This window comes from Diceros bicornis (assembly GCF_020826845.1).
Source record: "Diceros bicornis minor isolate mBicDic1 chromosome 30 unlocalized genomic scaffold, mDicBic1.mat.cur SUPER_30_unloc_3, whole genome shotgun sequence".
Taxonomy (NCBI): domain Eukaryota; kingdom Metazoa; phylum Chordata; class Mammalia; order Perissodactyla; family Rhinocerotidae; genus Diceros; species Diceros bicornis.
The window spans coordinates 416,853-488,941 of record NW_026690901.1 but is presented as its reverse complement, the minus strand read 5'-3'; the positions used below and the strand labels follow the sequence as shown (position 1 = coordinate 488,941).

The window sequence follows — 72,089 nt, the reverse complement described above, 5'->3', positions numbered from 1 at the left end:
GCTATGCTCTGGAAACAAACCCACAATATGTCTGAGGTTTACCAGTTTTTTATATCATACGGTAAGCATGGCATCTAACCTATGAATTGGATTTAGATATTTCAAGCTTCAGTTTGTTAAGGCACAATACTCTTAAACACTCTAGTTACTGGAAAATTAGGTAAAAGTCACAGCTGTTACCAAGTGGTATCTGATTTTTTCCAGACTCCACACTCTGTATGCAGTGAGAGTTGCAGTCTGGGATTCAGGTAGAGCCCTCAGGAGAGCAAGGCTGCCTGTTGTTTTGACTGCATTCCCTGCCCAGAGAATGAGATTTCCAATGAGATAGGGGAGTATATGCCTTGCAGCGATTTTCTCCACTTCTATTTTTTTTGAAGTGAATCATTTGTCCTGAGCTAACTAACATCTGTTGCCAATCTTCCTCTTTTATTATTGTCCCGAAAACTCTAGTACATTGTTGTATATCCTAGTTGTAAATCATTCTATTTCTTCTATGTGAGCTACCACCACAGCATGGCAATTCACAAAGAGATGGTGTGGTTCCATTGCCAGGAAACCAACCTGGGCCACCGAAGTGGTGAGCACTGAACTTTCACAACTAGGCAATCAGGGCTGGCTCTCCACCTCTGTTTTGTATGCACCGTTCTCCCAAAGAAACGGAAACCTCTGGATGAGGACTGCAGAGTCCAAATGTATCCTTCCTCCACTTAGTAATTTAACTTTTATAGCCAAAAAAGTCAACTTTTTTTTATCATTTCCACCCAAAATGATACACTCTCTCTCTACCTTGAACTAGCTTGCTTGACTCATTTTAGCATCATTGCAGGCATTATCATCTCAAGGAAACCCTTTCTGACCACTCTACAGTAACCTAACTTAAATCTCTCGCATGGATTCTAACACATGGTATTGTAAGTCCTTACTTTTCAGCTTCTTTAAAGCTACGTTTAGATCACATTGAACAAATCCTTATTTTTGCAGTGTCTGGTGCTGTTCTTGGCACAGAGCAGGAGCTCAGAAAGGTTGTGTTTGATTTAAGAAGTAAGCATTTTCGTGGTATGCAATGTGCTTACGGTACAGCTTCCTTCAATGAGTAAATACATCTTGTTCTCTGATGTCGTAGAGTTCACAGGTGTGTAGAGGAGACAACAGGCAGTGATTAGAATTCAAGGTGGTGACATAGGGCTGCAATATAGGTACGCAGAGCCCCATGGGATGAAATAAGTGATAGTATATATGTTTGTGGGCCCACTTAGCCAGTGCCTTATGGCAGACACTTGGATTGCTTCTAGAGTCTGTTCACCATAAACAGTATTGCAGAGAATGCTGCTGTATTTCTGCCCAAATGTGTGAATATATTGGTAGGATAAGTTGCTAAAGTGTAAGTGCCTTAACAAATGTATATGCTGAAACATTTTTAATAAGATATTGTCAAACTGTCTCCCTAAAAGGTTATAACTTACATTTTCACCAACAGTACCATTGATTTAAAAGAGAAGGAGGCTTCTTGTATTTAAAACATGTTCACTGGATAGGAAGAAAGAGCATAACTCACTCTAACTATGGTTTCTTGTAGGTTTGCCTTGAGTTGGTCTCTCTCCAGTTTGAGATTCTCTTCTACTACTCTTAGACTATCTCTTTCTTTCATTACAGATTTCATTTCTTCAAGGTTTTCATGAAGTTTCTGAGCCAGCTCTGAGTTCTCCATTTCCATTTTATCCAGAGTTAAACTTTGGGTCTTGAATTGTTTCTTCAATTTCTCTATTTCAGACATTTTTTTCTGTGTCTCACTGACATCTTCTTTTAACTTAAAAAGTTGATGTTCATTTGTCTTAAGTTCTTGGATCTTAAGATCATCATAAAATAACATGTTAGGATACAGATGGTTTTTAAGGGAAGTATCAAGAATAGTTTCTAAATTGATTAAAACAATAGGCTTCCATGTGACTCAATATTCTGCATAATTCCAACAGAATTTACTTTCTTTTGAGGTATAATATACATAAGCACACTAACCTCAAGTGTATAGCTCAATTATTCCTGACATACGTATACGTCTATGTAATTACAGCCCAGATTAAAATACAGAATATTTCTAGCACCCCATGAGGTTCCTGGGTGCCCCCTTACTCCAGCCAACCACTATTCTGACCTTGATCATCCTAGATGAGTTTGCCTGTTTTTGAACTTACAAATCACAATGTATGTATCCGTTCTCCTGTTGATAGGCATTTGAGTTGTTTTCAGTTTTTCACTATTATGATTAGAGCTGATATGAACATTCTTGTACATATCTTTATGTGGAAGTATGCATTCTTTTCTCTTAGGTACATACTCGTATATGCTGGGCCACAGGCTGGTATACGTTCAGTGTGAGTAAACATGGCCAAGCTGTTTTCCAATGTGGCTAAACTGTTTTACATCCCCAAAGGATTTTAGGCACAAATAAGTCAGATATCCAATCAAATAAGCCTCCCTTCCCCCAATACCTTTTCTTGTAATTTAGCATTTGAATTTTCTAAATCCATCTGCATATTTGATATTTCATCTGTCTTCTCAGAAACAATCCCTCTGAGTTGATCAATAATTTCCTGGTGCTCTTTAAGATGCATGTGAGCAATTCTTAGTTCCTCTTGTTTTTCCAGATTCTTAATCATTAGAGAATTTTAAAAACAGTGATATATCTTAATTTTAACTAGTATTTTCTTAATGAAAATGATATATTTTCTTAGTATAAATAATAAAACTATTACTTCTTAATCTACATCTTTGTTGTTAGAAAATTACAAACTTATCCCCCCGTCCCTACCTCCCCACAACCAACTCCTAATTCCCAAAGGCAAACATATTACATACGTACTATTCTATAGCTTGCTTTTCCCCCTAAGGGTTATTTTGGGCTTCCATATTAGGACGTGCAAATCTATTCCATGGTTTTATTATGTGCTGCATAGTATTCTGACATAGTGCTTGTGTTTACCCAGTTTCCTTCTGATGTACATTTAGATTGTTTCCCATTTTTTAGTACAAATTGCTACAATGAACAACCTTGTGGTGTGTATTTCTGTATGTGTGTATAAACATAAATATATATTTATCTTAACAATTGATTAAGTGTACATATAGGATAAAGTCTATAAAGGAAATAATGGTTGCAGAATTTAAAATTTTCAAGAATACCAAACTATGTGCCTAAAAGTTATATCAGTTCACGCACACTAATAGTACCCCTCATTTCAAAGAAGGCTCACTACTGTCAGAAAACCCCATGTCTCCTCACTAGGGTGGGGAATGAGTGTAACTTACTTTAGCTTTCAGCTCTCTCAGGCTTTCACTGAGCTGGTCTCGCTCCATTTTGAGGGTTTCCTCCACTCTTCTGAGGCCATCTCTTTCCTTAGTAACAAGTTTTATTTCTTCAAGGTTTTCAAGATATTTCTGAGTCAACCTGAACTTCTCTGCTTCTATACTTTCCAGGGTTGAATTCTGGACCTCTAATTGCTTCCTAAATTGCTCTGTTTGATGCGCATTTTCCCTGAGATCATTTTTTGCCTTAAGAAGTTGATGTTCTTTCTCCTGAAGTTCTTGGATCTTGAGATAATCATACAATAAATTATGATATAGACAGATATTGATAGAAAGCTAAATAATAGTTTCTAAATTAATTAAGGCAAGTAAAGACAAATCTTTGCTTGTCTTCAATTTTAGGCTAATTCATATACTGTTTCTTTACACAAACGACCCGATTCAAACTGTCAGTTACTCAGATAACAACCGAATGTGATCTTATTTGGAAATAGGGTTTTTGCAGATGTAATTAGTTAAGGAATGAGAGGCTCTTCTAACTGGACTAGGGTGGGCCCTAAATCCAATGAGAGTGTCCTTATAAGAGATAGGAAAGGACACGGAGAGACACAGAGAAGATCATGTGAAGATGGAGACAGAGATGGGAGTGATGCAGCTACAAGCCAAGGAATACCGAGGATAGCTGGGAGCCAAGGATAACAAGAGGCCAAGAAGGACCCTTCTCTAGAGCCTTCGGAGGCAGCATGGTCTTCCGACATCTTGGTTTTTGACTTCCAGGATCCAGAAATGTGGCAGAATAAATTTCTGCTGTTTTTAAGCCACCGAATTTATGGTAATTTGACACAGAAGTCCTAAGAAACTAGCATAGAGTCACTAGGTAAATCAAGGAGGCAAAGTGAATATGAGAAAAATTTAAAAAGAAACTGACTAAATATACAGATGTAGCTGTCAAACTGTAATTCCTCATCTCTTCAAATCTTTTTGGATAATTTATTTTTACTTCCAACAAGGTCTTTAGGGGGTGGCCCACACAAACATTGAAGCATTAACTTTTACATAAGGCTATTGATTTTACTTCTTTAGGAGGAGAATGAAATAGACAGGAGGTTTCAGTAAATTCAGTTAGGTTATAGTCAAAGGGATGAGAATTACGAGAACACATGTTAAGAAAGCATCATTCAACAGAAGCACAATGGAAACAGCAATGTATTATTTATAATGCAAGTGGTACTGTTCTTAGAAGAAATAGAAAGTTCTCAGTGGGTGCCTTTTAGAATTACTGGAGCAGTACAATTGTTACAAGAGTCTTAGCTCTTATGCAAATATACTATGACAGCACCTTACTTCCATTAAGGAAATGATTCAGGAAATTGTAAACATCTAAGGGATGGCAATAGTGACAAATCTTACATTTTAGAGAATGCCTAATACAGGTCTATAAGGGCAGGGGCTTTGTTTTATTGACTAATGTATCTCAAGCACCCAGAGCAGAGCCTGGCCCATGGCATTGCTCAATAAATATCTGATGAGTGAATATATCATGAGTAGTTTAGATGAACCAAGGCCCCACTCTCATCTCAAGACTCCAGGATAATGTAATCCTCACAAAGGACAACAGCAACATCTTCGTGTGAGCTGAAACTGTCCAAAACATTAGCAGTGAGATCTGACCATCTGGGAGGCATATTCTATTTCTGAAATTTAGGTCTACTGGGATAAAAAATTATTACCAAAAAAAGTTTAGTCAGGAAATATGGCCAGGAAGGTAACTTTAAAAATTCACCTTTTCCTTTAGCTTTTCTTCAGCTTCTGCCAGTTTCTCACAGGTCCTATAAAGCACTTCCTCTTTCTTTATGGTATGGTTCTTTTCTTGTACAACTATCTCTTGTTGTTTTTTAAGCTCACCTCCAAGAATTCTTAATTCTTCCTGGTTTTCAGTTTTTTAAAGTTGACATTAAAATAAATACTAGGTTACATTTAAGAAATCAGATAAAAATCAGCATTTACCTCAGCCTGAAAATGGAGGAATCATGGCAAAGTATATTGGAAAAGACCTATTGAAAAAGAACATAAGTCTTTATTTTAATCATGTAAATGCCAAGAATCTGCTTTCTTATGTTGTTTCTTTATTGCTCAATGTACATTCGCAGCATGAGAATTAGAACTGGATCTAACATTCTATCATGAGAGGTTTGCTTGTTTTCTACCCCTAAGCCAAAAGAGACCATCTCTACACTTTCATCAACTGATGATGAGACTCTAATTATGGGCTTTTCATACACTGGGATGGCTTGTTTTGGGGCATTGATTTTGAGCAAGCTCGAAATAGCAACTGTCCTTTGCTAGCACGACTTGGGCTAATCTTACTTATTATCTTTAAAAAGTGACATTCTCCAGTATCAAGACCAAAAAACATTACAATCCAGAGACTGAGAAGAGAATATGACCTTTGTCTGTATTCTTATTTACATTCAGATATTTTGAGCAAACAGACAATCCCAAGAAACATGAAAAATTACACAAAAGGTCAGGTTCTACCGTGATCCACAGCAAACTTTTCAAAATATTAATTTCTATCTATTACACAATATATTGCCCCTAAATATAAAAATAAAGCCTAAAGTAGGTTTGAAGATACTGGCAAATATTAACAACAAGCAAACATGAAATTAGAGAAAACTACAACAGCATAAATACAAGAGAAACATTTAGGAACAAATTAACAAAATACGTACAAGATCCGTACACTGAAATCTACACAACACATCACTGAGAGAACAGAGAGTTTATAGAAAGATACACAATAAGCACATGAATGATGCCCAATATCTTTAGTCATTGGGGAAAGGCAATTTAAAACAATGAGGTTACACCCAATAGAAATGGTTAGAATTAAAAACACCAATAATATGAAGCTTTAGTGAGGATGTGGAGCCATCAGAATTCTCTTAATTTGCTGATGAGAATTAAACTGGTACAACTACTTTGGAATTGAGTCTAGTAAACTCTCATCAAGTTAAATATACATGTCCCTATGACACAGCTATTCCATTCAGATACTTACCCTAGAGAAATAAAAAACATACGTTCACAAAAAGATTAGTATAAGAATGTTTACAGCAGCTTTATTCAAGAGTCAAATAGCGTCAATGACTCAAATTTCCAACAATAGGAGAAAAACTAAGCAAACTGTGGCCCATTCATACCATGGAATAGTACCCAGCAATAAAAAGACATGTAGAAAGAAGTGAGACACAGAAGAGCACATGCTGTGTGGTTCTATTTGTGTGAAGATCTAGAAGAGACATGGTGATCTGAGGTGGAGAAACATCAGGATAGTGACTCTACGGGGCAGAGGGTGAGGTGAGGATTGACAAGTGGATGTGTGAGGGAACTTCTTGTGGGTGGAAGTGTTCTGTATCTTGACTGGGGTGGACAGTACACAAGGGGACACATTTGTCAAAAGTCATCAGACTGGACACTTGCAGCAGATACATTTATTGCGTGTAAACGATACCTCAATAAAGTTGTAAAAACCGGAGACACAAAGATAAAAACACACTACCAAGTACCCGGTGCTGAACTCACCCTGTCAGTACTCTCCCTCAGGTCAGTCTTCAGTTGCTCCTTTTCTGCGGTAACACACTCTAACATTTGTCGCAGCTTTTTTTTCTCCTGTATCAAAGAAAATATCATTCTCTGTTGTTCAATCAGCTCATTATCAACATCTGCAATCAACACTTGGGTTTTTTTGGCTTCCAAATTCTGCTTTCTATCTATGTCAACCATCTCATATATAAATACAATAGAGAAGAATTTCTTAGTTTTAATAATAACAAAATAGCCAACACATATTACTTATTATGTACCAGGCACTATTTTCATATATTGATACATTTAATCTTCACTATAACCTTATGAGGTAGGTACTATTATTATCTCCATTTGACAGGTGAGGAGACTGAATCCGAGAGAGGACAGGTCATTTGCCCACAGTCACTCAGAGACGTAGAGTCATGCTGTGAGCCCAGTGCTCTGGCTCCAGAGTTTGTGCTCTTGTGCCTGTGTACTGAGAAGAGCTACCTGGACAGCTACAGATGACCCACACTCACCTTCACGTCTGACAGGTTAACCTGACTTTGTGAAGGAGTGAGCCACCTTAAACTCTCCCCCTCTTTCTTTCCTTCAAAAGCTGGAAATTGTAACCTCTTCCCTACTCCCAACAAATCTTTATTTTCAGAGTTTTATGTTATATAAGAAGGCAAAAGAGTTTTATTAGAAACATATTTCATATCATAGCATAATACATGTTTTCTTAATTTGCACTTTCCACACACTGCTTAAGAAAAGCACCTCATGTCAACTCATTTATCCATAAATAAGGCTGAAGCAGAGGTAACAGAATACGTGGACTGCTTGGTAAAATGAGACAAAACTGACATTACAAGCATAGGTATGAAATTACGGTATCACCATATAATCCTACACTACCCCAGTAAAAATACTCAGCTCCATGTTGGCCACAGATGTTTGAAAAAGTTGTTATAATAATCTATATTTTCATTAGAAAAAAAAAAGAAAAAGAAGAAAAATAATCCAATGACACTAACTTCACACAATCACTATTAGAATTCTGGAATACTTCCTTCCAGATTTTTTTCCATTAATTTTTTTTTTACATTGCAATTATGATTCATTTATTTATACATAACATCCTTTTTTAGGTTCACTTTTCCACTTAGATTAGATGATATGCATTTTCCCAAGCTGTTACATCATCTTCAAATTATAATTTTTAGTAGCTGCTCGATTCTCTAGACTGGATATGGACAAAACATATTTTACTTACCTACCCCCTTACTGTTGACAATAGGCATGAGTTTCTGACAAAGATGAGCACAGAGCTAACTACTAAGTACATGAGAAATTAACATTTGTAACACACAATCTTGGGGACTAGTCTGTCAGATACTATAATTCAGAATCTTGCATCTTTATTCCTATATATCGGAATATACACAGAAACAAAGCAGAGTGAGACAAAGTTCAAAACTGAACTCAGCCTAGAAAGTATTTCAGCTACCAAGGTTATGAGCAAATCTAATAGCTCTAATCATTAAAGAAAAAAAATTGTGTTCTTTATATGAGAATAAGACAACTAATCACAAAGTTTGAAATTTCTGTTGAGATACACTAGAGAATCTCACTTGCAGAGAGAGACACATCAAGCTGGACTGAAAACGGGCACTCGAAGTGGATTCATGATAGACCTATTAGTGCAGCCCTCTGGTGCCATGAAAAACAGAGGGACGACGGAAATGCCCAGACCCACTTCTTTATCCACATGGGTGATTCCAGCATGAACATATCACAAGACCAAGCTGATCGCGGCCTCTCATCCCAGATTTCAGAAACCTGGATGAACAAAATGGCCCCAGAGAATGCCCAGTCAGACCCTTTTATCAACACAGATGATTCCAGCATGAACATAATACCACAGATCGGCTCGTCACAGTGAGTGTAACTCTCCTTTCCCCTCACTCCTCCTCTACTGCCCTTTCTCAGGGGGCCCTGTGCCTGCATTTTACATTTGTTTAAAAGCAGCTACTGATTGTTATATCTTATTTTCAAAAGTCTATTTAAAGAAACATTCCCCTCATAAAAGTGGAAATTATAAATTTTAAACCAAGGTTAAGTGTCTTTGGCCCATGGTTGACCTAAATTATAGATAAGCTGAGAACACAAAATACAAAGCAAGTGAAAATGCTTCCTAGGAGAAAATGACTGAAGCATAGGCATAGAGGAGGAGAAAGCTCCTTTTCCAAGGAAAGAATAATGTACCCCAGGGTAAATGGGGAAAAAAAGAAGATCATTATATACAGGAATAGTATATAAATGTATATATAAGTTTATTTACATAAGTTGGATCTCACTGAATTATTCTGTAGTATGCATTTGCTTTTATTTAACAGTGCGTCCTGGAGACGTTTCCATCTGTATATAATGTCTACTTTAAAAATTTACATGACTGTACAAAATTCAGTTATATTTCTATACATTAACAATAAACAATTAAAAAGGAAATTGAGAAAACAATCCATTTACAATAGCACCAAAAATAATAAAATATAAAGGAATAAAATTATCCAAGAAGGCAAAGACGTGTACAATGAAAACTACAAAATGTATCTGAAATAAATTAAAGCAGCAACAAATACACAGAAAGACATCTATGTTCATGGATAGGAAGACTTTGTATTGTAAAGATGTCAACACCACCCAAAGTGATCTCCAAATTTAATGCAATTCTTATAAAATCCTAACAGTGTTTGCAGAGATAGAAGAATCCACCCTGAAATCCACATGGAATCTCAAGGGGCTCCAAACAGCCAAGACAATCTTGAAAAAGAACAGAGCTGAGGCCTAAAACTTCTTGATTTAAAAACTTACGACAAAGCTGTATTAATCAAAACAGTGCAGTACTGGCATAAAGACAGACATACAGGCCAATGAAATAGAATATAGAGCTCCGAAATAAACTTTTGCATATATGGTCAAATAATCTTTCACAAGGATGTCAAGCCCACTCAATAGGAAAGGACAGTCTCTTCAACAAATGGTGTTGGACAAACTGGCTATGTCACACAGAAGAATGAAGTTGGGCCCTTACTTTACATCATATAAAAAATTAACTGAAAATGGATCAAAAGCCTAATCATAAGAACTAAAACTATAAGACTCTTAGAAGAAAACATGAGAGGAAAACATCGTCACACGTGTCTTGTCAATGATTTCTTGGATATGAAACCAAAAGCAAGGCAACAAAAACCAAAATAGATAAGTGGACTATATAAAAATTAAAAACTTATGTGCATCAAAGGACACAATCAACAGAGTAAAAAGGCAAGCTATGGAATGGGTGGAAAGATTTGCAAGTCATACAACTGATAAAGGGTTAATATCCAGACTGTATAAAGAAATTCTACAACTCAACAACAAAAGACAAAAAACCCAATTTAGGGCCTGGCCCGATGGCTGAGTGGTTAAAGTTCTGTGTGCTCTGCTTTTGTGGCCCGGGTTGATGGGCTCATATCCAAGGCGCACAACTAATCCGCTCACCAACTATGCTGTGGGGGTGTCCCGCATCCAAAAACATAAAGGACGATTGGCGTAGATGTTATCTCAGGGTTAATCTTCCTCAAGCATAAAAAGTAGAATGGGCAACAGATGTCAGCTCAGGGAGAATCTTGCTCAGGAAAAAAAAAAAAATCCCATTTAAAATTGTAAAAAATAAATAAATAAAGCACTTAGGGATAAATGTAGAACTCTAAAAAAAAAACCAATTTAAAAATGGGCAAAAGGGGAGTGACATCAGCATCATGGCAGAGTGAACTCTTTCTCCGATAGGATACAATAAAAGAGACAGTCACAGACCAAGAAGGGTCACTCACACAGCACAAAGGGACATTGGAGAGTCCCACACTGCTGCATATCTGAGAGTGGACATGCTGGGGCCCCCCAAGGAGGTAGGGAGAGGTAAGGAGAAATCCCCCCCCATCAGATCGGTGACTCTGGTCTGTGAGGCTCACAAAGGGGGGTGTGGCTACCTTCTGCAGGGAAACTGTAGCCCGTCAAGCTCTCTCAGCCAGTGGGAAACTCCCACACAGAGGACTCAGAACTGCTGCAGGGGTGTATCAACATTTGAGAACCCCAAGAGAGAAGATAATGAGGGGCGAGTGAGAAGCCCCCCCAGGGACTGGGAGCACAAAAGAGAGAACCCTTCCCAACCACATGCCCGATGCTGCAGCTCCACTGATCAGTCAGAGCAGCCACAGCGCAGGCAGCCAGGGAGCACCAGCAGCCGCGGAGCACAGGGCGCTCAGATTACATAGCCCTTGACCCTTACCGAGTGGCAGGAGGGGGAAAATGCAACCAGATATTTCCAGGGTGAGGAAAAACACGGTGAATACAGCAACCACGTTGCAAAAGTACATTAAATCGCCATACCAGAAGGAAAATGACAAGCACCCAGAAATCAACCCTGAAGGCACAGAAATTCATAACCTAAATGACAGAGAATTCAAAATACCTATCATAAAAAAGCTCAACGAAATACATGAAAACACAGAAAAGCAATTCAACAAGATAAGGTGTTTCTTCACAAAAGAGATTGAAATCATAAAGAAAAACCAATCTGTATTGATAGAGATGAAGAACACAACGGAGGACATAAAGGAGAGTCTGAGATCTTTAAAGAACAGAGCTGACAATACGGAGGAAAGAATTAGCATTATCGAGGATAGTAATACAGATATGCTCCAGATGGAGGAGGAGAGAGAACTAAGACTAATAAGAAATGAAGAAAGTCTCCAAGAAATAGCCTACTCAATTAGAAAATGTAACATAAGAATTATAGGCATTCCTGAGGGAGAAGAGACGGAAAAAGGAACAGAGAGATTATTCAAGGAAATAATAGCTGAGAACTTCCCAAATCTGGGGAAAGAGCAGGAAATACCAGTAAGTGAAGCCAATATGTCTCCTAAATATGTCAACAGGCAAATGCCCTCTCCAAGGCATATAGTAGTATAGCTGGCAAAAGTTAATGACAAAGAAACAATATTAAGGGCAGCTAGACCAAAACAAAAATTAACGTACAGAGGAATTCCCATCAGGCTCTCAGCAGATTTCTAAACAGAAGCTTTACTGGCTAGGAGAGACTGGAATGATATATTCAAAATCCTAAAAGACAATATCTTTCAGCCAAGAATACTCTATCCAGTGAAAATACCCTTCAAAGATGGTGGAGAAATAATAATTTTCCCAGATAAACAAAAACTAAGGGAGTTCACGGCCATGAGACACCCACTGCAAGAAATGCTCAAGAAGGCCCTCATGCCTGAATAAAAGAAGAAAAAGGGAACACAGAGCTTGGAGCAAGGAGAAAAATAGGTAGACAAAATCAGAAAAAACAGTAGATCTTTATCAGAATAGGTTAGCAACCACTTAAATACCACAATGAAAGATCAAAGGAAGGATAACACCACAAAGAAATGTAACCTCATCACTTTAAACACACATCCACACTACAAGATGGAATAATTTGTGACAAGAATAACTTAGAATGGGAAGAGGAAACAGATCAAATGGACTTAGTCTAAGGAAATAAGAGGCCATCAGATAATGGACTATCTCATTCACAAGATTTTTTATACAAATCTCAAGGTAACCACTAAACAAATAATCAGAACAAAATCACATATGATAATAAAGAGAAAACAAAAAATGTCATAAGACAGAACTATCAAACTGAATTGGCAGTCCAAAACACACGGGGCAAGAAACAAAGGAAATTCAAAAGAACCAGAAAATAAGCAATAAAAATGCAACATTAAGCCCTCATATTTCAATAATTACCCTAAATGTAAATGGATTGAACTCTCAAATCAAAAGACACAGAGTGGCAGGATGGTTTGAAAAGCAAGATCCAACAATATTCTGCCTCCAGAAAACATCTCAGCTCTAAAGACAAACAGAGGCCCAGAGGGAAAGGATGGAAGACAATACTCCAAGCTAATGGCAAAGAAAAAAAAGCAGGTGTTGCCATACTCATATCAGACAAAGTAGACTTCAAGATAAAACAGGTTCAGAGAGACAAAGAGGGCCACTATATAATGATAAAAGGGACCCTCTGCCAGGAAGATATATCAATTATAAGTATATATGCACCCAACATAGGAGCACCAAAGTACATAAAGCAACTATTAACAAACATAAAGGAGATATTAACAACAACACGATAATAGTAGGGGATCTTAATACCCACTTACATCAGTGGATAGATCATCCAGACAAAATGTCAATAAGGAAACAGTTGACTTAAATGAAAAACTGGATGAAATGCACTTAGTAGACATATAAAGAGCACTTCACCCAAAAACAACTGACTACACATTCTTCTCAAGCGTGCACAGAACACTCTGAAGGATAGACCTTATGCTGGGAAACAAGGCAAGCCTCAATAAATTTAAGAAAAATTAAAATAATAACAAGTATCTTTTCAGACCATAATGATATGAAACTGGAAATAAACTATAAGAAAACAACTAGGAAAGTGACAAAGATGTAGAGATTAAACAACATGCTACTGAACAACCAATGGATCATTGATGAAATCAAGAGAAATCAAACAATACCTAGAAACAAACACAAATGAAAATATGCCATACCAACTCACATGGGATGCAGCAAAAGCGTTCCTGAGAGGGAAATTCATAGCACTACAAGCCCACCTCAACAAACACTAAAAAGCCTAAATCAGCAACCTTGAATTACTCCTAACAGAACTAGAAAAAGTAAAACAAGCAAAGCCCAAAGTCAGCAGAAGGAGAGAAATAATAAAAATTAGAACAGAAACAAATGACATTGAGACTAAAAATACAGTAGAAAGGATTAATGAAACAAAGAGTTGCTTCTTTGAGAAGATCAATAAAATTGACAAATCCTTAGCCAGACTTACTAAGAAAAAGAAAGAAAAGGTTCAAATAAATAAAATTAGAAATGAAAGAGGCAAAATTACAACAGATACCATGGAAATACAAAGGATTATAAGAGAATACTATGAAAAACTATATGCCAACAAATTGGACAATTGAGAAGAAATGGATAAATTCTTAGACTCACACAACATCCCACAACTGAACCATGAGGAAATAGACAATCTGAATAGATGCATCGCAAGTAAAGAGATTGAAATAGTAATCGAAAACCTCCCAAAAAATAAAAGTCCAGGACCAGATAGCTTCTCCAGTGAATTTTTCCAAACATTCAAAGAAGATTTAATACCCATCTTTCTCAAACTATTCCAAAAGATAGAGGAAGATGGAACACTTCTTAACGCATTCTGTGAAGCCATCACCATGACACCAAAGCGAGGCAAAGACAATACAAAGAAGGAAAATTATAGGCCAATATCACTGATGAACATAGGTACAAAAATCATCAATAAAATATCAGCAAACTGAATACAGCAATACATTAAAAAGATTATACACCATGATCAAGTGGGATTCATACCAGGAATGCAGGGTTGGTACCAACTTAATACACCACATCAACGAAACAAAGAACAAAAACCACATGGTCATCTCAATAGACCCAGATAAGGCATTTGACAAGATCCCACATCCATTTATGCTAAAAACTCTCCACAAAATGTGTATAGAAGGAAAGTGCCTCAACATAATAAAGGCGATTTGTGACAAACACACAGCCAGCATCATACTCAATGGGGAATGTCTGAAAGCCATTCCTCTGAGAACAGAAACAAGACAAGGCTGCCCACTCTCACCACTCTTATTCAACATAGTACTGGAGGTTTTGGCGAGAGCAATTAGAAAAGACAAAGGGATAAAAGGAATCCAAATAAGCAACGAAGAAGTGAAACTCTCACTATTTGCAGATGACATGATCTTATATACAGAAAACCCTGAAGAATCCATTGGAAAACTATTACAAATAATCAACTACAGCAAAGTCGCAGGGTACAAAATCAACCTGCAAAAATCAGTTACACTTCTGTATGCTAATAACAAACTAACAGAAAGAGCGCTCAAAAAGATAATACAATTTTACAATTGATTCAAAAAGAATAAAATATCCAGGAATAAATCTTACTATGCAGTGAAAGACCTATACAATGAAAACCACAAGACATTACTGAAAGAAATCGATAACGACATAAGGAAATGGAAAGAGACCCTATGCACATGGATTCGAAGAATAAACATGGTTAAAAAGTCTATATAACCTAATGCAATCTACAAATTCATCAGAATCCCAATCAGAATCCCAATGACATTCTTCACGGAAATAGTACAAAGAATACTAAAATTCATATGAGGCAACAAAAGACCCCCAATAGCTAAAGCAATCCTAAGAAAAAAGAACAAAGCTGGAGGCATCACAATCTCTGACTTCAAAACATACTACAAAGCCATAGTAATCAAAACAGCATGGTACTGGTGCAAAAACAGACACATAGATCAATGGAACACAATTGAAAGCCCAGAAATAAAGCCACACATATACGGACAGCTAATCTTCAACAAAGGAGCAAAGAACATATAATAGAGAAAGGAAAATTTCTTCAATAAATGGTGCTGGGAAAAGTGGACAGCCACGTGAAAAGAATGAAAGTGGACCATCTGCTATCACCATTCACAAAAATTAACTCAAAATGGATCAAAGACCTGAAGGTGAGACCTGAAACTATAAAACTCATAGAAGAAAATATAGGCAATAAACTATTTGACATTGGTCAGAAAGGAATCATTTTGAATGCCATGTCTAATCGGACTAGGGAAACTAAAGAAAAATTAGGCAAGGAAGACTTCATCAGATTAAAAAGCTTCTACAAGACAAATGAAACCAGGATCAAAATGATTAGACAACCCACCAGCTGGGAGAAAATATTTGCAAAACATATATCTGACAAGTGGTTAATCTTCGTAATATATGGGGAACTCACACCATTGAACAACAAAAAACAAACAACCCGATCAGAAAATGGGCAGAGGAAATGAACAGACACTTCTCCAAAGAAGATATACAGATGGCAAATAGGCAAATGAAAAAATGTTCAACATCACTAATCATCAGGGAAATGTAAATCAAAACTACACTAAGATATCACTTTACAACCATTAGAATGGCTATAATCACCAAGACAAGAAAACAACAAATGTTGGAGAGGTAGTGGAGAAACAGGAACACTTATACACAGCTGGTGGGAACGCAAACTGGTGCAGCCTCTATGAAAAACAGTATGGAGATTCCTCAAAAAATTAAAAATAGAAATACCCTATGATCCAGCCACCCCACTACTGAGAATCGATCCAACGAACGAGAAATCAACTATCCAAAGAGGCTTATGCACCTTTGTGTTCATCACAGCATTATTCACTACAGCCAAGACATGGAAGCAACCCAACTGTCCATCGACTGATGATTGGATCAAGAGGATGTATATATATATATATATACACAACAGAATACTAGTAAGCCCTAAAAAGGACAAAATAGTCCCATTTGAAACAACATGGTTGGACCTAGAGGGTATTATGTTAAGTGAAATAAGCCAGAGAGAGAAAGACAAATGCCACATGCTCTCACTCATATGTGGAATATAAACCAACACACAAACAGAGAAAACTGTATAGTGGTTAGCAGGGGCAGGGGGGTGGGGGAGTGGGCACAAGGGGTGAAGGGAGACATGTATATAGTGATTGACAAACAATAATGTACAACCGAAATTTCACGATGCTATAAACTATTAAGACATCAAAAAACAGAGTAAGTTAGTATGCACCACTAGGAGGAAATGAAGTGGTAAACTCGTAAAAGACATTCTTTGATAATCTTTTGTATTTCTGAGACATGTGCTGTAATTTCTCCACTTTCATTTCTGATTTTACTTATTTGTGCCTTCTCTCCTTTTTTCGTGGCGAGTCTAGCTAAAGGTTTGTCAATTTTGTTTATTTTTTCAAAGAACCAGCTCTTGGTTTTATTAATTTTTCCATTGGTTTTTAGTCTCTATTTCATTTATTTCTGCTCTGATTTTTATTATTTCCCTTCTTCTACTGAATTTTGGCTTTGTTTGTTCTTCTTTTTCCAGTTCTTTTAGGTGCATTGTTAGATTGTTTATTTGAGATTTTTCTTGTTTGATGAAATAGGCCTGTATTGCTACAAACTTATGCGTAAAGATACATGCACCCCTGTGATCATTGCAGCGATATTCACAATAGCCAAGACTTGCAAGCAACCTAAGTGCCCATAAAGGGATTAATGGATAAAGAGGATGTGGTATATACACAATGGAATACTACTCAGCCATAAGAAATGATGAAATCCAGCCATTGTGAAAGCATGGATGGACATTGAGGGTATTACGCAAAGTGAAATAAGTCAGAGGGAGAAGGTCAAATACCATATGATTTCCTTCATTAAGTAGTAGATAATAACAACAACAAACAAACACATAGAGACAGAGACTGGATTGGTGGTTACCAGAGGGGAAAGGGGGAGGGAGGAGGGCGAAAGGGATAATTCGGCACATGTGTGTGGTGATGGGTTGTAATTAGTATTTGGGTGGTGAACATGATGTAATCTATGCAGAAATAGAAGTATAATGATGTACACCTGAAATTTATACAATGTTATAAACCAATGTTACTGCAATAAACAAAAAATTAAAAATATATATATATATATAAATTTGTTTGTGAGCTATGAGAAGTTTAATTTTATTGAGGTAAAATATGCCCTACCTACAGAACACCTACATGCAGTTACCATAATCAATAATTTCTCAAACTTGAAGTAAAATATACATTTCTTCTCATATCACTATTCTATATGTCATCTATAAGATATCAATGCTGTTACAGCAAATTTATTAATTGACTGAAAATATATAAATAATAGGCAGAGAATTCTTAAAGCAGAGACTTGAATAACTATAGCAAAAGAAGTGCTATCATAAGACCGCCATTTGATATTTTAGCTCATTTTTAAAAAGATGACTAAAATGTAAGATTTTTACAGAATAGGGGACCGTGACGGTTAAAACAAACAATGACAAGCAATTACACTATCTTATTAGCTTGCTATCTTAGGACTAGAAGAGGAATTCAAGATAATTAAAATGAAACAAAGTAGTTTTAAAAACTATTGATAGAGACTCTTTTTAACCTAACTCTCTATGTATTTGTGACAATTTTTAAAAATTATCTCTAAAAAAAAAGCATCTCTACTTGGCCCATTTGAAAAATCTCAAATTTTGCCCTTTGGAAATGAAAAACAATATCTAAAATAATTTCAAGAGACCATACCTTTCAGTTTATAGTAAACTAAAATTTTTATGAGTTGATTTCTCCTTATTAAAAACTATTTGTTTTAAATTTAGGTTGTAGAACTCAGATAGATGATTTAAGAGGCTCTGGGCATTTAGGCAGTTCTCAATTCTAAATCTCTCTATATTCTTTACTGAAATACATGGCTCATACATACCTCCTCTAACTGTTTTTTAAGATCAATTATTTCTTTTCTATATCTTTCCAGGAGAGCTTCATCACTTGATACCTCATTAACTTAAGGGATATTCTTCATAGACTGAGCAGTTCCGGCAAACTGGGAAAAAATACAAGAGAGTTAAGTGTTTGACACTGAAAAGTTAATTTACTTAATATTTAGATTCCTCGTAACTAAGTTTTGTAAAGAAAAATCAATACTCTTCCCAGGTGGCTTAATGCTTGTGAACACAGAGCATTCTATGTCCCTGTGACAATGCTCGTAATTTATCCTAGCTGCTAGTCTTCAGGAGAGTCAAAGAAATATCTTGATGACAGGTGCTGACAAAGAAACTACAAACACTGGCTCACTGGAATCCCATCTACACCTCAAAATCCTGTGCAAAGGTTCCTTCTACTCTAAAGATTTGCCTCCAGTCAAAAGACTCTCTCCTTCCTTTGATCTCTGTCCTACTTATTAGCCACTTTACTCTTAATCCATGGCAAGCATGTTGGAAGACAGGTCTTTTCTTCCCTATAAGACTATAAATTCTATGAAGCCAGGGACTCTATCTTCTATCTGCTTCTCTGGCAGGATTTTGATCCAGTGCTCAATAGCTATTTCAAGCAATGTTTCTTCACATATGAGTGTCAGAAGGAACTTTTATTTTGGTTAGGAAGCTTGGCCCTGAGCTAACATTTATTACCGATCCTACCCTTGTTTTGCTGAAGAAGATTGGCCCTGGGCTAACACCTGTGTCCATCTTCCTCTATTATTTTGTATGTTGGATTCCACCACAGCATGTCTTGATGAGCGGTATGTCAATCTGTGCCCAGGATTAGAACCTGTGAACCCCGGGCCACTGAAGTGGATCACGCAAACTTAACCACTATGCCACCGGGCTGGTCCCCAGAAGTAACTTTAAGAGGATATGTGTGGGGGACCATTAAATGACACTGAATCCTTCATTGAGATAGATAGTCTACTGACATTCCTCACTTTTCCTGTTTTAAAAAAACAGAAAATGCAGGCCTTAGGCTCAGAGAAATTTCAGACAATAATTCACTAACAGGAATTTAAGAATTATTTTGTTATAAATACACACCCACCAGTTTTTTGGGTCACCTTCTGTTTGTTGCAAGTGATAACCAGTTTTTCATTTATGGGATTGATATATAGTTTCCTTTTATAATAAGTTAAATTTAAAAAGTGAGTTATTTAAAGAAAAAATCAAGTCAATTTCAGTAAAATACTGAAGAACAAAATTGTGTAGGTGGCATATGAATGACTGAAGTTTGGGAAAATTAAGGAATGTTCTTTAGTAGACAACACATCAACTTTATTTTAACAGGTATATTATATCAATTAAAAAAACTGTACCTAATTTTAGTAGGTAATTTTTTCTTCTGAAAGATAATTTCCCCCCATAGTAAGTTGAGATAAAAATCAAACTCACTTGAAGAGTAGTCAGGGTTTCATTCAAAGACACTGGAATAATTGTGCAGATAATACACGTTTTTGCATTTCCTCCCAAGGAATTCTGGAGAATTCGTGTTAATTTGCTGTCTCGATAATTTATGAAAGCACTGAGTGAGGAACGAGTTTGGGAAGAAAAAAGAGTAAAACTTTTTATATAACAAACGTGGTTGGTTTTTAATGCAGAACCTTCAATTAACTACAGTTAAAAAATTGATTCTTTACAGGTTACACGAGGCCAAGCAAAACTACTAACTAAAAATATTCCATTTAATTTAGAAAGTAAACTTAGTAGGTCACAGTCATACATACAAGAAGCAATTCATGCTCATGGAATCACAGCAGCTTTTGAATATATGGGAGAAATCAGTACATTTGTTTGAGTGTCACTGAAATATCATAATTTTCCACCTAATGAAAAACGTTAATATTAATAGGTAAATGTACAATGGGATAAACTTACCCATCTTGTCCATCACTAAGTTTCTTGATCACTTGTCGCAAAACAAATAAGCTACGATTTATATTACAGCCTTCCTTGAGTTTCACACCTGCATTTATTAAATAAATAAATGAAACTAAAATTTTCCCCTGTACTAGATTATGAACTTACTTATCAGTAGGTTATGAGAGAAATTAGAAACTGCAGGGTCAGATGCTACAGTCTGGGCTTCAGATTAGATCTGCGCCCACCTTTATTACCACAGGTAGCAGGCGCTCTCTCTCTCTCTCTCCCACCTGTTACGTGAATCAGAAAGGCTCTCACCAGAGAAACAGCAAGAAGAAAAAGATGACTAAGAAAAGATTAAGGAGAGAAAGCCATGTCCTAAAAGAGGCCTGCTAACTCCTCAATTCAAATCTATTTTTCCAAACCCCCAAATATACGCAACTAATGACTTACAACCAAATTAGTTCATAGCAGCTCACAACCAAACACATTCTTATTTTTAAACTATTAATATGCCCACATGGCTCAAACAAAAGCACATGGAAAAAGCCCTCTCTCACTTTTATGCTCCTTTCATTCAGTTCCTGTCCCTCTACCGGGAAACCACTGTTATTAGCTTATTCTTCTGGAGATTTTTAGAAATACAAGTTCATATATATTAAGTTTTTCCCTTTCTTTTTTAAACAAATAGTAGCATACCATACACACTATTTTGCACTTTGCTTTTTTCACTTGGCAACATACCATATATCTTATTGGTAAACACTGGTCTTTCTCATTCTTTTTTATAGAATGGAATATCATTGTATGGGTCTACCAGAATGTATTCACCCAGCAGCCTGCTGAGGGACACGCAGGTGTTCAGTCTACCCTGTACACAAAAAATACTGCAAGAATCATTCCGAATAGCGATTATCTCACAGGTGCCTTAGTCAGCTATTGCTGTAATATTGCTGTTACCAAGCCAGCTTAAAACAACAGGCATTCATTTCCCATTCACAGGTCTGAGGAGCCACTGCTTTGGTGAGTACAGGCCATGCTCAGCTGAGTGTCTCTATGTCAGGCTGCAGAAAATTAACACAGAGAGAGGCTTGACACCTTTACGGTTCTGAAGCTTCCTATCCAAGTATGCTTTTCCATTTGTTTAAGTGTTCGGTTATGTCCTTCAGGTCTGTTTAAAGTTTTCTTTATTTTGATCTTGTGCAATTTTTGCTGAGTTTCTTCTCAGGTATTACATCTTCTAAGTCATTATTGTAAATGGGATCTTTTTGTACATTAAATATTCCAACAGGTTGTTCTATTATGAGTTATTCATGTCTGTACATTAATTTTGTACCCTGTCACCTTTCTGAATTTCCTTACTGATAATGGTGTCCATGGTACTCTCAGGAGCTTTCCAGCTATAAATCTCATACAGAGTTTTAGCATTTTAACTGATGCTATAGCAGCCCAAAGAATATAATTAACCAGATAAGGAAGCTGCTCTTTATGTTAAAGACTTTTTATCACAAAATTATCACCATTACCTTATTAGTTTCTAAAATGCCTGCTGCCATTTGTATTCTGTAAAAGAACAGCAGGACATTCAGACCAACATATTTCATGAGTTTTCATTACCTTCAGCACCTGTTTTTTCAGCTCTTTCCCAGCCTGCAAGATCAACCAAATTCTGTAAGAGAGGAAAATAAAACATTAGGAAGGGTAACTTGAAAATAATAAAATCCAAACTACCGAAAGAATGTTTTTAATCCATGGCTTATCTGAATACCCCGTGTTTCCTAGTCTCTCACCCCACTCTTTAGGCCTTCCCTTGTCTGAGTCTAACTGACCTCTACACCTTGTTCCTTCTTTATAACGCATCCTCTATAATGTTGCCAGAATAGTTTCACTTTCTTGCACCAAGTTCAAAATCTTACCATGGTGAACACAGTTCTCCACAATCTGGTACTTGTGTTGCTCTAGCCTTATTCCTGGCCATCTCTTACTCTTAACTCTGGATGAGCTCCTGACTATGCGCTCCACAACTCATGTACTGTTACACTTTGCCATTCCCTTTGTTTAGCTAGTTCTGACCTTCTAGTCCACCCCTACTCTCTATTCAGCACCAAAGGCACATGTTACCTTCTCAGTGTAGCTTTGCCAACTTTATCTTTTTTCCCCCACACCTTGAATGAACTGCTCTTTCAACTGTGTACCCAGAGATCTTTACAGATATGACTTATTATTATAGCCCTTACTGTGTTGTGCTAGTCATTTATGTCTCTGACTACACTGTAGCATCTTTAAAAGCATGGGCCTCTCTTTAATTTCACAAATTTTGCCGAAACAAGTGACCTCCTGTCCTGTTCCAGGCAGCATGTCAGGTGCTGGGACATGGCAGTGAGCCAGACAAAGAAGGACCCTGCGCTCAGAGAGCTCACATTCTGCATGGGGTGGGATGGGGGAGAAAGTCAGTGAGAGGAGAGAAAAAGACAAATAAGCAACATATCACCATGAGGGTAATACAGACAATTTAAACAGAGTGCCAGAGGAGGGAAGAGGAGAGGTCAGAGTATGTTCTTAGGATTGAGTGGCAGGAGAAGGCTTCCTATTTAGCTAAAATCTGCAGTGACAGAGAAGAGGAAGCCAGCCAAGCAAAGACCAAGGGACCCAGACTCCCAAATAAAGAAGAGCCAGCACACCCAGTCACAAAGCAGAAATGAGCTTTGTGTGTTCAAGAAAAAGAAAGGGCAGCATGGCAGCGTTGGTGAAGCAGAGATGGGACAAGACAGGGTAAGAGAAGTAGGAAGGGCTCAGATTATGTAGGGCTTTGTAGGCAAGAGTAAGAATTGGATTTTCTAAATGCAATGGGAAGCCATTAGAGGGATTGAACAAGAGAGTGACATATCTTGATTTAACTTTCTGAAGGGTCACCTGTGGGCCCTGGGTGGAGAACAGATTGCAGAGGGGCAAGAGTGGCAGCAGGAGCCCAGTCAGGCGGCTTGTGCAGAAATCTGAGTGGAGATGACCGTGGCTTGTGCTGGGGAGTGTGCAGTGGAGACGGTAAGTATGGAGGGATATCTTCTCTATTCTTTTCATCTCAGAGCTCAGCACTGTGCTCAGAACAGGGCAAAGGCTCAGTAAATATTCTTACTGCATTAAAAGGAAGTCAGAGATTTAAATTACTTCTCTCTGTGGAGACTTCCAGGGATAAGCAGGTCATTATACACTTCTGCTTTCTAGTCCTATCTCAGATACTTCTTTCCTCAAAATATTCAAAGAAATTTGATGTTTCTTGTACAGTATCTACCACAGATGACCTAGATACATAATAAAGGGGTGAAGTGGTGGTGAAGGCAGCATGAACTAAGGTATAAAGATGGGAACAATCATTAGTGTTCAAAGATACCAAGAGGTCCAATCTACCTTTAAGGGAGGAGCTCAGGTGGAGCAGAAGGATGTCAACTTAGACTGGTTAAGACTGGACAGATCTTGTTAAGGAAGTGATGCAACAGAAGTTTAGCCACATTAGAATTCTGTATATTGGACTGAAAAAGGAAAACCAGGTCGTGGAGGCCAGGTCCAGTGGAATGATACAGTAATTCAAGTGAGATGAGGACTTGGGTATGACACCCATGGAAAGCTAAAGGGTGGAATCAATAAGAAATGGCGATGATGGGAAAAAAGGGAAGGCAGAAAAAGATGAGGCAAAGCTGACTTGGGTTTCCAGCCTAGATGACCAGGATAATGCTGAAACTACTGGAAAAAAGGAATATTCACCATGGTAACAAAAAATAACTTGGTTTTAGTAACACTAAAGTTTGAGCTAACAGTGGGACACAGTTATAATCTTTAGGAAGATGTGAATGAGAACTCAGAGATCTAGATACAATAAAAACTCGGCTGTCATCAAAAGAGAAATGCTAACATAAAGTCAGAGGGCAAGCATGGGAAGTAAGAAAGGCCACAGAACACTCCTGTGTTGTTGTTAGGAGGGTAGGAAAAAGAAGCCACAGAAGCGAACAGGGAAGGATCAGAGCTAAGAGAACCTGGATATTATTCTCCCAGAAAGGCCAGGAGACATTCAAACCAAGGCCCCCTCCAAAGAGCCAGAAAACGACTCTCTGGGAAGACTGCATTCCAAGAAGATACCTAGAGTGAATGGGAGTCTGGAGGGTTGGACTTGATGGTATCTAAAGTCCCTAGATAATAGAGCATCAAAGAACATGAGAAAAGTCCAAAAATGGATCACTGAATAGGTCAAGAGTATTAAAGCTAAATTATTAAAAGTTAAAATTTCACTGAAATATCACAGGCCAGGTTTGGGAAACAAAACAGAAGTTAGGTTTTGTAGCATTTTTTGTTGTTAAATTAAAGCAGGACTAGACTATTGAAATAAATATTATACTGCGTAATAAAATAACTGAGGTGAACTAGAATTAGATATTTAATTAAGACTCTGACTTTTCAAAATCTAAAAGTGAATAAACATATTATAGATTTATTACTTTTTTCCCTGAAGTTTTCAAATCAAACAGAATAATCTTAAATCATATCCCACATCAAGCTAAAGAATTTAGTCCCTGAAGACAGAGAATAAAGCAATAATGGTAAGGAATAGGAAGGAAACACAAAAATGAGAGATAATTGATACAGTGCAGCAAAAAGGAAATGGGGGTTTACTTATATGGAAAGAAGGAATATTTGTATAATGCTTATATTCACTTATTCAACAAACAAGTATTGAAGATAAACTAGGTACATTGTGCTGAGGCTACAAAGATGAATGAGATATCACCCTTCTCTGACGGATTTACAGCATAAACATTGTGTTTATAATCAAAAATTTATTTTCTTATTGTACCTAAAAATGAACTTGAACATGTGATTTATTTATAACCATCCACGTAGGTATTTGTTGATTTCCCAAGTCTCAATTCTATTGGCTGAAACTAAATAAATAATAAAAAATATCCGGAGAGAAGTCAAGATGGTGGCATAAGCAGACTCTGAACTCAACTCCTCCTGGGGACACAGACAATTTACAACTACTCATGGAAAAATTACCCCTGAGAGAGAACTGAAAACTAGATAAGAGGAACTCCTGCAACAGAGGACAATCGTAATTGAGGTGGAAGAGGCAGAAACTCCCTTCTGGAGAGAAAAAAATGCCACCTTCACGAGCTGCAATGCTTCACAGCCACCCGGGAGCAGCCCAAAGGTACACAGCTCTCCCTGGAGGAGCGGGGCCCTGAGCCGGGGAGCGCCCCTGCTCTAGGCACTTCGTGGACCCAGCACAATCGAGGTGAGTGGCATAATATCTGACTTTGCCTCCTACTAAAACATTGGGGAGTACCCCCATAAAAGCTGGTTCACGAAGAAATTAAAACCGACGTTTAGAGGGCCCACGCGCAAACACACCCGTTTCAGAAATCAACATAAAATCACCAGAAAGAAAGGTGCACAGTGCTTTGGTGAAAACAGACTCACCTGATAGGCTCTGAGTGCATCTTAGTGAGAGGTGAGACCTCTCCAGGAACTGGGACATTGCCGGCGGCCATTGTTGTGGCCTGGTGTGGGCGTGCTGACACAGACACCATTGGAGTTCTCCCTGGGGCCTGCTAGCCCAGGGTCTGTCCCCCTACTAGAGCACCAGTTTAATCCAGCTCAGCCAGGGCAGGCAGCCCACCCTGTTGTTGGCCCCACCCAGCAACAAGCCCTCAGGCAACTTGTGGGCCTGCATACATTGGTGACTGGATTCTCTGCAGCCTGGTGACCGAGCCCACTTCTATGGGGCAGGGCGTTCACAAGGAGTAGGTGGAGAGTGTGGGGCAGTGGTGGAGTGTGTGGTGCGCCCACCATGGAGAGACTGGGTCCACTTCAGGAGGTTGCGCACATGGGCCAGGACTGTGTTGACTGTGTGTGTGGACCTGTGGGCGGTGGGGCTTGTCAGCTGCAGAAGACTTGTGCTTCCCAAAGACCCATATAGGGGTTTTGCCCCACTTTCCGAAGCCTGAAACAATTGGGTGCTCCCATGCCTGAGGCCAACCCCACCCAGCTGCAATCCTCAGAGAGCTGACAAGAGACTTAAAAGCTGGAGGCTTGTAGCAATTGTGAACCCCTGAGCCTAACAAACTGCCATGCTGGGGGCCTACTCACTTAAAAGAAATACTGCAAACTAAATGTGGTGTTAGAACTTGCAGCCAACTGTGCTGGGGCTTCCCACACCTGATAAAGAGACTGAAGTGCCCACAACAACTACATAACTCAGCCTCTCTGGGCGCCTACAGGGAGAACAAACATACCACAACAGAAGGACACACGTAGCCCACATAGCGGTCACTCCTGGAACATTGAGAACTGAGGGAAGCACACTGCAGGCCTGCTAAGGCATCACTTATATAAGGTCACCTATCCAAGTGCAGGGCATGTAGCTGACCTAGCTAATACACAGACACGAGCACAGGAAAAGTGGAAAAATGAGAAGGCAAAGGAATACCTTCCAAGTAAGGGAACAGGACAAAACCGCAGAAAAGGAACTAAGTGAAACAGAAATGAGCAAGCTACACGACAGAGAGTTCAAACAAAGAGTGTTAAGGATGCTCACTGATCTGGGGAGAAGAATGGATGAACTCAGTGAGAATGTCAAGAAAGAAATGGAAGATATAAAAATGAACCAATCAGAAATGAAAAATACAATACTAGAAATGAAAAATTCACTAGAGGGACTCAAAAGCAGAGTTGAGGAAACAGATGAACGGATCTGCGAGCTGGACGAAAGACTAGAAGAAATTACCCAAGCTGAACAGTTAAAAAACAAAAAACAGAATTAACAAGAGTGAGGACAGTCTAAGGGACCTCTAGGACAACGTCAAGTGCACTAGCATCCGAGTTATAGGTGTCCCAGAAGGAGAAGAGCGAGACAAAGTGGCAGAGGATCTATTTGATGAAATAATAGATGAAAACTTCCCTAACCTAAGGAAGGAAACAGACATCCAGGTACAGGAAGCACAGAGAGCACCAAAGAAAATAAATCCAAAGAGGTCCACACAAAGACACGTCATAATTAAAATGTCCAGAATTAAAGATAGAGAGAGAATCCTAAAAGCCCCAAGAGAAAGACAAGTTACGTACAAAGGCAACCCCATAAGTCTATCAGCTGACTTCTCAGCAGAAACCTTACAGGCTAGAAGAGAGTGGCACCACATATTTAAAGTGCTAAAAGGGAAAAACTTACAGCCAAGAATACTCTAGCCAGCAAGGTTATCATTCAAAATGGAAGGAGAGATAAAAAGTTTCCAGACAAAAAAATTAAAGGAGTTTGTCACCTAAAAGCCAGTGCTAGAAGAAATGTTAAAGGGGCTGATTTGAGGGGAAAAGAGAAGACCACAAATAGGAAAAATTATCTATTTCCATGATAAGAGAGTAATGGATACAAATGCACAAAAAAGAGGTTAGATATGATACCAAAAACATAAAATGAGGGAGGAACGGAGTTAAAGAGTAGAGCTTTCAGACAGAGGTCAAACTAAAGAGACCATCAATTCTGTATAGAGGTCTACTAAAACACTGAGAAAAAAAGTTAAAAAATGGCAGTAAGTACATACTTATCAATAGCTACTTTAAACGTCAATGGACTAAATACTCCAATTAAAAGGCGTAGGGTGGCTGTTTGGATAATAAAACAAGACCCATATACATGCTGCATACAAGAGACACACTTCAGACTTAAAGACACTCACAAACTGAAAGTGAAAGGATGGAAAATGTTACTCCACGCAAATGGCAATGAAAAGAGCGCTGGGGTTGCAATACTCATATCAGACAAAATAGACTTGAAAACAAAAACTGTAAAAAGAGACAAAGACGGTCAATACATAATGATCAAGGGAATGATCCAACAAGAGGATATAACACTTGTAAATATTGACGCACACAACATAGGAAAAGCTAAATATATAAAGCAATTATTAACAGACATAAGAGGAAAAATAGACAGTAACACAATAATAGTAGGGGACTTTACCACTCCACTTACACAAACGGATAGATCATCCAAACAGAAGACCAATAAGGACACACTGGCCTTTAATGACACACTAGAACAGATGGACCTAGTAGATATACACAGAGCATTCCATCCAAAAACCTAAGAATACACGTTCTTTTGAAATGCACATGGAACATCCTCCAGGGTTGATCACATATTATGTCACAATACAAGTCTACATAAATTTAAGAAGATTGAAATAATACCAAGCATCTTTTCCGACCACAATGGTATGAAACTAGAAATCAACTATAGGAAGAAAATCAGAAAAGCCACAAATAGGTGAAGATGAAACAAAATGCTACTGAACAACGATTGGGTCAACGAAGAAATCAAAGAAGAAATCAAAAAATACCTGGGGACGAATGAAAATGAAAATAAGACATGCCAGAATTTATGGGATACAGCAAAAGCAGTACTAAGAGGGAAGTTTATAGCAATACAGGCCTAGCTCAACAAGCAAGGAAAATCTCAAATAAACAATCTAAAAATGCACCTAAAGGAACTGGAAAAAGAAGAACAAACAAAGCCCCAAATCAGTAGAAGAAGGGAAAAAATAATAATCATTGCAGAAATAAATGAAATAGTAACTACTAAAACAGTAGAAAAAAATAATAAAACCGAGAGCTGGTTCTTTGAAAAGATAAACAAAATTGACAAAACTTTAGCTAGACTCACCAAGAAAAAAGAGAGAAGGTTCAAATAAGTAAAATCAGAAATGAAAGAGGAGAAATTACAACAGACACCTCAGAAATACAAAAGAATAAGAGGACAATATGCAAAGCTATATGCCAACAGATTCAACAATCTGGAAGAAATGGATAAATTCTTACAATCATACAACCTTCCAAAACTGGATCAAGAAGAAATAGAGAATTTGAATAGATCAATCACCAGTAAAGAGATCGAAACAGTAATCAAAAAATCTCCCCCAAAATAAAAGTCCAGGACCAGACGGCTTCCGTGGTGAATTCTACCAAACATTCAAAGAAGACTTAATACCTATCCTTCTCAAACTCTTCCAAAAATTTGAGGAGAGGGGGAAGCTCCCTAACTCCTTCTACGAAGCTGACATTACCCTGATACCAAAACGAGACAAGGAAAACACAAAAAATGAAAATTACAGGCCAATATCAGTGAGGAACATCGACACAAAAATCCTCAACAAAGGAGCAAATCGCATACAACAATACTTTAAAAAGATTATACACCATGATCAAGTTGGATATATTCCAGGGATGCAGGGATGGTTCAACATTTCCAAATCAATCTATGTAATATACCACATTAATAAAATGAAGAATAAAAATCACATGATCATCTCAATAGATGCGGAGAAAGCATTTGACAAGATACAGCACCCACATATGATAAAATCTCTGAATAACATGGGTACAGAAGGAAAGTACCTCAACATAATAAAGGCCATACACGACAAACCCATAGCTAATATCATCCTGAATGGTGAAAAACTGAAAGCTATCCCTCTAAGAACAGGAACCAGACAAGGATGCCCACTCTCACCACTCCAATTTAACATAGTACTGGAAGTCCTAGCCAGAGCAATCAGGCAATATAAAGAAATAACAGGGATCCAAACTGAAAGGAAGAAGTGACACTCTCACTATTTGCAGATGACATGATTTTATATATAGAAAACACTAAATAATCCACCAAAAAACTTTTAGAAGTAATAAACGAATATGGTAAACTTGCAAGATACAAAATCATCATAAAAAATCAGTTGCATTTCTATACACCGACAACAAAGTAGCAGAAAGAGAAATGAAGAAGTCAATCCCATTTGCAGCAAAAAGAATAAAATACCTAGGAATAAACTTAATCAAAGAGGTGAAAGATCTAGTACACCGAAAACTATAAAACATTGCTGAAAGAAGTTGAAGAAGACACAAAAAAAGGGAAAGATATTCCCTGCTCTTGGATTGGAAGAATTAACATAGTTAAGATGTCCATACTTCCTAAAGCAATCTATAGATTCAATGCAATCCCTGTCAAAGACAGGGACAACATTTTTCACAGAAATAGAACAAAGAATCCTAAAATTTATACGGAACGACAAGAGACCCTGAATAGCCAAAGGAATCCTGAAAGAAAAGAACAAAGCTGGAGGTATCACACTCCCTGATTTCAAAATATACTACAAAGCTATAGTAACCAAAAGAGCATGGTACTGGCACAAAAACAGACACACAGATAAACAGAATAGACTCAAAAGCCCAGAAATAAAACCACACATCTATGGATAGCTAAACTTCAACAAAGGAGCCAAGAACATACAATGGAGAAAAGAAAGCTTCTTCAACAAATGGTGTTGAGAAAACTGGACAGCCACATGCAACAAAATGAAAGTAGACCCTTACCCTACACCATACACAAAAATTAACTCAAAATGGATTAAAGACTTGAATGTAAGACCTGAAACTGTGAAACTTCTAGAAGAAAACATAGGCAGTACGCTCTTCAATATCAGTCTTTGCAACATATTGTCAAGCACCATGTCTAACCGGGCAAGAGAATAAATAGAAAAAATAAACAAATGGGACTACATCAGACTAAAAAGCTTCTGCACAGCAAAGGAAACCATCAGCAAAACGAAAAGACACCCTAAAAATTGGGAGAAAATATTTGCAAACTATACATCTGATAAGGGGTTAATCTCCAAAATATATAAAGAACTCATGCATCTCAACAACAAAAAAAAATGAACAACCTATTTAAAAAATGGGCACTCATATGATATTTGACCTTCTCCCTCTGACTTATTGGACATTGCGGGTATTATGGAAAGTGAAATAAGTCAGAGGGAGAAGGTCAAATACCGTATGATTTCCCTCATTAAGTAGTAGATAATAACAACAACAAACAAACACATAGAAACAGAGTTTGGATTGGTGGTTACCAGAGGGGAAGGGGGGAGGGAAGAGGGTGAAATGGATAATTCGGCACAAGTGTGTGGTGATGGGTGGCAGTTGGTATTTGGGTGGTGAACATGATGTAATCTATGCAGAAATAAAAGTAGAATGATGTACACCTCAAATTTATACAATGTTATAAACCCATGTAACTGCAATAAACAAAAAATTTAAAAACATAAAAATAAATTTAAAAAAATGGGCAAAAGACCTGAACAGACATCTCTCCAAAGAAGATATACAGATGGCCAACAGGCACATGAAAAGATGTTCACCATCATTAACTATCAGGGAAATGCAAATCAAAACAACAATGAGATTTCACCTCATGCCCGTCAGAATGGCTATAATTAACAAGACAGGAAACAACAAGTGTTGGAGAGGATGTGGAGAGAAGGGAACTCTCATACACTGCTGGTGGGAGTGAAAACTGGTGCAGCCACTATGGAAAACAGTATGGAGAGTCCTCAAAAAATTAAGGCTAGAACTACCATACGATCCAGCTATTCCACTGCTGGGTATTTATCCAAAGGACTTGGAAACTCCAATGCATAAAGATACATGCACCCCTGTGTTCATTGCAACGTTATTCACAATAGGAAAGACCTGGAAGCAACCTAAGTGCCCATCAAGGGACGAATGGATAGGAAGATGTGGTATAAATACACAATGGAATACTACTCAGCCATAAGAAACGATGAAATCCAGCCATGTGTGACAACATGGATTGGCATGGAGGGTACTATGCAAAGTGAAATAAGTCAGAGGCAGAAGGTCAAATAGCATATGATCTCACTCATTATGTAGTAGATAATAACGACGACAAACAAACACACAGAGACAGAGATTGGATTGGTGGTTACCCTAGGGGAAGGGGGGAGGGAGGAGGGCAAAAGGGATAATTAGGCACATGTGCGAGGTGATGGGTTGTAATTAGTATTTGGGTGGTGAATGTGATGTAATCTATGCAGAAATAGAAGTATAATGATGTACACCTGAAATTTACACAATGTTATAAACCAGTGTTACTGAAATAAACAAAAGTACCCCCATATTCCATCACCACTTTAACTTTCAAATGTGAATAAAAAAAAAAAAACCCAAACCCATTTGCTTACTGGTTAGGAAAGGCCTCAACTCCTACAGTCCTTACATCTAAATTGTAGGAGAAGGCAGCCATAAAAGAACAGGAAGAAAGATCTCTTGAATTCTTCCTACATGTTAACTAGTCATCTCGTGCTACAGATGAGAATAAACTACCAATTCATAGATGTTTTTGCCTATTTAGTTCAGTTAACAGTTCTTATGAAACCAAAGATCCAGCAGCTGAATTAAACTTTGCTTTGGTCTGTAGAGTACATCATCATGGTTCATCAACACTCACCAAATGGGACACCTTGACAGATCCTTCACAATTAGAGGGTTCATCTTTCTCTCTACTTTCCAAAATCTAGACAGAAATGGCAACTTGTAGAAAAATTAGTGTATTCTTAATTGGAAAGACCAAGTAGAGAGAAAATTACCTACCATCCTAAAAATAGCATGAGAACGACTGCTTCTCTGATTCGTTTTCGTAACTCTATAATGTCTGTTCTCTGTAAAAATGAGTCACATTTCAGCTGCATACATTAAAATGCAAAGAAAAACATTAACTTTTATTTTAACTTAAGAAAGAAAAGTGTGGTTTGAAGCCTAAATACATTCAACTGAATAGTTTTTACAAATGTTTTGAAGAAACACAGCATAAAGTCTTACTTTCTCCCTTTGTGATCCACTTCAAAGCCATTTCTGGTGTATAAACAACTTCCTCTGTGAGATCACCCACATACGGATTCCTCTGAAACAAGGTTAATGATTGGAAGAGTAGAGAAATAGAAGTCACTTAAAAGTTTGCATCTCAAAAAGAATGTGCAAACTATTACAGCATTCATTTGTGGAAGGTAAAAGTGGGCAATGGGGACCATTACTCTGTAAAAAAAATAACAAGTAAGCCTATGATATTTACAATTTATTTCCTATACCAAAGCACACCAAATTCTAACTTCATCTTATTCTTTTTAGACACTTACACAAAGGTATTACAGCTGTCAATATTTAAAAACGATACATATCCCTTAAAAGATGAGCTCTATGAACACAAGTAAGAAGACAAAAAACAAATCACAGAAACAGGAGACACTTTAAAAAATATGGAAATTAAAGGTAAACGTTCATGAACAATAATCTCATTAAGTCAGTCTATTTGTTGAGCCACTCTCTTAACTCTGTTACTCACACTGAAGTCTTCTCGAATTATTAAAGGTTTCATTTTTTGAGTGTCACAGAGTAAGTCTGTAATGGTTTCATTGTATATCTCCATGTAAGACACACGTAAGAGAAATTCCCTATCAGGAAACTAGAATAAAAAATATGTAAAAACGTCAGAGATCATCCAATTACGAAAACCTATTACTGAATGCTTGTGTGCTCTTATTAAACATTAAAATATTCTTTGAGAAGTTATCTTTGTAAAATAAACAAAAAACAAAACAAAAAAAGCCCCTATGGTTCTACATCGAGAAAAATAAACACAAATATAAATGCATTGTTTTGGAAATAATGAAAATATAGTATTATAGCATTAGAAGAGGAGAGTGCCTAGCCCAACTCTTTAAGCTTAAAATAAAACCCTACCAATAGATGTTCAAATAAGAACCTTAAAAATCATCAGGTTGCCTATCCTGGTCTCCTAACCATATCGACCCTCTCCTGCTCCTTAATGATCACTGGCAGCTATTCAAAGGCAGTGATAAGACTTCTTGTTTCTCAATGCCCACTTTTTAGCAGGCGTATTACTGCTTCAGGATGCAAGGGAAAGAATGAAAGAAGTTTAAGCTCTATAAAGTCAGTTTGTGGGGAAAAGTGAATCTATGCTCTGCCTTTCTTCTTTCCCTGTGGATAACCAAGAGAGAACTGTAAGCATACTTCCTTTCACCATGAGAAGACATTACTACTTTTACCTGTATGTACTAGAAATTTAGCTACTTACCTTCTTAACTTTGTTGAAAATGTCATGAATTGCCCTGGGGATTATTACTAAATCATCTTTGGAACCGATCATGGTATATGTTTTGCCTGAAGCAGTCTGCCCATAGGCAAATATAGTACCTGCAGAAACAAAACAGACACACGCAAGAATAAAAATGAATCTAGAGTGTGTAAAACTATCAATACTGTTGAACAGAAACCCAAGACTAAATAAAGCATTTCTGCAGTGAATACAAACCATTGTAGCTTTGCATGGCAGAGTCTATGATTGGTACTGCTATTTCTTCATACACATTTTCAGTCGATTCATTATTGAGAATGACACGATCTAAAAAAAACAAAAACACAGAAGTTAAAGCAAACAAATCAACTATGCATTCATTCTGAATTAGTAGTTGCCCAAAGAAATAAAATTGTCAGAATATGGTATGATAAAATATTTGTCGCAATATTTTCTTCAACTTAGTAGTCCTCTGAAAATACACTTCTCTATAAGGTAAAATGTGTTGGTTCTCACACACAAAAAAACACAAGTCAGTTATACTATGTGCTTTCAAGAGGGAGTAAGGCACAGTGGCTGAATGTGGGGGTCTGGAATCTGACTGTCTGCGAATCTTGGTTCTGCAAATAAGTACAAGCTGTGTGACTTTGGGCAAGGTGGTTGATGTCTCAGTGCCTAAATTCCCTAACCTGTAAAATGAATACATATTATCTTCCTTATAGAATTACTGTGAGCCTATGGTTAATACTCGGGAAATGTGAACTATTACTAGTCTTTGAGAAATTTTAGTGTTTATACCATGTCTAGCAAGAAGGCCTGGCTCAAACTAAACCAGGAAATGCAGACATTTGGAAGAAAAGTACTGAACGAAGCTGAGGGGTTACAGAGAATGGCCGGTTGGCTGGCTGCTGAAGGCTGGGTTTAGGGCAGCATTTGCACTGATGAATCCACTAGTCCAGGATGCAGTTTCTGTTTTTGTAAGTGCATCAGGAATGGACCACTCTTTCAGTGGTGGCCTCACATTAGAAAGCTTACAAGAATGGATTTGTAAATCAGGAGGGAAATGTACAGACCATCTTGAGAAACTCAGTGATGACACTGCTCGCACCATGACCACATATCTGCCCTTGTAGGTGGAACCATATGGAGAGCCAAAGTGCCATTGGAAAGCTGTTGGGGTCCTGATTTCAGAGCAAGGACAGATGGCAGGATTATTCAGATCTCAACGCCAACAGCTTCAGACAGGTGGGTGAGTCCAAATCCTTTGTGAGCATGCACGGCCACTGACAACCTATAGTACTTGAGTCTGAATGCCTGTGTATCCCTTGTTCTTGTTTTTCTAATCTCTAGCACACACTGTTTTACCTTTTTAAAAATTATGTTGATACTATCAAATAGTCTTTTAGCAGGAATCATTTTTTAACCTATACATCTTTGCTCCAAAGCCTTATATGCTGGGTTTCTAGTGTAACACTAACTCGACAACCTAAGCACTCGTACTCCTAAGGTTGTTGAGAGGACCTCACTGTCCTCTACGGTGCCTAAGTGGAAACATGGTAGTGTGGCTGGAACATAGATCTGACTCCCCCATCTGCTGGCTGTGTGACTTGCGTATCAGTTCCTCATTAAAATGGGAAGGTACATACTGCACAGGCTGGTTAGGAGAAATAAATGAGTTAATATACATGAAGTGCTTAGAATGGTGTCTGGCACATTGTCAGCACATATATGTGTGGGAAATCAATACACAAATCAGCCTAGCCAATGTTGAGGGCCTCCAAGTCCCTTTCTCCCAGCTGGTTCTCACTCATCCTGCAGGCTCCAGGGTAAGTGGTACCATTTCAGACACCTAGACTAGTTAGACCCCCTGCTACAAACTCCCACAAAGCTATGTCATCACGAGTGTAATTAGTTGTTGAAAGCCTTTCTTCCCACCATATGATAAGCTCCACAAAAGTGGTGGTAGGTCCCTGCTGTATTCTAGCAAAGAAGGAATATCTTCACTATTTATTCTGTCAAGAGTTTTCCTGAAAATAATTGTGGAAAGAATATACTAAACTGAAACATCTTAAAGATGACTCGACATTAAGCAACAAATTTTGGGCTTACAGAGTCTTAGGCCACAAATACACTAACAAATAAGAGGAACAGTGTTAGTTTCAGTCATAAGGCACTATGACTATAATCGTGTTTTAAATATCAATTTATTACCTTACTTATCATATGTGATAAACAATTTTTTAAAATTTCCACTGAAGGAGTTTACGGAAGGCTTAGTCTGATCTTTAATGACAAATGCAGTATTATTGAAAAGCCTTTTGTACTCAATAGAAAAGAATAATACGTTACCGTTTGATGCTATTATAAGCTTACCAAAATTGAAGGATATACTTCCATCAACTTGATAAATAGTATTATTGTCAGTTTTCCAGTGATCTTGCATAGCCCCTCCAAGAGCTTCTTTCCTAAAAGAATAAAAACAGTGCATTTTAATACAACTGGTTTTGAAGTCATGTTACATGAAAGAGAATTTAAAAGATTTCATATTCTGAAGAATATTTCAAAAGATCTTAATGACCTATACTATATACAAGAGCCATGTGGAAAGTCCCCCGTTGAGGGGTCAGCACTTTTAAGTGGGGTTTCAGCGACCTCCTGCCCTGTCATGGGCCTTTCCTTGGGAAGCTCTCCACTCCCCTCCCCCTACCCAGTACTGGCCACTGAAGAGAGACATTCAAATCCAACTCCAATTATGTCCTTCCTGCTTAACATCTTTGAAAACCATCTGAAATCCTTAATATGGCACATGAGACTGGGATCATGTTTATTTCTCTCTTCAACCTTATCTTCCTCTAACTTCCTATATACCCCCTAACTCCATACAAATCAACTATCTGAAGGTTCCCCCAAGATAACAGATTCAATCCCTCTGTGCCTGGAATACCCTGGCTTACCTTTCCAACAAATAACTTAACTATTCTTTCAGGAGTTTCCTGACACCAGCCCTGCCCCTTTCCCCACATTGTTATCTAAGGGAAGCACTAATGAGCCCTCAGCAAACACTCTCCACCTGCCTGTCATAGCACTTGTCACAATGTATTGTAATGGTTTCTTTATGTAGCTGTCTTCTAATGCATTAGATAATGAGCTCCTAAAAAATAGGAAATTCCTCATCTGGATATGCTCATTTATTAAACACTCTAATATTTACCACATAATTCTCAAACAGAAAAATGTGTTTGTATTCTTGGGGAGGGGCAGAGATTAGAGAAGCAAAAAGCCTTCATTTCTTCCCGTTCCCCAGGGCAACAACGGTAGTACCTACACTGTACCCCAAAAAAAAAAAATGGACTTCAATACTGATAAATCTCAGTCATTCAACATTCTGCTTGCTGAATTCAGCCATTGACTGTGAAGTCTTGAGCGCCGTCTGAACCCAGTGCAACAAGAGAGACTCGGCCTTGCTGTCAAGGACACAGTAGAGGGGGAGACAGCCTAGTGCACCAGGACCACCTGTGAGGAGCGGCAGAAGCTCTTTCCCACAGGCGTCCCTGACTGGGGGGGGTGGGCAAGCGGGGGCAGGGTCAAGGGGGTGGGGGCCTGAGTTACAGCGGAGTCAAGCGAATCCCACAGCGGGACCCTCCAACCCCTCCTTGTCACTGTACCAAGAAGGAAACCGTGCAAGGCTGTGCGGGAACGGGTGGCGAGGAGCAACTCCTCAGCTCCGGGCTGCCTCGGGGACCTGGCCGGGTCGTGCCGCCTACCTGCTGAGGGGCCGCAGGCGCACGCAGACGGTGATGGCCTTCTCCTCCGCCATCCTGCTGGCCATCCTGCTGGCCATCCTGCCTTGAACGGGAACTGGTCCAGATGCCGCGCTGCAGCTGCGGAGCGCCAGGCCTCCCCGCTTAAAGCTTTCAATTTCCCCAATGCCGCGTTTGAATGGGCTGCCGCCTCCTGATGCTTCTCACCTGCAGCGCATGCTCAGCTAAAGGGGGCAGGGGGGTTAAAGGGTCTGGAGATAGCGCTCTAGGGGAATGCAGAGAGCCGCTATCCCAGTAATAGCAGAAATTGCTGTCACCTGCTGAAAGCCACTGAGGGGCAGGCAGCCATTTACAAACACATCCTCCACCGCACCCTTCAAGAGTTTGCAATCTGTAGAAAAAACAACGCAGAAAAACTTTTTCACTAACAAAAGAGAATTATGACATTTAAACAATCACACTTTATTTTTTAATTAAAATGAGTCAAACGACGAGTTGCAAGTCACTACCCAGCCCAGAAACATAAGAAACTTGTGCTATTTAGAAACTCTGAGATTTAGGTTTCTCCTCTTGCTTTCTTTTTCTTGAAACTCCTGTTTCCATTGGCTGTCAGTTCCTGAAAGGTTGACTTAGGAAAAGAATTACCGAAGAATGGAAAAACTCACTTAGTAATGAGCTGAAACTTTTATTAGCGGAAGTGGGAAAGTGATTCTAAATTCTTTCCCAGAAACAGTGCTTGATTTTCCTTTGTTTTAAAGATTTATTTATTTATTTATTTTGCCCCCCAAAGCCCCAGTAGATAGTTGTATGTCATAGTTACACATCCTTCTAGTTGCTTTATGTGGGACTCGGCCTCAGGATGGACGGAGAAGTGGTGCCTCGGTGCACGCCCGGGATCCGAACCTGGGCCGCCAACATCGGAGCGCGTGCACTTAACGGCTAAGCCACGGGGCTGGCCCTTCCTTTGCTTTAAATATGCATCACAGTAAAGTATTACATATTCTGTAGGAGATTTCATTTTCTTTCAGTCCTTTTCTTAGTTGATTTAAGATGCATCAAGAATTAACTCCTTTCAGGGTCCGCCCGGTGGTGCAGCAGTTAAGTGTGCGTGCTTCACTTCGGTGGCCAGCGTTCGCATGCTTGGAACCCCGGGCAGGCACCAATGAACCGCTTGTCAAGCCATGCTGTGTCAGTGTCCCTTATAAAGTAGAGAAGATGGGCACAGATGTTAGCTCGGGGCCAGTATTCCTCAGCAGAAAGAGGTAGACTGGCATCGGATGTTTGCTCAGGGCCAGTCTTCCTCACAGACAAACGTTTTAAAAAAGAATTCTCTCCTTTCCCTCACCAAAAACATGACCTGCAGTTACTAATAACGGTTCATTATTTAGAGGAGTAGAAAAGTCTATTGATTCAATAAAACTATTTTGGAGGGTAATTTTGCAATATCAATAAAATATGAAAGGCACGTGTATGCCAGCAATTCTAAGACTTTATTTATAGATCTATTTGAAGTGATGAAATCCCGCCATTTGTGACAACATGGATGGGCATTGAGGGTATTATGCAAAGTGAAATAAGTCCGAGGGAAAAAGTCAAATACCATATGATCTCACTCATTAAGTAGTAGATAATAACAACAACAAACAAACACATAGTGACAGAGTTTGGATTGGGGGTTGCCAGAGGGGAAGGGGGGAGGGAGGAGGGGGAAATGGATAATTTGGCACATGTGTGTGGTGATGGGTTGTAATTAGTATTTGGGTGGTGAACATGATGTAATCTATGCAGAAATAGAAGTATAATGATGTATACCTGAAATTTATACAATGTTATAAACGAATGTTACTGCAATAAACAAAAAATTAAAAAAAAATGAAAAGCAAATAAATAAATATATAGATAGATAGATAGATTTGAATGACTGTGCAAGGACATATATATGAGGCTATTACTTGCAGCGTTGTTTACAGTAGCAAATGGCCGAAAACACATTAAATTCCAATAAATATGGCACTAATTAAGTGGATGGCATTTTATCAATACAATGAAACACTATGTAGCCAGTAAAAAGAATGATATTGCTCTTTATGTGTACTTTAGAAAGCCATCCCAGATGTTTCATTAGCTGAAAGAAATCTAAAGTGAAGGACTGTATGCACAGTGTGGTCCTATTTGATATTTTCAAAGGATATTTGTATGTCTCGATATGCATACATGATTTCTAGAATGGTACACAGAATATGCCTAGTTTCTTTGGAGAGGGAGGACTCAGTTAGATAATGGATCAGCCTTTCATTGTCCAGTAGTTCCCCCTTATCTGTGGTTTTGCTTTCTGTGATTTCAGTTACCTGAAGTCACCTGCAAACTGAAAATATTAAATGGAAAATTCCAGAAATAAATAGTTCCTGAGTTTTAAATTGTATGCCACTCTGAGTGTCATGTTGAAATCTCGAGCCATTCTACTCTGTCCTGCCCTGGACGTGACTCATTCCTTTGTGCAGGAGATCCACCTTGTGTCCACTACCCACCCATCAGTCACAGTAGCAATATTGGTTATCAGATCGACCATCGATATTGCAGTGCTCGTGCTCAAGTCACCCTTATTTTACTTAATACTAGCAGAAAAGCACAGGAGGAGTGATGCTGGCCATTTGGATATGCCAAAGAGAAGCCACAGAGCAGCTGCTCTCATAGAGCTACGATTCTCTGAGGGCTGATGGATAGTGCACAAACTTCCCTCTCTATTCCTACTTCTGTCTCTCTCTCTACTGCTATTGGGTGGTTGTGAGAAGAGGAGTACAGCCAGATCAAGGGAGAGATTGATAAGGTGGGGGGTGGGGGTGCTAGTTTCTTATGAAACACATTCTTGTGGGTAGAAGCAGAAAATACAGAATAAACATGTAAGTAAAATAAGATGATGAGAGGAGGGGCCACTTTAGATGGGGTGTTCAATGAAGGCCAAAGGAGGGGACCTTTGAGGTGAGACATACATGATAATAATTAGCCAGACTTGGGAGGTAGGAGAGAGGGCTTACCAGACAGAGGGACAAGTAAGTCAAAGAATCAAAGGCTCGTATGTTAGCCACGTGTCTGAGGCACAGAAGGAAGGCCACTGTAGTTAGAGCATTTGGGGCAATGGAGAGAGGTAGGTGAGGCCAGGTCCTGTGGGGCTTTGTGGACCATGATGAAAAGTTTGGATGTTATTTAATAGTGAGGAGAAGCCTATGGGAGACTTTAAGCAAGAGAGTGAAAGGGGATTCACTAATTCCTCCAAAGAAGATTTTCGTTTCTATTTCACTATGAAAGTAGGAGCAGGCAGAATAAACTTTGCAATGACTCCTGTCAGCCTGTCTACCCACCCACTTGTCTGTGCCCATTTCCACAGTCTTCCAGATTGTAATAAGATGAACAACTGTCTTCCACTCTGACAATCTCCCCACCTGTGCACTGGATCCTACCCCTTCCTGCCTACTCTTCTCTCTCTTGCATCGTCATTTCCCCTGCTCATTTAAACCAATCTCCTCAGCAAACACATGCCTTAGTTTCTCCCATCTTGGACATCTGATAGATACTGCAAACTTAAAATACTGATACCAAATTCATGATCTTCCCTCAAAATCTGCTCAAACCAGTTTTCCACATCTCAGTTGATGGCAAATCCACCCTTCCAGTTACCCAGGCCACAAACGGTGGAGTCCTGATGCTTGACTTCTTTCTCCCAAAGTTGACATTCAATGTGCCTGAGAACTATGTTGGGGCTACCTTGAGAATATTCCAGAATATGATCAGTTATCACAACTTCTGCTATCCATCAGATCCAAAACAGCATCATCTCTCACGGAACTCATCTCCATGTTTCTACCTTTGCCCACCCCCACTGCCAGTCTATTCTCAACACAGCAATTTCAGTGATCCTTTTACAATGTAAGTCAGGTCATGTTAATCCTTTCTGAAGACCCCCAGGGCCACTGATCCTGATTTTTCTCAGGATAAACCTACAGTCTAACTGTCTCCCGAGCCGTACACGACTCTGCCCCTTCTTACCCTCTGGCCTTACCCCCTGCACTCCCTTTTTCCCTCTCCATTCAAGCCACACTGGTCTCTTCACAGTTTCTTGAATACTAGACAGGCTCTCTCTCTCTCTCTCTCTCTCTTTTTTATTTTTTTGCTAAGGAAGACTCACCATGAACTAAAATCTGTTGTTAATCTTCCTCTTTTTTTTATGTGAGCTGCCACCGCAGCATGGCCACTGACAGATGAGTGGTGTGGTTCCATGCCTGGGAACTGAACCCAGACTGCTGAAGTGGAGCACGCTGAGCTTTAACCACTAGGCCATCGGGGCTGGCTCGACAGGCTCCCTCTTGATTAAAGCCTTTGCACTGGCTGTTCTTTGCCTGTTAGGCCCTTACCCAAGCTATCTAAGTTTCTCTTCTTCCATTTAATTCTGCGATCTACTCAGATGTCACCTTCTCAGAACTCTGTCTGTATAAAACAGCAACTTTCTTGTCTGCTCCCTCTGTTTCTTTACTCCTCTTCTTCTTTTAAAATATTATAAATTTCAGATATAATATCTGTGTGTTAATTTGTGTATATATTATTTGTCTTCTCTCACTAAAGTGTCATCTCTATGAGGCTAGAGGCCTAGTTTTTATTTACTCATTATTCCTTGCACCTAGAAAGATTCTTGGAGTATGGTAAACATTCAGTTAAAAAAATTTCTTATTCTATCACTCAATATATACATATTGGTGTAATATCTGGAAAGATACATGGAATATCCTTAGTCTCCTTTGGAGGGGAGGACTAAGCTACAAGATAGACCTAACCATGGTGGTGGCACCTGTGACCCCAGCCCACTCAGAAGTGGTGATGATGCCCACAAACATGGTACCACCAGCAGTGTTGGTGACAGCAACCCCAGAAAAGCCAGGAACAGCAGCAGAGGCAGTATGAGCGACTCCAGTCCCCCTAGTCACAGCAGCACCTGAGGCTGCAAAGAGCGAGTTAGCAAGGGCAGTAGAGCCTGTGACCCCAGTCCCCCCAGCTAGAACAGTGCCTGCAACCCTGGCCCACCACCTGTGGCAGTAGCACCTCTGGACCAAACATCCTCGCATGTGGCAGGGTGCCCATGTCCTTGGATCCTGCCCCACCCTCTCCCTCCTCCCACTGTAGTGGGGGAACCCATGACCCAGGTGACCCTGGAATCAGCGGAGGGACTAGACAGCCTGGGGAGCTCAGTGGTGATGCCTGAGATTGCAGTGACACCAGCAGCAGCAAAGCACCAGCAACCTTGGAGGCACAAGCGGCACAACAAGGGCACCAGGAACACCACTGAAAGAGGCAGTGGAGGGTGGAAAGCACAGCCATTCAAATACAACCAGAAGCATCTCAGAATCAAAGTACACAAAGCCCTACCTAAATAAGAACGGTACTCACTACTAGAAATGCACCAGCAGAAGAACAACTCATCAAGCACCATGGAAAAATATGGTAACACGTTATCACAAAAAGAAAACAACAATTCTCCAGAAACCAAACTTGAAGTTATGGAAGATTGCAGTCTAGCCAATACAGAATTCTAAATAGCTGTCATCAAGAAACTCAATGAGCTACAAGAAAACTCAGCAAGACAGCTCCTTGAGCTCACGAATAAAATCAATAAACAGAAGGAGTACTTTATCAAAGAGATTGAAATTCCAAAAAAAGAACCAAACAGAAATTCTGTAGCAGAACTCAAAAAATGAGATGAACAAGACAGTAGAAAACATTGGAAATAAAGCACACCATATGGAAGTGAAAATTAGCGAACTCAAAGATAGAAACTTAGAAATGATAGAGGTAGAAGACAAGAGAGAAATAAGATTTAAATAAAAATGAAAAATTAACAAATTCTGTGAGAAATATCCAACTCCATTAGCACAATACCCTCAAGCTTTATCCATGTTGCAAAGGGCAAGATTTCATCTTTTTTATGGCTGAGTAGTATTCCATTGTGTACATATACCACATCCTCTTTATCCATTTGTCCCTTGATGGGCACTAGGGTTATTTCCAGGTCTTGGCTATTGTGAATAATACCACAATGAACATAGGTGTGTATATATCTGTACCTATTCGTGTTTTCATGATCCTTGGATAAATACCCAACAGTGGGATAGCTGGATGATATTGTTGTTCTATTCTCAGTTTTTTGAGGAATCTCTATACTGTTTTCCGTAGTGGCTACGTCGGTTTGCATTCCCACCAGAGTGTTTGACACTTTCCTTCTCTCCACATCCTGTCTGACGCTTGGTGTTTCCTCTTTTGTTAATTACAGCCATTCTGGTGGGAGTAAGGTGATAGCTCATTGTAGTGTTGATTTGCATTTCCCTGATAGGTAATAATGTTAAACATCTTTTCATGTGCCTGTTAGCCATGTGTATCTCTTCTTTGGATAAATGTCTGTACAGATCTTTTGTCCATTTTTTAATTGGGCTGTTAGCTTTTTTGTCATATCATTCTTTGAGAATATTATATGGCAACCCTCATACTTGACCACCATTATTTCTGAACACCTTCATAACTGATCACCCCTTTATCAGACCAGCCTCATGTCTGACAACCCTCATAACTGATCACCCTCATATCTCACCAACTTCATATCTGTTCACACTCATATCAGAGCACCCTCATGTCTTACCACCCTCATATCTGGTCTCCATTATATCTGGCCACTATCACATCAGGTCACCCTCATATCTGATCACCCTCAGTATATGATCCCCCTTATATAAGACCAACCTCATAAGTGGACCCCCTCATATATGTTCACCCTTATATCTGACAACTCTTGTATCAGACTACCCTCATATCTTCTCACATTAATATCTGATTGCCCTCATAACTGTTCCTTCTAACACATGACGATGCTAATATCTGACCATCTTCAGACCTGATCACCCATATATCTGAATCCCCTCATATTTCATCACCCCCATATGTACCCAACATCCTATCAGATCACCCTCATATACGATAGTCCTTAATACCTGATCAGCCTTGTATCCGATTACCATCATATCTGACTACCTCATATCTGGCCACCTCGATTGCTGACCAACAATATTTGTGACAAACCTCACATCTGACCACCCAGATATTAGATCACCCTCATATCTGTCCGCCATCATGTCTGTCCACTGTCAAAACTGATCATCCTCCTATTCGACCACACTCCTAAATTATCACTCTCACATATGACCACCCACATATATGACTATTCTCATATATAACCACTCTCATACCTGGCATCCTTAATATACAACGACTCTCGTATCTGACCACCTTCATATCTGCCCACCCACATATCTGGCCACCCTGATATCTGACCATCCTCATATATGGCCATCATCATATCTGATCACCTTTATCTGACCAACAACATATCTGACCATCCTCGGATCTGGCCACTCTCAATTCTGACAATCCCTTTATCTGCCAACCCTCATATTTTACCACTCTCATGTCTGATCACACTCATCTGATCACCCTCTTATCTGACTACACTCATATCATATCATCCTCATTTCTGATCAACCTCGTATCTGTCCACCCTCATGTCTGGCCAACCTCATATTTGGAAAGTCAGATATCTGACAAGCCTCACATCTGATCAACCTGATATCTGACCACTCTTAAATGTGATCACCCTCATATCTGAAAACGCTGATATATGAACACCTGCATATCTGTTTGCTCTCATATAAGATCGTCCTCAATATTGGACCACCCTCATATCTGGTCCCATTCATATGTGACAAACTTCATATCTTATCACCCTTATATCTGACCAACCTCACATTTGACAACCCTCATATCTCATCACCCTCAATTCTTTTCTTTTTTTTTTTTAATTTTTGGTTTATTGTAGCAGCATTGGTTTATAACATTGTATAAATTTCATGTGTGCATCATTATACTTCTATTTCTGAGTAGATTACATAATGTTCACCACCCAAGTACTAATTACAACCCATCACCACACACATGTGTCTAATTATCCCTTTCGCCCTCCTCGCTCCCCCGTTAACCTCTGTTAAACAACAATCCAATCTCTATCACTATGTGTTTGTTGCTGTTATTATCTACTACTTCATGAGTGAGATCATATGATATTTGACCTTCTCCCTCTGACTTATTTCACTTTGCTTAATACCCTCAATGTCCATCCATGTTGTCACAAATGCTGGATTTCATCGTTTGTTATGGCTGAGTAGTAGTCCGTCGTGTGTATATACCACATCTTCTTTATCCATTCGTCCCTTGATGGGCACTTAGGTTGCTTTCAAGTCTTGGTTATTGCGAATAAAGCTGCAATGAACACAGGGTTGCATGTATCTTTACACGTTGTTGTTTTCAAGTTCTTTGGATAAATACCCAGCGGTGGAATAGCTGGATCATATGGTAGTTCTATCCTTAATTTTTTGAGGACTCTCCATACTGTTTTCCATAGTGGCTGCATCAGTTTTCACTCCCACCAGCAATGTATGAGAGTTCCCTTCTCTCTACATCCTCTCCAACATATCTGACCACCCTCATATCTGATCACCCTCTTCTCTGACCACCCTCTTATCTGATCACTCTTGTAGATGACCACCCTCATATAAGATCACTCTCATATATGATGTCCCTCAATATCTGATCACACTCCTCTTGGACCACTCTCATATCTGTTCACTCTTATATCTGACCCTACTCATATCAGACCACCCTCATATCTTCCCATGGTAATATCTGACCACCCTCATATCTGTTCTCACTAATATCTCATGATGCTCATATCTGGCCATCTTCAGATCTGATCACCTATATATCTGAAAACCCTCATATCTGACCACACCCATATCAGTCCTCCATCAAAGCAGATCACATCGTATACAATTGTCCTGAATATCTGATCACCCTCATGTCTAATCCCAGTCAGATATGGCCACCCTCCTATCTGATCACTATTACTGACCACTCTCCTATCAAACCACCCACATACTTTGCCAACCTCATATTTCATAACGCTTTTCTCTGAACAAATTTATATCTGAGCACATTCACATCTGACCACCATCATAACTGATCACCCTCACATATGATCACCTTCAAATCAGAACACAATCACTTCTGATCACCCTCATATATGACCACACTTATATCTGGCAACTCACTTACCTGATCACCCTGATTTCTGATAGGTCATATCTTATTACAGTCATATCTCATCACACTCATATCTGTCCACTCTGATATCCTTCTAACCTCATATCAGGAAACACTGATTCCTGAATACCGTCTTATCTGATTGCCCTCATAGCTAAACATCAATATTTATGCACCCTTATATGTAATCTCCCTCATATGTGGAAACACTAATATCTGTTCACACATACATATGACCAACCTCCTATCTGACCAACCTCATATCTTCTCACAATCATATCAGATCACTCGTATATCTGATCACCCTCATATCTGGCAACCGTCATATCTGGCCACCTTTGTCTCTGATCACCATTATATCTGACAGCCCTCATATCTGACTACCCAGTTATCGGGTCACCATCGTATCAGACCAACATCACTTCTGACCACCATCTTATCTGATGACCATCATATTTGAGCACCTTCCTATAGGACCACCCTCATATATGACCACCCACATATATGATCACACTCATATCTGGCCACCCTCATACCTGACCACCCTAATATACAATCCCTCTCATATCTGATCACCCTCATATCTGACCACCCTCATATGAGTCAACACTCTTATCTGACAACCCTCAAATCAGATCACAATCATATTTAATCACCCTCATATCTGATCATGCTCACATGTGACCACCCTTGTGTGGGACCACTCTCATATCTGCCCACACTCATATCTGGCCGCCCTGATATCTGACTATCCTCGTATATGGCCACCATCATATCTGATCGCCTTTATGTGATCATCTTACCTCACCACCCTCATATCTGGCCACCCTCATTGCTGATGACCCCTTTTCTGACAACACTCATATCTTATCACCCTGATATCTGATTACACCCATCTGATCACCCTCTTATCTGATTAAATTCATATATGATCAACATCTTGTCTGGTCGCCCTCATATCTGTTCACCCTCATGTCTGGCCGTCCTCATATCTGGACAGTAAGATATCTGATATACCTCACATCTGATCCCCCTCATATCTGACCACCCTCAAATGTGATCACCCTCATATCTGAAAACCCTGATATCTGACCATCCTCAAATCTCTTTGCTCTCATATCTGATCGCCCAATATCTGATCATCCTCACATCTGACCCCCTTCATGTTTGGACACCCTCATATCTGATCATCCTCATATTTGCCCTACCTCTGATATGGCCAACCTTATATGTGGCCCCCCTCATATCTGAAAACCTTCATATCTGATTACCCTCATGTCTGACCAACCTCATATCTGATCACACTCATATCTGACCACCCACTCATATCTGACCAAATATGAGCCTGCTCATATTTGACCACCATCAGTTCTGACCATCCTCCAATCTGACCAGCCTTATATTTTACCACATTCATATCTGATCACCATCTTTTCTGATCTCCCTCACATGTGACTAGCCTCATATCTGACCAACCTCATGTCTGATCACAGTCCTTTCAGACATCCCTCATATCTAACCTCTCTCTTGTCCTATCAGACTCATATCTGATCAACTTCACACCTGATAACATTCTTCTCTGACCACTCTCATACCTTGCCACTTTTATATCTAATCACGATTATTTTTGACAACCATGATATCAGATCATCCTCATGTCTGACCATCCTCATATCTGACCAACATCATATCTGATCTCCGTATAATCTGATTACCCTCATATCTGGTCACCCTTGTCACTGAGAAACCTCATATCTCCTCACACTCATATCTGACCACTCTCCTATCTGTTAACCCTCATATTTGATCACACTCATATGTGATCACCCTCCTATTTGATCACTCTCATGTCTCTCCACACTCATATCTGGTCACCAACATATCTGATACTATTCGATATGTGATCACCCTCATGTCTAATCACACTCATATCTCACCACCCCAATATCTGATAACTCTCTTATGTGACCACCCTCATATCTGTTCACCATCTTATCTAACCACACTCATATCTGATCTCCTTCATATCTGTTTGCTCTCAATATCTGACAACACTCTTATCTGACCACACTCATATCTGGTCACTGTCATATATGTCCACCCTCAATTTGCTATCAACTTCATATCTCATCACCCTAATATCTGAGGACCCTCATATTGGATCTTCCTCATATCTGAATCACCTTCATATATGACCACCCTCATAAATGACCACTTCATATATGGCCACTCTCATTTCTTACCACCTTCATATCTGACCACCCATATATCTGACCACCCCCCTCATATCTGACAACCTTCGTATCTGACAACCTCATGTCTGGCCAGCCTCATGTTTGATCACCCGTATAGGTGATCAGGCTCATATCCTATCATCCTGAATATCAGACGACTGTCATAGCTGATCTCCCTCCTGTCTGACCTCCCTAATATCTAATCACCATCTGAATTGACCACCTCATATCGGACCACCTTCATGACTGACCACCCTCATATTTGATCATCCTCATATCTGATCACATTCATATATCACCACCCTCATATAAGATCACCCTCATATGTGAAATCCCTCATATCTGACCACTCTCATATCTGATCACGATTTTATCTGACCTCCTCATATCTGATCATCCACATATCTGTTCTCCCTCAATGACTGATCACCCACATATCAGACCACCGTCATATATGACCACCCTCATATAGTCTCAAACTCTTATTGGAAAACCCTCCTATCTGAACTCACACTTGTCTGTCCACCCTCATATTTTTCCAACTTCATATCTGATCACAATTTTATCTGGCATCCCTTATATCTGATCACCCTCATATCTGACCACAGTCATATCTGATCACCATCCTGATTAGTGTTATATCTGACCACTCTCATTTCTAATCACCCACATATAAGTTATCAATAAATATCTGATCACCCACATATCTGATCACCATTTTATGTGATCACCCTCATATCTGACCACACTCATATCTGGCTACCCTAATATCTGATCACCCTTATCTGATCATCCACATATATGAACACCCTCATATTTTGTCTCCCCCATATCTGATCAACCTTCATCTGATTGACTTCAATCTGATCACCCTAATATTTTATCACACTCATTTATGTTCACCTTAATAGCTGACCACCCTCATATCTGGCCATTCTTATATCTGGCCAACCTCATATCCGACCACCCTCATGTCTGTCTGCTCTCTTAGCTGTATCATAATTATTTCATCACCCTAATATCCGACCATCCTCATATCTGGCCACCCACACATCTTATGACCCTTATAACCGACAACCTTCACAACTCATCACCCTCATGTATGATCACCCACATATCTTGCCCCATTCATATCTGATCACCCTTATATCTGACAACCATCATATCTGATCATCGTCCTTTCTGACCACCCACATTTCTGATCACACTCATATCTGCCCAGCCCTCATATCTGGCCCCCTTTCATAAATAACACCCTGATATCTGATCACCAAAATACCAGACCACCCTCATATATTACCAGCATCAGGTCTAACCACCCTCCTGTCTGATGATCCTTATATCTGACTATCCTCATGTCTGATCGCCCTCATATCTGATTACCCACATGTTGGACCACCTCATATCTGATCACCATTATATTAGACCGTCCTCATATGTGTCTAACATCATATCAGACCAAACTCATATCTTATCACCCTTTTAAGTGATCAGCCTTATTTCTGAGGCTGACAACCTATAACTGACAACCCTCATATCTCATCACCCTAATATATGACCACATCATATCTGATAACACTCATATCTCATCCTCGTCTTATATGATCACTCTAAAATAATATCAGTCCCATACCTGTCCCCCCTCATACCTGATCGCCCTGATATCTGATAAATCTCGAATCTAACCACCCTCATAGCTGATCACCCTTATATCAGACCATCCTCATACATGATCAACATCATATCAGGCCACAGTCGTATCTGGTCATCATTGTAAGTGATCACCCTCATTTCTGACCACCCTCATATCTCATGACCCCTATAACGGATAGCCATCATAAATCATCAATCATATATGACCTTAGTCATATCTGATAACCCTCATTTATGATCACACTCATATATGATGAACATAAATTCTTGCCACTCTCATATCTGTCCACCCTCATATGTGATCACTCTCATGTCTGATCGCCATTAGTATGAGATGACCCTCATATCAGATTCTCCTCATATTTGACCACCCTCATAACTGATCACCATCTTATATGACCACTCTCATATCTGATCACCCTTAGATCTTATTGCTCTCCATATGTGATCACCCTCATATTTGCCCAGCCTTATATCTTCACACATTCATAACTGATCACCTTCATATGATCATCCTCATATCTGGCCACCTTCATATCTGATTACCCTTCTATCTGAACAACACTCATTTCTAATCACCCTCATATCTGACGACACTCATAGGCGGTCAACCTCATATCTGGACACCATCGTATCTGGCCACCCTCATATCTGATCAGCGTCATATCTTACCACCCTCATACCCGATCACCCCCGGTTAAGATCACCTTCAATATCAAATAGCCCTCAATATGTGGTCATCCTCATTTCTGATCACCCTCATATTTGACCACCATCATATCTGATCCCTATCATATCAGATAGCCCTCAGTATGTGATGAATCTCCAATCTGATCACCCTCATTTCTGACCACACTCATATCTACTCACCCACTTTTGCTACAACAATCCTATCCGAGGACCCTCATATCTGACAACCCACATATCTGTTCAGCCTCTTATGTGATCATCCTCCATATGTGGTCACCCTCATGTCTGACTACCCTCATATATGTTCACCCTCAATATCTATTCACCCTCACACCTGACCACTCTCATATATGGCAACCCTAATATCTAATCATGATTATATGATCACCCTCATATCCGATCACCCTCATAAGTTACCTGCATTGTATCTGAACACCCTCATATCTGATCACCCTCATAGCTGACGACCCTCATATCTGATAACCCACATTTCTATCCTCATATCTAACCTCTCTCATATATGACCACTCTCATATGTGACCTCCATCTATATTGTCAAGTTCATATGTCATCACCTTTATATCTGACCATCCTCATATGTCATCACCCTTATATCTGACCACCTTCAAAGCTGACCACTCTCATATCAGGCCACCCTTGTGCCTGCCCACCTTCATAAATGATCAGCTTATAACTGATCACCCTCATACCAGATGCCCCTCATATCTGTCCACTCACATACGTGATTACCATTATACCTCGCAACTGTCCTATCTGATCACCCTTGTATATAATCACTCTCAATTCCTACCAGCCTAATATATGATTGTACTCAATATCTGATCACTCTGATATCGGATCACCCTCATATCTGACCACCTTCTTATCTGACCACCCTCATAACTTATCACCATTATAACTGACCACATTCCTATCTGATCAGTCTATCTGATCACCATCCAGATCTGATCACAATCATATCTGATCACCATCGTAATGCTCCCCATTCCTATTTGACAGCCATCAAATCTGACTACCCTCATATCTGGCCAACCTCATAGCTGATCACCTTCCTATCCAACTACCCTCATATGTGAACATACTCATATATGAGCAAAATTAAATTTTGCCACTCTCGTATCTTGTCAACATTATTTATGACCACACCCATATCTGATCACCATCGTATCTGAATACCCTCAATATCTGATCACCCTCATTTCTGACAACCCTCATATCTGGCCACCCTCAGATCTGATCACTCTGATATCTTACAATCCTCATATCTGACCAACCTCAAATCAGATAACACACATATCTGATCAACCTTTTATCTGACGACCCTCAAATCTGGCCACGCTCTGATATGATCACCCTGATATCTGACAACTTTCATATCTGATCACATTCATATGTGATCACACTCCTATCTGGTCAGCCTCATATCTGATCAGACTCATAACCCACCAGCCTCATATCTGGCAACACTCATATCTGGTTACCCTGATATCTGACATCGCTTATATGTAATCACCCTCATATCTGATCATCCTCATATCTGGCCAGACCAATATTTGACCCCCCTCATATCTGGCCGACCAGATATCTGATCATTCTGATATCTGAAACAATCATATCTGATCACTGTCATATATGACTACACTCTTATCAGGCAACCTTCATAACTGAACACCATTTTATATGATCACCATTGTATCTTACCACACTCATATCTGACCACCCTCATATCTGAACACCATCATATCTGTTCACCATAATATCAACTCACCCTCTATATCTGATCACGTTCAAATCTGGCCTCATTCATATCAGATGACCCTCATATCTGACCACACTTTTATTTGACAAACCTCATATATGGTCACCCTCATATGTGAACACCCTCATATCAGACCACCCTCATACCCAAACACCCTAATATCACTTCACACTCACATCTGATCACCCTCACATATGATCACCCAAATATCTGGCTGCCCTCATATCTGACTGCCCTCATATCTCTCCAATGTGATCACCTTTATCTGATCAATCTCATATCTCATCACCCTCATATTGATCAGCTTCATATCTGATCACCCTAATGTCTGATCATGCTCATATCTGACCACCCTTATAACTGATTACCCTCATATATGATCAGCCTCATATCTGACTACCATCATATCTACCATACGTATAATACCAGCCTCATATCTGATCACCATTATGTCTGACATTCCTCATTTCTGAATGACTCTTTCATGAACTACACTCTTATATGATCACCCCCATAGCTGATGACCCTTCTATCTGCACATCATCATATCCTATCACCTTTATATCGGGCCACAATCATATCTGTCACCCTTATAACTGACATCCCTCATATCTGATCATCCTCATGTCTCATTACTATAATACTTCTCCACCCTCATATCTAGGCAACCTTTATCTGATCACCCTCTTATCTGGCCACACACATATCTGATCACCCACATATCTGATCGCCATCAATATATGATCAACCTCATAACTGAAAAACCTCAGATCTGGCCACCCTCATATACATCACACTCATAATTGATAGTGCTTCATAAATGACCACACTCCTATCTGATCACACTCAATCTGATTGCCGTCAGTGTCTGATCAACCTCATATGTGACAACTCTCATATCTGACCACCCTCAAGTCAGAACACCCTCATATCTGATCCCTCCTTGATATCTGATCAAACTCAAATCTGATCTCCCTCATACCACACCACCATCATATATAGTCGCCTTTATATTTGCTCACCCACATATTGGATCACCCTCATATCTGACCGCCCTCAAATCTGAACACCCTCATATATGATCGCACTCATATCTGAACAATATCATATCTGAGTACCCTCATATCTGGCCATGCTCAAATCTGATCACCCTGTTATCTGACAACAATATCTCATCACACTTATGTCTTGCTGACAATACTCATATCTGATCATCCTCGTAGGTTATCACAGTCATTCTGTTCACCCTCATATCTGATCACTCTCATATCTTTTCACCCTCATATGTGCTAACCCTCATATCTGATCACCTTTGTATCTGATTGACCTCAATATCTGAACACCTTCATATCTGGCGTGGGAGACCAAAATTGGCCACCATGAAATATATCTCTTTACCTTGATTATTTTTGCTTACAGGACATTTGACCTCCCCCAAACTCCTTAAACAATTAAACATAGAAGACTTGTTCAAGTAAGGAGTTACTATCATATGGTTAAGTTTATAGCTACAGTTAGTGTTAGGTCTAGATTTAGTGCTACAGTTAGGATTAGGGCTAGGGCTGGTCTTCGGTTTAGGGTTAGGATTAGTTTTGGGTTAAGGTTAGGACTAGAGCTAGAGCTAGGGCTATAATTGGGGTTACGACTAAGTTAGGGATAGTGTTAGGGCTAGGGTTATGCTTAGGATAAAGGCTAGGGTTAGGATTAATGTTATGGTTATGGTTAGGGATTGTTTCGGTTTTCAGTTAAGGGTAGAGGTAGGGGTAGGTGTAGCGTAAGGGTTAGATTAGGATTAGAGATAGTATACTGGTAGGAGTTGGGTTAGGGTTAGAGTTAGAGGAGTGATAGGTTTAGGGGTAGGGTGAGGGTTAGGTTCGGGTTAACGTTACGATGAGTGTTAGGGCTGGTGGTAGCATGAGAGTTAGCGCTAGGGCTAGAGTTAGGGTTAGGGCTAGAATTATGGTGAGGGCTAGGGTTGGGCCTAGCATTAGGAGTAGGGTTAAGAGTAGGGCTAGGATTAGGGTTATGGTTAGCATTATGGGTAGGGGAAATTTTAGGGCTACAGCTAGGGTTAGTGGTAGGTTAGGGTTATATTTAGACTTAGGGTTTGGGTTATGTATAGACTTAGGGTTAGTGTCAGGTTTAGGGCTAGTATCATCTTTAGGAGTAGGATCAGGATTAGGGTTAGGGTTAGGGTTTGGACTTGGGCTAGTGTTGGCATTAGGGTTAGGGCTAGGATTAGGACAGAGTTAACATTAGGGTTAGGGTTAGTGTTGGGTTATGATTAGTGTTGAGTAATGGTTAGTGTTAGCATTAGGGTCACCACTAGGCTAATGTTGGTGTTAAGCCTAGAGTTAGATTTAGAATAGGATAAGTTTATGTTTAGGGTTAGTCCTAGAGCTAGGGTTAGGTTTACTTTCAGTGGTAGAGTTATTGTTAGAGGTAAGTTTAGTTTAGGGGCAGGGCTAGGGCAATTGCTGTGGCTCGGTTTTTGTTAGGGACAGAGTTACGGGTAGTGTTAGCGATCAAACTAAGGTTAGGGCTGTCGCTTAGACTAGAGTAAGTGTTAGGGTCAAGGTTAGCCTAGGGCTGAGTTAGAGTTAGGGTTAATATTAGGTTTACGGGAATGGATAAGGTTGGGGTTAGAGATGGTTTAGGATTAGGTTTAGGGGTAGTTTTAGGGTTAGGGTTAGTGATAGGGCTAGTGTTAGGGTTACAGTTAGAGTCAGGGCTATGGACAGGGTTAGGGTTAGCGTTAGTGCTAGGACTAGGTCTAGATTTCTGATTAGGGTTAGGGTTAGAGGAAGGGTTAGTGTTAGGGTTCGAGTTATGGCTAGGGCTAGGGCTAAGTTTAAGGTCACATCTAGGGCTAGGATTTGTGTTGGGTTAAGGCTAGCATCGAGGGTTAGGGTTAGGGATATGGTTAGGGTTAGAGTCAGGTGTAAGGGTAGAGTTTGGCATAAGGTAGTATCAGGGTTTGTGTTAGGGTTAGGACTAGTGTTAGGCTTAAAGGTAGGTCTAGGGCTAGGGCTAGAGTTAGGGTTAATGTTAGGGTTAGGGTTAGGTCTAGCGCTAGCTGAGGATAGGGCTAGGGCTAGAATTAAGGTAAGATTAGGAGTTATAGTAGGCTAAGGATTTGGTTTAGGGTTAGGTGTAATGCAGGGTCACGGTTAGGGCTAGGTTTAGGGTTAAGGGTAGGGTTAGTGTTAGGGGTATGGGGATGTGTTTATAGTGGGGAATGGGGATGGCTTTTTACTGTTTGTTTAGGTTCAGGGTTAGTATTAGTGTTTGTGCTAGGGTTATGGATAGTGTTAATGTTAGGGTTAAGGTCAGGGCCATGGCTAGTGTTAAGGACAGGTCTAGATTTAGGGCTAGGGCTAGACCTGGGTTTATGGTTAGGACTAGGACTATGGTTAATTTCCTGTGTAGGGCTGGGTTAGTTTTAGGTCTAGGTCAATGGTTAACATTAACCTTACAGATGGGGTTAATGCTAGGTTTAGGGTTACGGCTAGGATTAGGGTTACTGTGAGCGATAGTGCTAGGGTTAGTGTTAGGTTTAGGGTAGAGGTTGGATTGGGGTTGGGTTAGGGTGAGAGTTAGGAGTCAGGGTGGCGATGGAGTGTTAGTGCAATGGTTAGGGTAGGATTATGGTTAGTGCTAGTTTTAGTGTTAGGTTTAGGGCTAGGGTTAGTGCTAGGTCAGGTTTAGGGCTAGGGCTGTTGTTGTTTTTATGTTTAGGGCTATGGCTAGGATTAAGGTTGGGGTATGAATGGGTTAGGGTTAACGTTAGGGGTAGCGTTAGGGGTAGAGCTTGGTTAGAGTTCACGTTAGCTTTAGGGGTAGGGGTAGGGGTAGGGGTGGAGTTAGGGGTCGGTTTGTGTTATGGTTAGCATTAGAGTTAACAGTAGGTGTATGTGCAGGACTTGGATTAGTGTTAGGGTAAGGTTTATGGTTAAGGTTAGGTTTGGTACAGAGTTAATATTAGTTTTATGGTTAACGTTAGGGTTATGTTTGGGGTTAAGCTTGCGTTAGGGTTAGGTTTAAGCTTAGGGTTGGGGTAGGGTTTGGATTAGGATTTGGGGAGGTGTAGGTGTAGGGATAGAGTTAGGCTTAGGGTTAGGGTTTGTGTTAGTGCTAGGACTGGGGTTAAGGTTAGTGTTAGGCTTGGCTTAAGGTTAGGTTTAGCAGAGCAGTACGTGTAGGGATAGTGTTAGGGTTAATGTTAGCGTTAGGGTTAGGGGTAAGTTTAGGGCTAGGGCTAGGTTTAGGCTTAGGGCTGGGGCGAAGGTTAGGATTATGGCTATTGTTAGGAATACTGTTATTATTAGGGATGGAGTTGGGGTTAAGTTTGGGTTAGGGCTAGGGTTAGTTTTATGGTTATTGGTAGGGTTGTGGTTAGGGTTGCATTCGAGTTTGGCCTATGGTTGTGGAGGGGCTAGGGTTTCGATTAGGGTTATTGGTGAGGGGAGGAGTAGGTGTAGGCATAGGTTTAGGGTTAGTGTTCGGGTTAAGGTCAGTGGTAGTTGTAGGGATTGGGTTAGGGTTAGTTATAAGGTTAGGGTTAGATTTAGGTTTATGGCTAGTGTTAAAGTTGGCATTAGGGTCTAGAGCCATGGTTAGGGTTAAGGGTAGGTTTATGGTTAGGGGTAGGTCTGGGATACAATTAGGGTTAGGGTTTGGTTTTGTCTTAGGTTTAGGGTTAGGGTTAAGGCTGGGTCTAGGGCTGGTTTTAGAGTTAGGGCTAGGGTTAGGGTTAGGGTTAGTGCTAGGTTTAGGGCAAGGGTTTGGGTTAGGGTTAATGCTAGGATTAGTGTTGGGGTTACTTTTGTGGTTGGGTTAAAGAGTTAATGTTAAACTTCAGGATAGTATTAGGGGTAGGCGTAGGGTTAGTGTTAGGGTTAGTGTTAGAGTTAGGGTTAGGGTTAGACTTAGGGGTAGGAGTTATCTAAGATTTAGGGTTATGGTTACAGTTAGGCATAGGGTTAGGGTTAGGTGTAGGGCTAAGTTTAGGGTTATGATTATGCTTAAGATTAGTGTTAGTGTTATCACTAGGGATTGGGTTATTGTTAAGCTTAATGTTAGGGTTAGGGTTATGGTTAGGTTTGGGTTTAGGGTTGGGTTAGTGTTAGGGTTCGTGTTACCTTAAGTCTTAGGGTCTGGGTAAAGAGTGTTTTAGGGATAGGGGTAGGGTTACAGTTAAGGTTAGGGGTAGTGATACGGTTAGCTGTGGGAATTGCATTAAGATTAACATTAGGGCCAGGGCTAGAGCTAAGTCTAGGTTTAAGTTTATGGCTAGGGCTTGGTCTAGGGCTTAGACTAGGGTTAGGTTCAGTTTTACTGTTAGGTTTAGTGTCAGATTTAGGACTAGTCATAGGGCTGCATTAGTGTTAGTGATCGGGGTTGGGCTAAGTTTTAGGCGCAGTCTTAGGGTTAGGGTTACAGTTAATGTTAGGTCTAGGGCTGGGGCTCGTTTTAGGATTATGGATAACATTAGGGTTAGTGTTAAGGCAAGGGATAGTGTCAGGGGTCAGGTGAGGACAAGGATTAGTATTAGGGTTGGGGCTGGTTTTAGGGCTAGGGTTAGTTCAAGACTTGGGTCAAGGTTAGAGTTAGCGTTATGGTTAGAAGTAGATTTAGGTTTAGGGTAAGGGTTATGGTTAGGGTTAGGGTTAGTTTTACGGCTATGGCGAGGGTTAGGGCTAGGTTTAGTGTTAGTTTTAGGTTTATGGCTATGGTTAGGTTTAGAGCTAGGCATTTCTTTAGGGTTAGTCACAGCAGTACCGTTAGGTTTAGTGTTACGTAAAAGTTACAGTTACAGTTAGCATAAGTTTTAAGATTAGAGGTAGGCGTAAGGATAGGGGTGGGGTTGGATTAGGGTTATGGTTATGGTTTGGTTTTTGTTAGGGTTATTGTTCGTGTAATGGTTAAGGTTAGGGCTAGGGACAGGGCTAGATTTAGAGTTATGACTAGTGTTATGGTTAGTGTTAGAACTAAAGCTAGGGTTAGGATTAGAACTTGGGCTAAGATTAGTGTTAGAGTTAGCATTAGGGTTGGGTTATGCTTGGTGTTACGGATATTGTTAGGGGTAGGGGTAGGTGTTTGGTTAGGTTTAAGTTTAGGGGAGGGGTTGGTGTAGGGGTAGTGTTAGGGTTAGTGTTGCATTAGGGTTAAGGTTAAAGATAAAGTTAAGCCTAGAGTTAGGGTGAGAATTACGGTTCAGGTTAGGGTTAGGGTTAAAGTTAGAGTTAGGTTTGGTTAAGGTTAGGGGTAGGGTTATGGTTAGTATTGGGTTAAGTTTTGGGGTGGGGTAGTAGTAGGGGTAGGTGTTGGGTTAGTGTTAGGGTCAGGGTTATGGTTAGGGTTATGGTGAGAGTTAGGGCTAGGTTTAGTGTTAGAGTTAGCATTAGGGCTAGAGTTCAGGTTAGGGTTAGAGTTCAGGTTAGGGTTAGGGCTGATAATAGGCCTAGATTTATGGATAGGTTTAGGACTAGGGTTAGGGTGGGTTAGTATAAGGGTTTGTGTTAAGGTAGTTTTAGATCTACGGTTAAGGTTAGTGCTGCGTTAGAGTTATATTTAGCTTAGTGTTTGGTTTAGGGTTAGGGTTAGGGTTAAGGCTAGTCTTATGTCTAGGCTTAGTGTTATGGTTAGGACTAGGGCTAGTGTTGGGTTTAGGGCTATGGTTAAGGTTAGCCTTAATGTTAGTACTAAGTTTAGGGATAGTGCTAATGTTAGAGTTAGCGTTAGGGCCAGGGATATGGAAAGGGCTAGGGTTATCATTAGGGCTAAACCTAGGTCTATAGTTATGGTTAGGTTTAGAATTTGGCCTAGAGCTAGGGTTAGGGTTAGGGATATGGTCATTTCTGGGGCTAAGTTTAGGGTCAGGTCTGGGGCTTGGGTTTGTGTTAGGGTTAGGGCTTGTGTGCAGTGCTATGGTTAGGTGTAGGGTTAAGTCTAGTGCTAGGGTTAGGGTTATGGTTAGTCCTAGCTTTAGGGTTAGTGTCATGTGTAGTGCTAGCGTTTTGTTTAAGCCTAGTGTTAGACTTAGCAATTGGGTTAGGCTTAGGGCTGATATTAGGGTTAGGGTTAGGTTTAAGAGTAGGTTTAGTGTTCAGGTTACCATTATGTTTAGTGTTTAGGTTTGGCTTAGAGTTAGGAATAGGCTTAGGGTTAGGGCAAGTGTTTGTGTTAGGAGTCTGTACAGGATTAGGGTTAGACTTATGGTTGGGTTAGACTAAGTGTTAGTGTTAGGATTAGGATTAGGGCTATGACTAGTATCTGGGGTAGTGGTAAGTGTTGGCTTAGGGCTAGGGTTAGGGTTTGGGCTAGGGTAAGGCTAGGGTTTGTGTTAGGTTTAGAGTTAAGGTTAGGGATAGGGCTTGGGCTAGAGCCAGGTTTAGGGTTAGGGCTAGCATTAGGTCTAGGTTAAGTGTTATTTTAAGGCTATGGGTAACATTAGAGTAGGATTAGAATTAGGGTTATGGGTAGGGGTAGGCTAAGTGTTTGGGTTAAGAGTAGGGGTAAGGATATGGTCACAGTTAGGGTTAGGTTTAGGGTTAAAGTTGGTGTAATGTTAGGGTTGGGTGATGTCTAGTCTTAGTGTTATGGTTAATATTAGTGTTTGTGCTAACATTAGGGTTCTGCATATGATTACTGTTAGGGGTAAGGTTAGGCTTAGGCTTCAGATTGGATTAGGGTTAGGGTTAGGGTTTGGGTAGGGTTACATTTAGTTTATGGAGAGAAGGAGGAGTAGGGTTGGGGTTAAGGTTGCATTTGGTTTAGGGTTAGGATTAGGGTTCGGGTTCCAGTTAGGGTAATGGTTAAGGTTAGGCTTAGGGTTCGGATTAGAGTTTGTGTACTGGTTTGGTTTAGGATTCCAAACAGCAATCTGTGCCAAATGTTTTTTAGGTATTATGTGATCCTTACTAGCTGGAAGGAAGGGAGATGGGGTATGGATTTATTTCCAGGAATGGGTGCTAGACATGATTTGGCTTAGCTCTACTCTGGATTCCCTGTCCTATACAAACCTGTTCCCAGGTTTAAGGATAGGGTTAGGGTTAGGTTTTGGTTACGGTTAGAGTTAGTTTTATAGAGAGAAGGAGGGGTAGGGTTGGGGTTAGGGTTGCGTTAGGCTTGGATTTAAGATTAGGGATAAGGATAAGGTTTGGGTTAGAGTTACGGTGAGAGTTAGGGTTAGGGTTAGGGCTAGGGTTGTATTAGTGTTAGGGTTACTGTTAGGATTAAATTTAAGTTTAGTGTTAGCCTTAGAGTTTAGAGTTAGTGTACTAAAGTTAGCATAGTGTTAGGGTTATGGTTAAGGTTTGGGCAAGTGCTAGGTTTAGACATAAAGTTAGGGTTATGGCTAGTGTAAGGTCTGGGTCTTAGGGCCAGGGCTAGGGTTAGGATTAGTTTCAGCTGTAGGTTGTGTTAGGGCTAGATCTAGGGCAAGTGTTAGGGTTAGGGTTACAGTTAGGGTTAGGGTTAGGGCTAGGGCTAGTGCCAGGGTTAGGGTTAAGTCTAGGACTAGGCTTAGTGTTAGGGATAGGGCTAGGCTTAAGCTTAGTGCTAATTCTTGAATTATTGTTATTGTTAATGTTAGTGTTGGGGTTGGAGTTGTGTTGCGGTAAGTTACAGGTATAGGGTTAGTGGTAACTGTAGGTTTAGTGTAAATGTAATTTTAGGTTTAGATTTAGGGTTAAGATTAAGGATAAGGTTATGTCTAGGGCTATGGTTAGGGTTAGGGTTAGGGCTATGGTGAGAATTAGGCTTCACGTTCGGATTAATGTTAACATTAGTTTTAGGGCTAGGGTTGGGGTTTGTATCATGAATCCTAACCCAACTTTAGCTCTAAGCCTAAACCTACCCCAAGCCCTAAAACTCTCCCTAGCCTTAAACCTAATCATATGCAAACTCACTGTAACTGTAACCCCAAGCCAACTCTAACCATAACTTAAAACCTAGTCTTAGCCCTAGCCCTAACAGTAACTCTAACCCTAGCATAACCCTAACTCTAACCCTAGTCTTAACCCAAACACAAACCCTACACCTGTTCCAACACTTTCCATTGTCCCCACCCTAAGGCACACACGACACAAACGTGAGATCTAACCCTAATCATACCCCTAACCATAACCTCAAAACCTGCCCCGTCCCAAACCATAAAAATGAATCTAGTTATAAACCTAAAGAGAATCTTAACCCTAAATGTAATAACTAATCTTAGCCCTAAGCCCAGCCCTAACGATAACTCTTGCCATAACACTATCACTACACCTACTCCTAACTCTCACCATAACCCTACATGTAATCCAACCCTAACCCTATCCCTAGCCCTTGCTGTAGCCTTAAATCAGTCCTAACACAAACACTAGCCCTATTCCTAATCATATCTCTATTGCTAAACCTAACCTTAACTGAAACACAAACCACCTCACCTAGCCCTAGCCCTAAACATAATCCAGGCCTAGCCCTAAGCCTAACACTAACCCTACCCCAACCCTAACCCTAACCCTAACCCTAATATGAACACTAACTCTAAGACTAAACGTAAACCTAACCCTAACATGAACACTAACAGTAAACCTAACCCAACCCAACCCTAACCTTAAAGCTAGCCCTAAGCATAAGCAGAAGCCTAAAGCGGGCCCCAAATTTAACCCTAACCCGAAACCTAATCCGACACTAAACATAAACCTAATCTTATCCTGACCCGAACCCTAAACCTTACTCTAATCCGAAGGCAAACCTCAAAATAAAGCTAAGCCTAAACCTCACAATAACCCTAATCCTAATCCTAACATGAACACGAATCGGAACCCTAACCCTAAACAGAAACCTAGACCTAAACAGAACCAGAACCCAACCCTACCCCTAAAACTAACACTAAGGTGAACACTAACCCTAACCCGAACCCGAATCCAAACCCTAAACCTAACTCAAACGCTAACACGAACCCTAACCTGATACCGACACCAAACACCAACCATAACCCTAAACCAAACACTAACCCTAACACAAAAACTAACGCTAACCCCAACCCTAACCTGAACCAAAACATAACCCTAACTTGAACTCTAAGCCAAAACCTAATCCTAACCCTAACAATAACCCTAACCGAAATCCTAACCCTAACCATAATGTTAAGTCTAACACGAAAAATAACCCTAACCATAACCCAAGTCTGAATCCTAAACCTAACCCTAACTCGAACCCAAACCCAACCTGAACCCAGTCCTATCCCTTATCCAAAACTAACCCCAACCCCAGCCCTAACCCTAAGCCTAAAGCTAACCAGAACTCTAACAATAACCTGAACCCCAAACTTAACGCAGACTCTAACCCGAACCTTAACCCTAACTCTAAAATTATCACAAACACAAAGCCTAATCTGACTCTAACACTAACACCATAGAGAACCCAAACCTTAACTCTAATCCTAATCCAAACACTAACCTCACCCTAAACCTTAACATAACCTTAACAGTAACCCTAATTCTAACCGTCCCAACAAAGCAAAACATAACCCTAACTCTAACCAGAAAATGAACTCGAACCCTAACAATACCCTAACCCAAAAACAACCCTGACCTTAAAAATAACCCTAAACTTAACATGAAAATTAACCGTAACCATATAGGTAATCCTAGCCTGAAATGTAACCCTAACCCTAAACCTAATCTTAGCCCGACTCTAACCCTAACCCTAACCAGAACACGAACCTGAACCCTAAGCCTAACCCTGACTCAAACACTAGCCCTAACACTAAAACTAAACATTACCCTAACTTGAACCCTATTGCTAAGCCTAACCATAATCTGAACTCTAAACATATTTCTAACCCTAATGCTAACCCTAACCCTAATCCAAACCCAACACTAACCCTAACCCTAACCCTAACCCTAGACCTAAATCCAACCCTAACCCTAATCGGAAACCAAAACGTAAACCTAACCCTAACCATAAACCAAACCCAACCCTAACCCTAACCCTAACAAGAAACCTAAAGCTAAAGCTGAGCATTTTTCGAACTCGAAACCTAATAATAACCCTAATCTGAATACTAACCCTAACTTCAGCCTAACCCAAATCCTAACACTAACCCGAATGCTAACCTGAATCCTAACCCTAGCAAGAACCCGAACCCGAACCCGAACCCTAACACTAACCCGAAGCCTAACCCAACCAGAACCCTAAGCCTAAACTGATATCAAAACCAAGCCCTGACCCTGACATTAACCCAAATACTAACACTAACACTACACCTAACCATAACCCTAAATCTAACTCAAACCCTAACACTAACCCCAACGCTAAACTGAACCTGACCACTGACCCTAACCCTAACCCTAAACTCTAAAACTAACCCTACACGTAAAACAAATCTGTACCAAACCCAAACCCTAACACTAACCAGAACCATAACCTTAATGTTAACCATAACCCTAACCCCAATAGTAACAGAAACCCTAACACTTACACTAACCAGATGATAACCCTATGCTAACTGAACCCTAACCCTAACCTGGCAATCAACCATAACACTAACGTCAACCCTAACCCTAACACTAACCTAAACTCAAACATACCATTAACGCGAATCATAACCCTATCCCTAACTAGAACCATAAACTTAACCCTAACCAGAAACATATACCTAAATATAAACCTAACACGAACCCGAAAAGTAAACCAAACCCTAAAACTGACAGTAACCGGAAACCAAACTTAACACTAACGTAACACTAAGAGTACCCCAGGAAATGGCTCTGGGGAGAAAAGCATGACGAAGGGCACGTGTGACGCCTTCTGTTTGAGTGCAGAGGTGCCAGGCAGAGGGCGACAGGATGGCTGGATCGGCTCACCTGCTTTCTCCAAATGAGGCTGGACAACCAGCCAAACATCCTACCTGGGCCAGGCCACTTCCAGTGGGGACAAGGTCAAGAGGACATAGCCCTGCGGATGGCTGCCAAGTCTCCTGTGGCGTGTGCTGGGCCCCGTCAGAGAAGGAAGCAACCTAGCAACGGGTGTGCCAGACGTGAGATCAGGAGGCCTCCCACACCCGGGTCCCTGTCCTGCCCAGGCCTCACGAGGGAGGGCGATGGTCGTGGCAGTAGCGAGTGGGGTGGGGCTGCCGGCTAGCCTGCCCTGGGATGTCCTGGGAGAGGGCGCCTGGGGATGGGCTGCCACTGGAGTGGTCTGAGGGACCGACCCAGCTCGAGGCAGTCGGGGGCAGAGAGAGAATCCCACTCCGCCCTTTCCCTTAAGTTTCTTATGGCTTGCCAAATCGTTAACAAGACAGGTTCGCAAGAGAAAATCATACCCAACTGAGAAATATGAGTACATGGCAGAAACCCGGGAAAATGAGTCTCTCCACACAAAGGCAGAGATTTTCATCTTGCATCCTCTCCTGATCTTATGAGAAAGGAGGATGTTGGGGGAGGGCATGTGGAAGTCAAGACTGGAAGAAGACAATTGTCATGCAGAGGGACATGTAATGTCTTGTCGGAACCATTTCCCCTGCACCGGGGTCAGGTCCAGAAGGGACAGCACGATGGTGACCAGCAACCCTCCTCTCTGTGGTGGCGCTGGCCCGGGGCGGGCGTGGGGGTGGTAGGTGGAAGCGGGATGGCGTGTGAGTTGGTACCAGCGGTGGAGGCAGCGATTCAGAGGTCAGGGATCTCTCTTTCTCTCTCTCTCACTCTCTCTGTGTCTCTCTCTCACTACTCTCCCTCTGAGACCTGAGGAGAGAAAGGTGGGGCACCCTACCCACCTCGCCTACCTATTCCATGGTCCCTTCTTTCTCTGGCAGCTCTCGGAACCATGTGTGCTTGGGTTCAACCCCCTCAGGCCAAGGGTGCATGCTCAGCCACCCGGGACTAGGGCTGGCCTCGGGGGTCCTCAGTGAGGGCCCCATCCTCCCACCATGATCTGACTGGCTGGGGCATCCCTCGTTGACTACCAGCTGCAGGTGAAGGAACCCCACCCTTCTTGACTTGGCTTCAGGTGCTGTCTCCCTCACCTCCCACAATACCTCACAGATCGCAGGCCTCATCAATTCCTTGGAAGGGTGGGTCTGTCCAGGGTGGCCACAGTCAGACTGGGGTTCGAGCTCAAGGTTCTTCCTAGGCCAGTTGCTTTGTCCTGGGGCTCATTTCTTTCCAGAAAGACAAAGCCATGGCCTCACCCCATGCCTAGACTTGGCGACTGCAGCCAGGTGGAGGAAAGGCTCTGTGGAGAAAAAGGGCCGAGACAGGCATATGGCAAAGCAGGAAGTGCAGAACCAGCAGCCCATAGGCATTTGGGAGACTATGCCAAACTGGGCAAGCCCTTCCAGGGTCAGTTCCCAGTCTCCTCTCTGGCGTCGGGAAAGCTTGGCCTTCCTAGGGCCCAGGCCATGGTTCTGGGGAGAAATCCGCGATGGAGGGCACTCGTGAGGCCCTCTGCCTGAGGTCGCAGGTGTCACGCCCAGGGCAACTGCAAGCCTGGCTCTGCTTGCCAGCTTTATCAAAAGAAGTCTGGACAAATATCCAAACCTGGCACCTGGGCCAGGCCCCTTCTGAGGGGACAAGTTACAGAGGACATAGCCCTGGGGACGTCTGCCAAGTCTCCTGGGGCGTGTGCTGGGCCTCGTCAGAGGAGGAAGCAGTCCGGCAAGTGGTGTGAGAGACCAGAGATCAGGCAGCCTCCCACACCCAGGTCCCTGTCTTCCCCAGGAATCCCAAGGGAGGATGATGGTCTTGGCAGTGGCGAGAGCGCTGGGGCGGGAGCTGAGGCAGCCCTTGGATGCTCTGAGAGAGGCACCGAGGGATGGACTGCCCCTGGCCAGGTCTGAGGGACCGATCCAGCTTGGGGCAGCCGGGGGTGAACCACAGCATGTCCACAGCCCTCTCTGCAGATCCAAGCACCAGGCAAGCACCTGCCATGGCTGATCCCATTAGTCCCTACAAGATCACCATGAAATTTATCCTCTCCACACCAACTTTTAAGAAGAGCAAACTGAGTCTCAGAGAGATGTGGGCATTTGCCCAAGGTACACAGCTGGCAGTGGGCAGAGTCACCACTGTGCTGAGGGCTGAGTGGCTACTCACCTAGTAAACAGCTGGTCCAGGACCCGGTGGCATGAGTTTGAGGCCAAGTAGTTCACCATGAAGGTGGTGAAGCTGGAGATGTTCTTAATCAGGAAAGCTGGTGCAATGGACACTGTCAGCTTCTCCATCATGCCTACCTGGAGGCCACGCATCCTGCAGGCCTCATTTAAATTCACAGTGGACTCATCCTCACACTAGGGGAGAGGAGGAGGAACATACAGTCAGTGACATCATAGTGAACCACCAGGAGGAATGACGTGTCTCTCTACCCTCCTGTGTAGCTTCTGGGGAGGAGTGGAGGTCCAGATTCCTTTGGGAGAGGGACTGTCGGACACTGTAGCGAGAAAATTCTGGGGCAGCCGTTCCCAGGGGAATCTCATATTTGAGTCAGGATTCTACTACTGCCTTGATCTTCTCAGGGTCCTGGGTGTGAAGACACCTCTGCAACCACACTCACCTCAGAGCAGCCCTGGTCATTGATGGACTGGTGCACCTGTGTCCACTCCAGGGAGATGGCAAACTGGAAAGCATGCACCAGCTCCTCGACCATCTCCTGGGTGCAGATCTGCAGTGACAGTGCCCGGCAGTCAGGCCAGGAGGGATCAGGGGCCTGCCTGGACTTTGCCACAGTGAGAAACTACACCACAGATCAGGCACAGAGGAGAATCTGCATAGATTCCACCAAGGAAGGAATGTGAGGACACCTTGAGGGCCCAACATTCACATGTGGATAGAGGAGCTTGGTCCCCAGCGCTCACCTTCCTCTCCTGCAGCCAAGATCTTGAGTATGAACATGACACACTGCCCGACTCCCACCATCTAGCTTCCTGCTCCTGCCCAGGCTGGGTCCTCCTCATCTCCAGCTTCCCTAACTCCACCTCCCCCCCACACACACACAATGAGGGTTAAGGGGTGTGGGGCTGTCCTTTTGGGATCACAGTTCTGGCCTGACCTAGAGTGGTCTGCCCTGGCCTACACTGTTACCTCATGGTTCCTCCTGCCAGAAGACCACAAACATTCGCAGTGAGGGCTGAGCCAATGTCTAAAGCGACTTAACACGCTCTCTTCCTTGGCTTTCTGGGGGCCAGAGCCTGGGAAAGTCACGGGACAACACGAGAACATCCTGCTGTGTCGAGTGTCTCCACTCAAATGAACTGGACAGGAGGCTGTGTTTACAATGTTGGTGCCTGGTAACCAGAGTTCTAAGTTCTGTTGGGTGCTGTCACCAAGGAAGTGAGGTCACTTCTTCAAGGTTCTATTACTTTGCCCCATCCTTCAATCAGACCCACTCAAAGCCGCCGCTAGGCTTTTGGCTGCTCTCCCTCTTTGCCCATGTCATCTCCATCACTGTACACAAATGCCCATCACCACCCTCCCCACAGCTCCTTGGGAGTTGATCCAGGCCCCAGCTTTGAGGAGACAGAGCTGAGGTCAGACCTCTTTTTTCCTACCAGTTATGTGTCCTGGAAAAGCTGCTGTGCCTCTCAAGATCTCCCCACTCTCCCAAGCTGCACAATGAGGATTGGGCTAAAAACAGCTTCCTAGGGACCTCATCAGGTGTATATGTAATAATACGTACAACATCTGTGGGCTGGTGTCACATGTGTCTAATGCACACACTTAGAGATGGAGGAAGTACAAGGAGTAGGACATCACATAGAATACCAGTCAGAACTTCTCTAAGTCCCAGATGTGTGAAATTTGGTAAGTCACTGCCACTCTGAGCCTCATTTTCAGGTCTGCATCCTGAAGGGGTTGAAATTAGAGGAAATTCAGACATTGTGATCCACTGGCATTAACCCTTCCAGGGTCCCCTGTTTTACTCAGAATCAGTCCCAAGAGGCTCATGTTGGCCTATGTGATGGGAGCCTCCACAATGTTCCCAATGCTCCCTGCCTCCTAGAGTGCACATCATTGTGTCACCACTAAGTGGTAAGTATCTGGCTTCTGAACAACAGAACACAGCCAAGGTGACGGGATGTCACTTCCAAGTTTTAATTACAAAACGTCTGTCACTTCCTGCTTACTGGCTTACTTGGGTTCCCTACTTACCTCCCTCCTTCTGTTTCTCTCTCTCTCTCTCTCTCTCTCTATCAAATCACCAGAATTGAGAGAGCAAGTGCTGATGTTTTCAGTTGCACTATGTAGAGGCTCCATAGGAGAGAACTGAGGGAGTGTCCAGCCAAAAGACAGACATGAGCTCAGACTCTCAGTCCAAATGGATCCTCGCAAAACCCATGTGCGTGATCTTGTGTGGGAATGTTCCCCCATTTGAGCCCTGTTGAGACCACAACCCTGCTTCACAGAGACTTTGAGGCAGAGGCACCCAGCTAAGCCATGCCAGATGCTTGGCTCACAGAAATTATGAGATGGTATATATTTGTACTGTATAGGTGCTAGGTTTTGGATTAATGTTGTCACAGAGGAACAGAAAGTAACAGTCTACCGTGTCCCAGGATCCAGCGTGATCACCCTCCTCTCTCCCCTCACTCTCTCTTCTCAGGCTCCCTCCAGCCACACTGGCCACATTTCTGACCTTCCCTAGTCAAACTCGCTTCTTCCTGTGAGTCTCTGCACCAGGGAGCCTTCTCCTTGACACACTAACTGTTCCCAGACATACACAGGGGTGCTTACACTTGTCATTCTGGTCACAGCAAAGGGCTGAAATGCCTCAGAGAGGCCTTTCAGAACCTCCTAGCACAGTCTCTACCATCACAGATCTCACATCCAGAAGAGCATTACATGATTTCCTCCTCCTTCCTCCCATTGAGTTAAAATGAGTGTATGATGAAGGGCTGTGTGTTTTGGCTGAAGCAGAGGCAACTCCTTCTGGTTATAGCAAGCACACGACTGTCTCTTCCAGGCCGAATTTTTCTCACCATGAGTCCATTGTTTAAGGAAATCATCATTCCCTCTCTTTCATGGGTCTGGTTTCCCCAAGAACACAGTGAACCATCCCCTTTCCCTGTGCTGCATCACCATAAACCCAGAGCCAGAAGATAAGCACCAGGTTAAAACACCACCAGATCCTGAATTCAGTCACTGCTGAGATCCTCCCATCAATGTTGTCATTCAATCGGGACTCCTGAGGACACCTTTCCCCTGAGACCCACTCCCAGCCTGTCCTCAGCTTCTTACAGTAACACTGAAATTTACTCAAAGTCCTCCCAACCTGGGAAAGAAACATTCTGAAATGTTCTCTTTATTAATTTTCAGGGACTGGGGACATAGGTAGATGTAATATCAGTGTGTATGTGCAGTAGTTTCTATGCACGTATTCTATTTTTCAGACACAGATAAAATAGTGTGGCTACTCAGTGCACCAAGAAAATGAATAACTGATCAAATTTTTTCATGATGTGAAGTCTTTAGAGAGTAAATGTCATGGTTAAGAGCACAGACTATGGAGCTAACTCCTCACGTCCAAATTCCAGCTCAATCCCTTATTAGATATTAGTGTTGACCGAGTTATTTACCTGATTGGTGCCTCAGTTTCTTCATCTCTCAGTTGGCAATAATGATCAGCATACCTATTTTCTAGGTTTCTGGAGAGTATTAAAGGAGTTAATGTTTGAAAAATGCTTGGAACACCTAGCGTATTACCAGTGCTGTACCTATATATTAGAAATAAAATTTAGAAATTCTTCTGACACTGCCTGTGAGCCCCAGAGGGTGATACTGTTGCCTGGATGTATGTAGAAAGCACTCCATGACATACGATGAATAAATGAGTGAACAACATTGGCGAATGCATTACCAATGTCACCTATGTCACCCTACAGGCATTCCCAAGCCGAACCACACACAGACATTCCTGCTCTCTCCTGCATCTCAGTCCCTGGAGGAATGACTGGGGTTTCTTGGACTCTGGTAACCGTGCCCACTAAAGGTTCTTTTCTGTCAGCAAACCCCAGTCTTTGTCCAAGTGCTGCAGCTCACAGGGTCTGCACTCTGATCCTTGTCTTCACTAGAGGGAGAAGTTCCATCCCCAGATCTGGGCACACGAAGAGCCTGATCCTTGGAGAAAATTATTCCTTGGCCCTGGGGCAGGTAGAAGAGCTCAGGGACAGAGTGGGATTTGGGGAAAATCCTCCAGGTGTTGTCAGAAGGGATGGAGGCAGGGGATGTGTCAGCAAGGACTGGTCTGGTTGGTGGGCCGTGGTGGTTAAATAGTAGAGGGGCTGGGAAGTTTCATAGCTTCTAGCATAATACAATCAATATGACGGTCATGAAATCAGAATCAGCATAATTAAGGCCAAATCAACACAATGTCAGCTGTTCCCTGACTCTCTAATCCAGTAGTGAATTATAATAAGGGTATTCATGATCTATCATCTCTTTTTCATTGATTGGCTAGAGTAATTATTCTTTACATAGCCTGTCTATTTTTACATAGTAAAGAAAAAGTGAGTTTT

At 40.9% G+C, this 72,089-nt stretch overlaps 2 protein-coding genes across 2 annotated transcripts; both read right to left on the bottom strand.

Moving 5' to 3' along the window:
• Positions 1-1,513: 1,513 nt before the first annotated feature.
• On the bottom strand, positions 1,514-2,637 carry LOC131402147 (centromere-associated protein E-like). The gene is made up of 2 exons (XM_058537048.1): positions 2,490-2,637; positions 1,514-1,846 (listed from the first exon to the last, which is right to left on the bottom strand). The coding sequence occupies exons 1-2, from the start codon at positions 2,610-2,612 to the stop codon at positions 1,514-1,516; spliced, it is 456 nt and encodes a 151-aa protein (XP_058393031.1). The 5' UTR covers positions 2,613-2,637.
• Positions 2,638-18,450: 15,813 nt separating this feature from the next.
• LOC131402146 (centromere-associated protein E-like) lies at positions 18,451-34,422 on the bottom strand. The gene is made up of 9 exons (XM_058537047.1): positions 34,284-34,422; positions 33,531-33,650; positions 33,011-33,092; positions 32,783-32,850; positions 32,640-32,705; positions 21,911-21,962; positions 20,309-20,396; positions 19,826-19,955; positions 18,451-18,489 (listed from the first exon to the last, which is right to left on the bottom strand). The coding sequence occupies exons 1-9, from the start codon at positions 34,353-34,355 to the stop codon at positions 18,451-18,453; spliced, it is 717 nt and encodes a 238-aa protein (XP_058393030.1). The 5' UTR covers positions 34,356-34,422.
• Between the last annotated feature and the right edge of the window lie 37,667 nt (positions 34,423-72,089).

Coding starts and splice junctions, on each gene's coding strand:
- LOC131402146 (XM_058537047.1), bottom strand. CDS start 34,355: ATGATCGGTTCCAAAGATGATTTAGTAATAATCCCCAGGGCAATTCAT. Junction 32,851..33,010: donor GTGGATCACAAAGGGAGAAA/GTAAGACTTTAT, acceptor TCATTTTTACAG/AGAACAGACATTATAGAGTT. Junction 32,706..32,782: donor CTCATGCTATTTTTAGGATG/GTAGGTAATTTT, acceptor ATTTCTGTCTAG/ATTTTGGAAAGTAGAGAGAA.
- LOC131402147 (XM_058537048.1), bottom strand. CDS start 2,612: ATGCATCTTAAAGAGCACCAGGAAATTATTGATCAACTCAGAGGGATT. Junction 1,847..2,489: donor ATGCTAAATTACAAGAAAAG/GTATTGGGGGAA, acceptor GATGATCTTAAG/ATCCAAGAACTTAAGACAAA.